General features: G+C 53.0%; 3 protein-coding genes across 3 annotated transcripts in view; 2 read left to right on the top strand and 1 right to left on the bottom strand.

Annotated features, from left to right (window-relative positions):
* Window positions 1–14,949: 14,949 nt before the first annotated feature.
* Window positions 14,950–36,421, top strand: SORD (sorbitol dehydrogenase). Its single transcript, XM_054215194.1, has 9 exons — window positions 14,950–15,080; window positions 18,465–18,498; window positions 19,221–19,385; window positions 22,191–22,350; window positions 24,758–24,876; window positions 25,353–25,418; window positions 32,224–32,399; window positions 33,220–33,341; window positions 35,075–36,421. The coding sequence occupies exons 1-9, from the start codon at window positions 15,021–15,023 to the stop codon at window positions 35,238–35,240; spliced, it is 1,068 nt and encodes a 355-aa protein (XP_054071169.1). The 5' UTR covers window positions 14,950–15,020; the 3' UTR covers window positions 35,241–36,421.
* A 2,282-nt stretch (window positions 36,422–38,703) lies between these two features.
* On the bottom strand, window positions 38,704–59,524 carry DUOX2 (dual oxidase 2). The gene is made up of 33 exons (XM_054214421.1): window positions 59,461–59,524; window positions 58,432–58,515; window positions 55,989–56,153; window positions 54,792–54,979; window positions 53,274–53,475; window positions 52,514–52,680; window positions 52,362–52,422; window positions 52,142–52,238; window positions 51,861–51,948; window positions 51,392–51,500; window positions 50,891–51,054; window positions 50,271–50,437; window positions 49,957–50,075; window positions 48,485–48,622; window positions 48,056–48,169; window positions 47,234–47,436; window positions 46,781–46,966; window positions 46,129–46,354; window positions 45,373–45,466; window positions 44,961–45,136; window positions 44,632–44,701; window positions 44,051–44,146; window positions 43,058–43,236; window positions 41,974–42,204; window positions 41,631–41,730; window positions 41,463–41,512; window positions 41,198–41,325; window positions 40,833–40,986; window positions 40,118–40,350; window positions 39,802–39,960; window positions 39,486–39,641; window positions 39,283–39,411; window positions 38,704–38,826 (listed from the first exon to the last, which is right to left on the bottom strand). The coding sequence occupies exons 1-33, from the start codon at window positions 59,522–59,524 to the stop codon at window positions 38,704–38,706; spliced, it is 4,620 nt and encodes a 1,539-aa protein (XP_054070396.1).
* Window positions 59,525–67,047: 7,523 nt separating this feature from the next.
* Window positions 67,048–69,066, top strand: part of DUOXA2 (dual oxidase maturation factor 2) — a 4,812-nt gene continuing 2,793 nt past the window's right edge. Inside the window, exons 1-2 of the mRNA XM_054214785.1 lie at window positions 67,048–67,194; window positions 67,335–67,392. Coding sequence (XP_054070760.1) covers window positions 67,048–67,194; window positions 67,335–67,392 — 205 coding nt within the window. The remainder of the gene's footprint in view (window positions 67,195–67,334; window positions 67,393–69,066) is intronic.

The following is a 69,066-nucleotide window of genomic DNA, read 5'->3' as shown; positions in this document are numbered from 1 at the left end:
GCAAAGTCTTGGGCCTGAGTGTTACATCTGAAGCTTTTGCAGCTCCAAAGGACAGCAAGGAACTGGCCAAAGTCAAAGTCAAGGTGAGAAAGGGTCAAGATGAGAGTTGGGCTGAGCTGTTCAGGGTAAAAACATCCCCAAGCCACCACATCTAATGCTTCTTGCAGTGGACCGAGGAGAATAATATTATAGCTACTTCCACTTGAATTCATGTTCCTTCCTCCCAGTATAACCCTCTTGCATGGACAAGGCAGGATGCGAGACAGCATTTTGGGCCTATTGTGGGAGAAAACCCAAGTGATGGAGCGCTGCCAAGAACTTATGAGGAACATCATCTCCAGAGCCTGTGGCGAAGGAGAGATGCTAGGAGAGAAGACATCTGCCTTCCTGAGATAACGGAGCAGGGATGCATGCTCTTCCTTGAACAAGACGGTCCACAAAATCCGTCCCAGAAAGAACAGAGGAACCGAGTGGGGGAAACCAGCTCCGTGTCAACCCAGCAAGCTGTGTGTGCCCCCACTCTTACCTGGTAACAGATCTCAAGGGCAGACGCTCCTCAGAAATGCAACTGGTGTCCAGAAAGCACTTGACAGTCTTTGCTTCTACTTACAGAGATGTACCTTGAGGTGTCCCGGCTTGCCCACAGAAATCCAACTGCTGCCTAAAGCAGAGCCTTAGAGTAAACATGGGCAAACCCGACCTGCTCTGTGATTACGGGGCTAGAGAAATGCACATTTTCACCTCCAGCACCTCAAACCGCTCTATGTATCCACAGTATCTCCAGCTACTGTGGATATTTCTGGTCACCATTAAAATGCGTATTAACTCTTTGTGGGGAAAAATTGTCAGGTGTTTTATATAATTTTGAAAATGTGCTTCTAGGGAAGGTCTTCTAGGAAGAGCTTCTAGGGTAGCATGTATTTGCTACCATCATTGATGCTCGCGTGACTGGGACCATCAGGAGCAAAGCTGGGGCTAACAAATGACAAAGCGTTGTGTAGGGAAATGCTGCAATGGGGCAATTTGGTTCTCAATAAGGTCATTGAAAACAATCTTATAAGAAGGTGAATATTGAAAAGTAAAAGCAAATACACAGAAGGTCTCTTCCTCATTTTAGGACAAATATCCCTCTCTGCCATTATGTGTTTAAATCAAATTTCTCTTAATGACTGCTCAAAGATCTCCAGCAGAGAGCAGAAGCTGAGCTGGTGAGTCAGGCACATTGCACAGGACCTCGGTCATGCTTGACTTACGCAGAAGTGGCCACTCTAGATATTTTCCAGTGTGAAAAAAATACAAAACTAAAGGACTGGGTCTCGTTTGCCACAGATGAGCACTCTCAGACTGCTGCAGGCAATTTGGTATGTCTCTGTGACTCACGCTGTCCCCTGCCTTGCTCTCATTGTGCCTTGCTTGCCCTGGGTGAGGCTCAAGCACCAGAAAGCTCTGCTTTCAAGATGTTCATCCTAGTGCCCGCGGTGGCAACCTGCAGGAGGTTTTAGAGGATCTGTAGGGACTAGAGGAGGTGGGACCCAACGGAGGCCGAGCACCTGGACGTGATGGGGAATGGCAGATGTTTGTTGGGTTGGTGCTACCTCCCAGCTGCCACCTTGCTTGTTCACTGTCTCAAAGCAACCTTTCTACTTCAGTCCAACAAAAACAACAGGCAACTCAGCCCAGATGACAGCAGCAACAAAAAAAATACCTCTGCTGCCTTCTTGGAGGGGAGCACCCTCCTCCACCCATGGAGCCACACCATGCCTTTCCCTTTGAGTCATCCTTGCCCGCAGTAAGACCAAGATCTTCTCATCTTCCTTGGCTGAGGTCTTTTGGAGTATTCCAGCAGTGGGGGAGGGCCTGACTCACAGCTCTGAGAAACCATTTTCTTCCAGCCCAGCAACTCTTTTGCATCCTGAGGTTCTCCCCAGCCTTGCTCCTCCAAAACCCCATGGTTCCCCTTCCCATCTGCTGTTTCCCAGCTAAGAAACACAATCCTGGTTATGTCCATGTCAATGTGGATTTCACCTAGGAGCTATCATGGGTGTCAACAGCGCTCCAGGCTGTGCCTGGGACACAGAGTCTCCATGTGTGCTAAGTGCACTAATCCTGCAGGATTTCTTGCTGGAGAAGTTGTTATGGCAAACTCAGTTTGTTAACTGGAGAATTGCCCCGAGGCTCAGGCAAGAAGCATCTGGGTATAAAAAGCTCTGCCAAAGTCCTGGACAGAGAACAAAGGGATTGTCCTGTTGAATGCCAGCTCCTGTGGTAACAAACACCTGTGAAATCATCTTGATTGTCCTGTTGAAGTCTTCTCCCACCCCTCAGCTGGTGACGGGTATACAAGCATCCTTACCAGATGGGTTCCTGGCAGGGCTGGGGGAACAAACTTAGGAAAACTTGAGCTACGATACCTTCAGAGGCTCACTGTGCGGTTTTAAAGCTAATGGCCGAAAGCACTGCATGGAAGGAGCCGTTGCCAACATGATGGAGGCTTTGGAGGACAGCTGAATGTGGACATGTGTTTGGTTTGACTGAGATTTGAACCCTGCTGTACTCAAGCCTAAAGCTACTTTTTCTCTATCAGCAATATATTACGGGTTTTGTGCAGTTCTAAAACACCTCACAGAGAAATGCATAATTGAGAGAAACAGGCTTGCACCTGAAAATAAGAAAATTAGTGATGTCATGATTGCAGCTCCATTTGAGAGGAGCTAATGGCATTACAAAGTTTTTAATGTAATGGTTTTCCCTGCCTCTGAGGCTACTTAGCACAGTGCTAGCTGCACAAAGCCACTTGGAAACATCCGGTTCAAAGGAACCAAAAGTGCACCTTTAACCAGTCTTTTGAAACGCCTCACAACCATAATGACAAAAATGTCGGGAAAATAAATTCTTTCCCCTTGAAATGTTGGCAAAGGGGGTCAAGGCCAAGATCGCAAGAATACCTGTGTGCAGAAATAGAACAGGTCTTAGGAAGGAGTGGCGTGGCCCTGCCAAAATGGGTTTGCAATGCAAACTATAGGCAAGAGCTGAAGTGCTCCGTCATGTTTGTTTTGCGGAGTAAGTGGAAGCAGGTAAACAAAGACACCCAGTGGCTCAGGCTTGGCAGGCGGCTGCCAGAGTGTTAGCAATGATTAGCTTTTTAACAGTCATGTCCACAAATACGCACGTGAGAAATAGGTAATGGCTGGCAGTTGCTTTGCTGGGACATGCAAATGTGATGGTGATAAGCAGAAGCGATGGACTCAGCCGCGGGAGTGCACAACCTTGCAAGAGACGGGCTTAGTGTTCAATTACAAAGCAGCTTCTCTAGTAGGACCAGCAACTTCCATCCTAATCACTGTGTCGAAAGGTAAGAAAATGCAGGACTGAGTCAACTCTGAAATCTCATGTGTAAGCCAGGTGGTATGTTGGAAAGAAGAAGGGAACGAACAGGCCATACTCAGCATCCTAAAGACCGATGAATTATTTCTAGCCTGCAAGTTAGGGCCAGACTTGACATCTTCCTGGCCTCTTCCCATCTTAGCCCAGGGAAGTAAAGGATGGCCATCTGCCAAGGGTTAAAAGAGCAGTCACCGTCCTGTGTCACCAATGCACCAAACAAGTCTGATGTAGCCTTTATGGGGCTTCTCAAGGCATCATCCTGTTTCTTTCTCAGCCCTGGGCTTCTACTTTTTGCCAGGGCGTGTTGCGACCCTGAGTCAGCCAAACCCTTGGCATGGATCTCAGACTTCCCAACATCCCACAAAGACTGCTAGCATAATAAAGCCAGGTATAAACTAGAACAGATCACTTTTAAACTAAAAGGAACTCAAAATAGCAAGGTCGGAATAGAAAAACAAGACGTTTATAAAAATTTTCCTCCTGCGTTGCGTCCTTGCAGATGTCCTTGCTTCCAGACTTGGGTTTAGACAGCTCCATGGCTTTGAGTTCAACTCTGTGTGAAGCCACTGGTCCTTCGTCATCACTCCAATGTCTGCTCCCTGCTCCTTCTTGCAGCTCCTTCTGGAGATGCAGCTTCCCATCTCCTTGTTGTGGCTATCGGTCCTGGGCTTTCTCCCCAGATGGGCTCAGCTGCTCCCTGGGGAAGGGGCCAACCAGTCACTGCTTTCCAAAAGGAACATGATGTGCAAAATCAGAACAAGCAAATCGCACAGGGCTGAGAGCTTTTTCTGGGGGGGAGTCTTGCAGATGAGCTGTTAGACTGGTCTCCAAAGCAAGTTTTGGAGTAGGATGTATCACCGTGCACATGCAGATCAGTTCAGCTATGCGGCAGCAGAGAATGTCTTCCACCACTGGGAGAAAGTCTGTAGCATACACACTGAAAAAAGCTGAGCATTCATCAGTTGCAGGCCCACTGGTCTTCAGGCGGGTGCAGAAGAGCTGCCTTGTATTCCAGCTGGCAGCCCAACATCTCTGGTTTGTGGCTTGACGGCTCCAGCCCACTTCCAACCTTGGGGAACTCTTGCACTAGCATCCTGGCATGCTAGGCTTTATCCCCAGCTCAACTCAAGCCAGCTTTCCATGCTCAGCCTCCTCCCTCAGTGGCCGCTTTTCCATTGCGTTTCTGAAGGAATGCTATTCGTACATGGACAGTGGGCTGGTCATGACAAGCCCAGCACACCTTTCCAGCCACACCCAGCTGTTAGTTATTTGGCCGCAAAAGGATGCTCCAGATCATTCCTGGTGCTCACAGCGTGAGGGTGAGTATGCAAATCCTACGTCTTTCATAAAAGTAATGTGTGGCTTCCTCCACCTCCTAATACCTTAGAGATAAGTCAGCACTAGAAGGAACAAATGCATAACAAAGCCAAAATATGAGAGTTCAGCAGCTTCTCACCTCCAGAGGTGTCCAGAGGAGAACGTGGAAGCACTAGGAATGTCAGAGCATCTCATCATGGTGGTTTCCAGAAACCAGAGATACCCCAAGACTGTCTGAAATGACACTGTTGAACAACACTTGGATGGGGAAAACTTATTCAGTGATCCCTACAGACTGTCAAAGAACCACTCAAGACTGAGAGAGCAGAGGTTTTTTGTACCCCTCAGCCATGCTGAGCAGCATAATACAGACACTGAGGCATGGGGACTCCCCACCTCTTGCAAAAGAGCCAGGAAGCCTGCCCAATGCCTGTAGGTGAGAAGACCAGGAGGAACCAAAAGGGTAAGCCCAGGGAGAGGTCTGGCAGGAGTGGGGAATGAGGGAGGGGGTGATTGCTGGGACAGAAGTTTACTGTGTGGGTGTCTTGAGGGCAAGGAACAGGGCTGCCTGTGACTTTGTACATGACCCCAAAGGGGCAAAAGGTCTAAGAGGAAGGAGAGGAAGAGGCCTTGCAGGAGAAGAGGGGGTTGCCAAGGACATTTGTGGTTGACTGGAAAGAGGAACTACTTGTCCAAGGATGAGATCTGGAAGGGTGGGATGTTCCTAGTGTTTCCATGTTCTCCACTGGACACCTCTGGAGGCGAGAAGCTGCTGAACTCTCACATATTGGCTTTGTTATACGTTTGTTCATTCCAATGCCAACCTTTTTTCTAAGGTGTTTGCATTAGGAGGTGGCAGAGACTATGCATTACTTTCATGAAAGCTATGTAGGACAAGCCATTCCTGTCCGTAGGATATCATCCCAGGCTCATAAATGGGAAAGGCCATTTATAGCAGTAGACGAGAGGGACTGAACAGGAACTGTGTTTCCTCTTTCCTCCACCCTCAAGATTTCAGGGTGGGCAGAGATTTTGTGATCTCCCCAGGCTGCCCCCTTCCCTTGGCAGAGGTGCTCCTCAAGTCCTTGGCAGTTTGGCCAGCAAGCAAGAACCACATAAACTTCTGTTGTTAGACTATCTGCAGCCTTTGGAAAGGAGGAGTTTATTTCACCCCAAGTCCTGCTATTTGCATGAGCAAGAGAGGTTTCTCTGAGTCCTTCTGATGCTTCAGGAACTGGGGTTTTGTGCAGTGATGAGCCAGACATAAGGTGGCACCATGTTTGTCTAATTTTAGAGCAATCTCTGGTTACTGGCAGAAATGTATGTCAGAAGGTGCTCTTTGCTCTTGACATTCATCTGGCTTGGAGCACAGACTAGTATTGCCACAATCCACCCCAGCAGTTACCATAAATGATGTTTGATCTTTTTCCTCCTTGGGAGGAGAGCAGAGAAGGACAAGAATGTCACACCTCTATGTACTCAGGATAAGATTAAACAAGGAGGAAAACCCTCCTGGGAGACTTCACTGGTAGGCTCTCCATGTTTCTGGGAATGGGGAACTGCTGTCCTCTCCAAGGCCTTTTTTGGTGACATTGGGTAAGCTCTCCGGGCATCTGGTGATGCCAAAGAAGGAGAAACCTGGACGCTGCAGCTCCCCAGGTTATCACTGGACTTACAATATGTTTTCTGTCTGTCTGTAGGTTTTACTCTCCAAGTGGGGCTCCTGCTGTCTGCATAGATTTTTGTGTCAGTGGCATCCTACCCTGTTAAACCCAGGAGGCATTCGGGAGCCCGTCCCTGCTCCTGCTGTATCCAAGTCCCTGCTGCTGGGCATGGGGCTGTTCACAGCATGGACCGCTTGCATCCACCTCATCTGCTCATGGTGCAGAGCTTGCTTCTTCTCTCAGCATCTTCCCCCTGCACATGTACCCAGATACCCTAAATCTCAACTTCTTTTGTGCCCATATGGGCTATTAATGCTGTCCAAGGGCCAAGAAAGGGGAAATTCCACTGGAGCCAATACTTGCCCTCCTGCTCATACCTGTCTCAGAAATGGGGTCCATGCCACATTAGAAACAAGAGCTTCATCGCCTGAGAAGGGGAAGTTACTCAGTCCCCCGTGAGATCAAACATTCATTTCTAGCCCTGTGTGTTCGAATTTATTGTAAATACCTCACCTTGTTTAACAAGAAAGAGCGTCAACACAATTTTATTAACTTCCCAAACAAACCTTGAAGGGTAGGGCAACAAGCTAGTTTCCTTGCTGCGTTTGATGTTTTTGTTTCTCTGTGTTTCCTCGTCTGTCGAGGGAGTGTGGTTTATGATTCATTCCACAGCACTTAGTTATTTAAGATGTGTTTAAAGATGTGTGAGTTTTTTTACAGTATTCCTTCATACTGCTGGTGTTGAACCTAGTGAGGGATGGTGGAGGCATTGATTCGATATAGCTACAAAGCAAACCAAACAACCACCTCCTGCACTGTGCTGCCAGTGCTAAAAAAGGGCAGGAAACACACCCAGCATGTGGGAGAGACAAAGTGCAAAAATCATGTATCACCAGGAGCCTATCGATCCAGGGTATCGATGCCTGCTGAGAAGTAGCCGGACCTTCCACGTAGCCTGATTCCTGTGTGGAGAACGCAGTAGCTTCCTTATGCACTGTCCAAGCTCCATTGCTGCTCCTCACTGCTCTCCCTGTCTCCAGTACAGCATAGTCCAGGGTCCCCTCTGCCTTCAAGCCTTCTTGTAGCTAATCTTTCTCCAGTTACTGATCCGCATCTCTCACCAAGCCCCTCTTGTTTTATGCTCTGTTGTCCCATTTCTCTGTTTCACCCTCAGGGAGCTTGCTGCTCTTTCAGCTGGTCCGCCAGGTTTGAAACGGGTCCCCCAAAGCTGGCCCCATCTCTCCCGCATGGTTCTATCAGGGCCCATCTGCCCATGAGAACTTAATGATGATTTCAGAGAGGGCTATATCATGAACTTGGGAAAAGCTCTGAAAAGCACCCAGGCATCTTCTCTGTCCTTCCTTCATCAAAAGTCATGGTCCTTTCTTACGGAAAAATAGAAATACCAGAAGCCCAAAACATAGGCTGCTGACTGCACTGGTGATTCTGGACCAAGCCATTTCTTTAGGGTTGAACGTGAGTTCCACGTGGCTGGGTCTTAAACCATTCTGGAGTCAAAGGTGTGCGACAAGTAGCAGAAAACAAAAACAAACAGAAAAAGCCAAAGACACGAACAAGATAGTCTGACAAGACAGTCTGCTTACGCAGACAGATGGCTGCAGGGTGGTACAGGGAGAAAGGGATGCTGCAATGGAGGGGAAGTAACATCACTGACCTCTTGATTTCACCTGTGTTCGTGGAAGCAGGACTTTGAGTATATCCTTCCAGAGTGGTGTTGGAAAGGCTGGTCAACTGCAAACTCCAGCAGAGGGTCACTGAGATGGTCGAGACTGGAGTACTCGGCATATGAGGAGATGCTGAAGGAGCTGGACTTGTCTCACGGGAGAAAAGGAGGTTTCTAGGGAATATAACTGTTGCCTTCAGTTACCTAGAGGGAGGATATACTTTTCTCAGAGATGCCTTGAGAAAGGACAAAAGGCAACAGCTCAAATTGCAGTGGGGACACTCCAGGAAAGGAAGAAATTGCTCACCATAAGCATGGTGCAGCTGTGGGACAGGCCCAAGGATTTGGAAAGGGATCGCCAACCATGAGAACATCGCTACTAGAGTGGACAAGGTGCTGAGCCACCTCATGCGGCTTTGAAGTTAACCCTGCTTTAGCCAGGAAATGGATGCGATACCCCCCAGTAGGTCCTTGTAGGATAAATCTCTCTGTGATTATACGGTGATAGCTTCTGATGACTGCGTTTCTTTGTCTCTCTTATCCTGTGTTGATTCCATGAGTAAGGGTCCTGTGGGGCCACAAAGGGTCAGCCAGTTGGATTTTATTTTGCTGCTGTGATGCACTGCAGACTAGCCACAACTAGAGAGAAGGTACGGGCAAAGGACATTGGTCTCTTAGGGGCATTTAAAACATCACTGCTGCTGCCTGTTGCTCACCTGTGCAGGGTTAATACCAGATTTGAATTCAGGCAGGAACTTCAGTAGGGCATTGCATGGCTGTGGCATACGGGGGTCATGAATTAAACATTAATGATTAATCCAGGCAAGCCTCCTGTATTAAAACACCCGCTGCCCAAGTGGCATGCTGTGCTGGTTTGGACCAGAAGATGTGGTTATAGTCCACTAAGGTGCAGCACGAGCACCTGCAGGCAGACTGCTAGCCTAGGGAACTGATACTAGTGCTTGGCTCCCATGAGCAGTAGCAAGGCTGGGGAGGTAGTTGCCAGAGGAGACTTAGAACCGTAGAATTGTCGAGGTGGGAAGGGACCTTTAAGATCATCGAGTCCAACCATCGACCCAACACTGCCTGAACCACCACTAACCCGTGTCCCTCAGCACCACATTTGCCCAGCTTTTAAATACCTCCAGGGACGGTGATTCCACCACTTCCCCAGGCAGCCCGTTCCAATGCTTGATAACCCTTTCGGTGAAGAAATTTTTCCTAATATCCATCCTAAACCTCCCCTGGCACATCTTGAGACCACTTGCTCTTGTTCTATTGCTTGTTATTTGGGAGAAGGGACCAACCCCCACCTCTCTACCTCCTTTCAGGCAGTCTCTTGAGTGAAAAGTGTCTGTAAAGTCAGTAAAATTGTACTCCAGAGGGGATCAGAGCAGGCAGATGGGGGCGCAGTGACACTGTTAGCAGAACGATGCTGTTGCAGGGATATGGTAGGGTGGGATTTACGTGCCTTTGGGGTGGCAATGTCAGAGCAAGGAAGGAATCCGTATGGGAGACTTCAAAATACATTAGCAAGAAGATCTTGCTGCTTGTAAAGCTGTTTTATAACCGCAGATGTCTGGGAGAACGGTTTGTCCTTACGAGGTCTCAGGCAGGACCAGAGCCCAGGGCTCTCTGCTCCCATCAGCCTGGGGTTCAGTCCCCTCCATACTTGTACTCGAGCCAGCGCTTTAACCACAGGGCACTTATGTAAAGCTACAGAGCTCTGCCTTGCCTCTGGAGCACTGTGTCCAGTTCTGGTTCAAGAAGGACAGGGAACTGCTGGAGAGGGGACAGCAAAGGGCTATGAAGATGATCAGGGGATTGGAACACCTCTCTTATGAAGAAAGGCTGAAGGATTTGGGTCTCTTCAGTCTGGAAAAGGATGACCGAGGGGGGATCTTATCGACACTTATAAATACGTAAAGGGTGGGTGTCAGGAAGATGGATGGGGCCAGGATCTTTTCAGTGGTGCCCGGGGACAGGACAAGAGGTAACGGGCACAAACTTGAGCATAGGAAGTTCCACCTAAACATGAGGAGGAACTTCTTTCCTGTGAGGGTGTCAGAGCCCTGGCACAGGCTGCCCAGAGAGGTGGTGGAGTCTCCGTCTCTGGAGACATTCCAAACCCGCCTGGACGCGTTCCTGTGCCACCTGTTCTGGGTGACCCTGCTCTGGCAGGGGGGTTGGACTAGATGATCTCCAGAGGTCCCTTCCAACCCCACCATTCTGTGATTCCATGATTCTGTGATGGCTTAGCAAATCTGGCCGAAGAGGGGAGTTTCTGGGCATGCAAAGTGGGAGTCAGTCATAGAGCAGAGTTTCTCTGGGTTGCGGCCCTGGCCTTGAAACCCTAAACTCCACCAAACTGTCTTGGGTGACTACCTGGCAGTTTGCACCTTGCCCTTGTGCAGCCTGCAAGCCTCTTTGGTGACTCACACTGCCGCATATGCGGGCTTGGGATATTCCAAGGAAGGACATGCAACCAAAAACAGGTGGACCAAATATGCCCCAGCACAAGCCACACAACACCCATTCCAGCTATGATATGAAGTCCCAGGGATGATATGAAGTGTAGTGTCTTATCAGCGTGCACAGATGCAAGCAGGTGTGGACGAGGAAGTCAGCGGCTGACAATGGCCTCTGGAAATTATAAATCTGAGATATGCAAATAACCAATTTTTAAGGAAATGTCTGACGGATCGAATCATGGCATCCATAAAAAGGTGGAGTGAGTACGTGCAGGGATGGCTGAAGGTCTTGACTCAGAACAGAACAACGCTGCAAAAATTTATAACCAGCAGAAACAAAGGCTCCCAGGATCTTCTCCTGCCCTCAGCCAGCTGTCCAAGCAGTTGGAAATGCTGGATCCCAATATATTCCTCTATTTATCTTCCCAATAGAGCACGTTGTGAAGTGCTGAGAGAACAAGGAGCAGGGGCAAGCTCTGTGGTGGTGCACTCAAAGCCCCCGAAACAGCAAAGGGCTTTGGTGGGTATGAGTAAATATTTAAAAATAAGGATTGTTGCTAGGTATTTTGAGCTGCATCCCTGTTGGCACGTTGAGCAAGAGAGGCTCTTCTTCCTGGAACAAATCCTCTCAAGTTAAAATTATCTGAGGGCTTGTCTCTGCAGGGAGTTAATATTTTAAAATACAACCCGTTGTTATTATTTCAGAATATAATTACCCACACTTGGAGCTATTGCATAGGATCATTGAACTTCATCTGCAGACTTGAGCTGAATCTAGGTCCCGTGGCCATGACCTGCCTTATGCAGCCCTAACGCTCATGCTCACCTTGATTCGGAGGTGAGAGAACGCTGTCGCAGGATGGTGGCTCTACGGTTGAGGTGTTGCTTTGGCATCTCCTTTTTTTTGGAGAAAGAAGTTGTTAGTACTGTATTTTTTTAATCGATTTCTTTTTCTAACAGTTGTCAAAAGTGCTGGTAGATCTGGACAGGCATCTTCAAATTTTCTGCGTAAGTTTGGGAGAAAACATTTGATCTAGCTGGTCAGCAACAGGATTGCTACGCTGGGATGTGCAAGAAGTTTCAGAGTGTCCCTGTTGAGGGTGACAACACCTGCCAGGCAAACAGGGAAATCCTTTATAGGGTAAATAAGGGGAGGGGAATAGAAGTCGCTGTCTCCAATGTAAGTCCTGCTTGAAACTGTGCAGGGAGATGGAGAATTCATGAAGGTGGAGAGACTGGGCTCAGGCTACAGGGAATTCAGCCCTTTGGTTACGTTTTGGGCCAGGCAGAGGCTTGCACTGACATCTGATGCTTAACAGCAGGTTTTTGGTGGCTCCAAGCAGGGTGCCCAAGCCAACACTACACCCGAAGCTGCCCCACCACGTGAGGCATCACTGCAGGGAGCCTGGGGTCCAAAACACCGTCCTCACCCTCCATGGGGAACTGGTGGGTGTGTGACCTGGGACGCTGCCCTCCTCCGGGATGCAGAAATGAGTCCCCCTGAGTCGTGGCACCCCTCTCCTCACCCGAGATGGTCCAGGGGGGTGTTTCATAACTTGCAAACGAGGAAAATACATGCTGAGTTTGACTGCTATAAGTGAGTTACAGTCACGTCAACAAAGCATCTATCTTCTTACCTAGCAAGGCAACAATGATTCTGATCATTGACTAAAAAGGCAAACATGTATTTTTGTTGAGCTGGGGCAACGCGAAACTGTTCTGGCAATAGGAATTGTTTTGCTAGGTCAACTTATGTCATAATATGATCTTTCTCGCACCGCTATTGCGTGCTTACAGGAATGCAAATGACCTCTGTGGTCGGTAAAAGCTGGATGCCCATTAGCACAAGTGAAAAAGAAATGAATGTGCAACTAAGTCCTAAGTATGTTTTGTTTAGGGCTTTCTTTGTATGGCAGTCAAAAGAGCTTGCCAGGTAGCGCTGAAGGCAAACAAAGAGAAACAGACCATGGCAAAACCTTCAAGACTTCTTTTAAATGAGGATCTCAGAGGATTTGTAGTGGCTGGCGAAGTCCTTGTGATCTTGCAGAAAGAGCAGACCCCGTCTGCATGCCACCGGTGCTAGCTGTCAGGCAGCAAACACTGGCAGAGAAAACATAGATGGAAAATATGAACTGGATCTGATCCAGCAGGAAAGCGGGAAAGAGAAGGGGAGGAAACTGAAGACACAGTGCTGACGGTCATGGCAGGGAGGAGCAGAAGAGCTGAAGGAATCAGTTCTCCTGCCCCAACAAAAACCCACTTGTCTGTCCAAACGCTGGCAAGGAACCACCTTCCTCCCCATCTTGCTGCAGGGCAGGAGCAGAGGCTGTCTGGCCACAGGGCTGTGTTGGCTGAGGGCATCGCTGTGGCCTGAGAAGAGCCAGCACCATCGGTTCCTCCTGGGAGAGAAGGCAACAGAACCAAAGCACTTTAAATCTGCCACCCTGCCCTGTCAAGGCAGTGACACCCTGGACACAGCAGCAGCCAGAGGCTGGGTTCTTCAGAGCATCCCCTGGCGCACAAAAGCAGATCAAAGCAGCACAGAAGCCACTTCTGCAGCAAGACAAAGCCTGTGGCAATGGAAACACACATCTTTTGGCTTGCCCAACACCCCTGCCGTTGGCCTGGCCTGTTTGGCACACACGGAGGAAATCTCAGCGTGTGCTGCAGCACTGCTTTTGCAACCGCAGTCTGTAACTGTGCCCCAGGAAGCGGAGGTAGTTTCAAATGGAGGGAAATTACCTGGGGCAAACAAACACCGAGCCTGTGAGAAAATTCCCTCCATAAATGGAGGGATAACGCTGCACAGGAATCACCAGCTTCCCAAGCATCCCCAGACATGCTTAATTCTGGGCAACTCCGCTTATTCAGGGTTTTATCCAAAAATCAGCAATATTGGGGAACAGAGTCCATCAGGAGAGAGAGATTTAGTGTTGTGGGAGCTGAAGACAACTGCTGTGACACAGAGACTTGTACTGTAGCACGAGCCCCAAGTTCTCAGCTGTGCCCCAAGCACATGCCTCCAGTGATTCTTCAGATTTACGGGGCTGAAGGCCCAGGCTGCACGTTGCTGGTAGAGCTGTGGTATTCCACAGCGACTTCCAAGCTGGGAGGCAGACAGGACAACACAGACAATTTGCACAGCAAGTCAAGTCTGGAGGCTAGCTGGAAATATATCCCAAAAAGGAGAGGTACAAATGGGCGCCTTGAGAAAACAAGCGTGCCCGGGAAGAGATGGCCGTTCCCTGTCTTTCCGTAATTTGCAGAAATACAAATATTCCTGCTTTATCCACCGCGGCAGTGGATGTGGCAGGAATTGCACTGCTGTGTAAACACTGGGTAAGGCGTTTCGTCGCAGCCTCCCTCGCACACGTTCCTTCCCCTGCCCTCAGAGTAACCACGGGGGCGGCTCACAGCCACTAATTTGATGCTGACTACAACTCAGATAAGCATGACTGAGGAATGACCCTGATAGGGAGAGCAGAAATTGGTCTGCCTTGAAGGTGAAACATTTTTGCAAGAAGGAAATTAAATTCTTAGGTACTCCCATTCATGCAAGCAGAAGGAAGCAGCAATATTAGAAGTGCAGGCTATTTTTAGCTGGTTCTGGCAACTTTGCATGACATATCCTGTACATTCTCTATTTTTCCAAGGAAGTCAAGCTCGGAAAGCTTTCAGCTTCAGCCTGCTCTTAGGAGAGGATAACCTTCTTGAGATCTTTGCCAACACCATTAGCCAAGGATCTCGGGCAGAAAACCTCTTAACCCTGAAACCCAGAATCCCCATAATCTCAAGTTTTTTCCAACAAGCCCTTCTCCCAGCTGGGATATCCACATCCCAACAATGCTGTGTCTGGTTGGGTCTAGGCAAGCCCATGGGCCCACATTTTTGTTGAATTTCAGACAAAGTGCACAGTGCCGTGTTGTGACCGGCCTCACACCAGCAGTGGGATGAACCAGGCCACACCATTTAGCACAGGAGTAGAAGGTGCCCAAGCAGACATGACGCGAGAGGGGACAGGACTTGGTGGCACCCAGTTATGCTCTGAGACACCGGGACTGCTGCGTCCATCCCCAGGCCGCGGCTGGCCAGGGTGGGGGTGCAGGGAGGGCAGCCAGCGGGCCTCCAGCTGCAGCCACTTCCCCCGCACTCACAGCAGCTGGGGGAGTCCATGGGGATGAGGGGGCCTGACATTGCAGCCTTCCGGGCACCCTGTGGAGGAGACCCAGGTGGGCCGGGGCCGGGGCCTGGGTCTGAGCCTGGAAGCTGGGGCCTGAGGCCTGGGCCTGGGCCTACAGCAGGGGACTGGAGCCGGGGCTTGCGGTCGGCGCTGTGACCTGAAGCCTGGGTCTGGGGCCGGGGCCTGCCCACCCCGCGCCGGGGGGCGGTGCCGGGGCTGGCGCGGTGGGCGGTGGGGGGCAGAGGGGCGGCCCCACCGCGGGAGGCCCCGCCGCCGGCCCTTGGACCCGCGCGCCGCGCTGAGCCGAGCCGAGCCGAGCCATGGCGGCGCCGGGGCAGAATCTGGCCGTGGTGGTGCACCGAGCCGGGGAGCTGCGCCTGGTACGGGCCGGGGGAAGCGGGCCGCCTGGAGGCCGCCGCGGCTCGGCTCGGCGGGACCCGTGCGGAGGGAGCCGGGAGGGGGCCGCGCTGGGCGGCCGGGCCTGGGGGTGGCGAGGGCGGCCCCGCAGCACGGCCCGGGCGGGGCGGGGGGAGCCGGGCTGGGCCGGGGCCGCCCCGCAGCACCGGCGGGCGAGCAGCTCCCCGGGGGCCCGCCGGGACCGAGTCCCGGTGTATGGGGGCGGGGGGCGTCCGTTCCACCCGTTCCTCCCGGCTGGTGCCGGGTCAGTGAGCTGAACTGACCCCACGCTGGGAGCGGGGAAAGGCAGCGGCTGCCCCCACGCTCGGGGACCCGACCTGTGGGGCAAGCGGGGCGTGGGGAGCCCGAAGCAGGGGGCCGCCCCATGGCGAAGGGCCGCCCGAGCCCCTCTTTGGGTGTCGCGGGGCGACGGAGGGGACGGGAAGCGGAGGGACCGGTGGCGGGTGCTGTTCGGTAGACAGCCCCGTGAAAGAGCCGTCCTCAGAAAGCAGAAATGGAGGGTGACCCGGTGCTTCGTCGGGCCATGGGAGCCCAAGGGGGAAGGAGGGTTCAAAGGGAGCCGCTGCCTGGGTCACGCTTGTGCCTCGTGGAGAGGGGGACCTTGGTTTTCCATCAGGGCTTCACACTGATTCCGCTTCTGTGACTGTGAACGCTTGGATGTCCTGGCTGCTGAACCGCTGTGGGCGCTGCTGGAAATTTCTGTTTGCCAGTTTGGCAAGTGCCAGGTCGGGAAAGGAAGATTTACATGGGCAAACATTGGCAGGCAGTTTTCTGTACAAACAGTACTGGCAGGAGGGCTTTTAGGAACATGCAGACTTTGGATACCTGCAGCAGCTCGTTTAGGGATGATTATCAGGGAAACAGTTGATTTTTTACCATTCCTGCACGGCTCAAGTGACGCGTGCCAAAGGCTACGTGGTGTTCGTGTGGGTAATTCCTGTGTGGCTCCCAACCACCTTTGATGTACCTGCAGTTTCACTACAAGCACGTGCAACCTTACTTCTACTAGAAATAAAAGGCATCGCCACAGTGAGTGAGAACTGAGGTGGTCCCTCTAGTTCAAGAACGCATTTCCAAAATCCTGCGATTTAGGACGGTGTATGAGATTTGTGAGGGTGGGTGCTGGCTCCATCCTGTCTGTGTTGCTGGTGTCTGAACTGGCTTATGCCCAGATGCATGAGTTTTCCATGGGATATTGGTGCTGCTGGAGACATTGGAGGTGGTCGTCAGTGCTCCCCCGGCCTTACTGGCAGCCCCTCGACATGTGATCCTCCCAGGCTTCTCTGAAGTTGAATGGCAGTCGTTGCATTGCCCCACTGATCACGTAAAGCTCACGGAAGGCAGTGAACTGAATTTGTTATCTGTGTTATTGATACTTAAAGTTAGGTGAGATAATTTTCCCCGTAATTCCCACGCCCTTCTTGATTCTTGTGAACATGTTGGCCATGGGGAGTGTCACTGTGACTTCAATAGCTGACCTGCATTATGCAAAAATGGGTTGGCTTCATTTTTGTTGACTCTCCTCTTGATCTTAGGCAGTTGCCATAGACTCACATTTGCTGCCAGTTGGGGGTTTATTGCTTTTTATGCACGTACCATATCCTCTCTTTATATGCTTCCTTTCCCAGAAAACAACTGCTGTATTTCCTTCATCTCCTCAATTACACCAGTTGCTTTCTCTGAACCTCTCAGTGAACAATGAACAGCAAGCAGAACACGTGTCCTGAAACACTTTGGGATCTTCTAGTTTGGTCACTCCCTGTTTTCTACAAATCAGGCTGGAGGATTCACTTTCCACCAAGATGTCTGTTTTTCAGCACAGCTGTTACTGGAAAAAAAAAAAGAAAAAGTGTTTTTTCTGGGCTGAGGAATGCCACATAGACATTTTTGGCTAGAAGTCGGCTTGCGTTATCTCTTGCCACGGACTGTTCTGTTGGTCCCGTTGAGATAGCTTAGTCAGTCTGTACCTCTGATGGGTGACCAGATTGCACACTTACTGGATATTTTCTGTATAAGAAGTTACATCTAGATCAACTTCTTTTAAAAATAATCATAGAATCATAGAATTGTTGAGGTTGGAAGGGACCTTTAAGATCATCGAGTCCAACCTTTAGCCTACCCTGACAAGAGCCACTTCTAAACCATGTCCCTAAGTGCCCCATCTACCCTTTTTTTAAACACCTCCAGGGATGGTGAATCCACCACCTCCCTGGGCAGCCTATTCCAATGTTTAATAACCCTTTCAGTGAAGAAATGTTTCCTAATATCTAATCTAAACCTCCCCTGACGTAACTTGAACCCGTTTCCCCTCGTCCTATCACTTGTCACCAGGGAGAAGAGGTCAGCCCCCATCTCTCTACAACCTCCTTTCAGGTAGTTGTAGAGGGTGATAAGGTCTCCCCTCAGCCTCCTCTTCTCCAGGCTAAACAACCCCAGCTCCCTCAGTCGTTCTTCATAAGGTTTGTCCTCCAGACCCCTCACCAGCTTTGTAGCCCTTCGCTGGACACGCTCCAACACCTCAATGTCCCTCTTGTAGCGAGGGGCCCAAAACTGAACGGCTCTGGGCTGTGTCCTTAGTGGGACAAAACAAACACCCCAAGTAGAAAAAATGCAGGTATAGTTCTGAACATTGAAAATTTCAGTTGTTTTCAGTTCATTGAAAGTTTGAGTTGTACTTTGATTTGCACTCCAGTTGACGCGATTTTGGGCCATCCTGCCCACTTACAACACTGATTATTCTTCTGCTTTATTATTCAAGCCGTAAAGAGGTGTCCTGCCAGTTACAAGAGGATGTGACTTTAAATGTGATTTACAGTAATGTTTATAATTGATGTATACATTGAGTTATTATTATGTAGTAAAAATATTTTCTATTCTTCATAATAATAACGCAAACACTTCTTTATAGAAACAGGTGGCTCAGAATCTTCCTGGTTACAGAAGGTGACTTTTTTGGTCAGCCAGTGGGATGAAGGATTCAGCTGAAACTTGAGGCTGTTCCAGGGCAGGAAGGTTTAGCATGTGGCTGTTGTCGGGGCAGGGGAGGGGAGTTTACTGCAAAATAATTTGGAGAGTGGATTTACAAGCTGGCTGTGTGCTCACTCGAGATGGATGCCCACGTTACTCCACTGTGCAAGCAAGAGGAGGTGAGCTTCAGGAGGGAGTGTGGGCAGCACACTTCTGTCCCTCCTCGTTGCACAGCAATGCCTGATTGAGCAGACAGAACCAAAAACCTGATCACCTCACGGATTTACCTGAGCTACCCTGGACTGGCTTTCCACGAGGTATTCCCATGGCTATGCACAAGCAACTGAATGCTTTTTTTTTTTTTCCCTTTTTGTCCATAGGAAAACCGTCCGATCCCAGAACCGGGTCCCAATGGTAGGTCTAGAGATGACTGCTGCTGTCTGCTTTCTTTGCTAATCTCTTTCTTTTCTCATTCTCTTTTGTCGCTCCTTGATATTATGAAGAGATGAAATATTTCTGAGAAAGTATAAAATAATCCAAAAAAGAATGTGTGGCTGAAACAGATAATGCTGCGTTTCCACTTGAAAAGAAGAGCTGGAGCAGTGACTGATACACCCCTTTTTCTGGCTTTTTCTGCTTCCTGTTTCATCAGTTCATGTGTTTCACATTCAACAGCCCTTGGGACACATCAGATAATCTTATTGCAGGACTAAATATTAATATGCTGGGCATATGGGCTGATAGAAATTTGATTCACTAACTCTCCAGGGCTGAAACTGTAGCCTGGGGAGAAGGAAAAATTAAATGGGCTTGCTCTTTTATTCTTGCTCCAGTGACAGTCACACTCCTCTTAGATTGTATTAGCTTTTGTTGACAGGCGTCTTACCGCATTTTAAGCTTTCCTGATTTGTAAATCCTTGTATAGTTTTGTAGTTCAGCAGGTGTCTCGTGAATATGCTATCCATCCTAATGTGTGCATGTGCAGTTCTGGTACATTTATTTGATGCTAGTAAATTCCAGTGTTTGGATGCTGGCTTGGCCTTTGTTGTGGGGCACAGGGACAGCACACGCATCGCTTTCCCAGTGCCTGACAAGGTAAGTTTTTCTACAAGGAACCGTTCTTCCATTTCTGGCAGAGGTCCTCCTGCGGATGCATTCTGTTGGGATCTGCGGGTCTGACGTTCACTACTGGCAGCACGGTCGAATCGGGGATTTTGTGGTGAAGGACCCCATGGTGTTGGGGCACGAAGCTTCCGGGACTGTTGTCAAAGTGGGACCAGGAGTGGCTCATCTGAAACCAGGTGACTGGAATCAAAACTGTCTTTTTATTTGTTTTCCTATTGATCAATTCCCGAGAATGTGTTGGTAACAGGCTGTGTGTTTTTGTGAGGTAAATTTATCTGATGTTCTGAGCTATGAATTGCACAGTGTGACCTCCTTCAGTGGGTGTCACTGTGCTGCCATTAATCACCCAGCTTGGCCCCTGTAGTTTATGGTATTTCTTTGGTATGCTTTATCCTGGGATATCTTGAACTGGACTGACTTTATTTTAACACAGAGCAGAGTGTATGCTGGTACACGGTGCCTTTTGAAGAAGCTAGATAAAGCTTCAGAAAGCACGTATGTTGCTCTTGCCAACAACCTGCTGTTAATGTTTCTTCTCTGTGTGTGTTTTTGAAGGAGCAGATGGCCTCCTGCAGTGGAGAGGGGTCACTGGAGCAACTGTACCAGGCCCTATGGTGTGACCTCTGCAGTTCGCTATGCTCGTGAATGTCCTAGAAAATGTCTGAGCAGTGAATTTTGCAAAGTTTGCTGGTGATAGCAATTTAGGCAGGGTATAAAGGACGCAGGAGAGCTAGCAAGAGTTACAGAGAGACCTTAAGGGTGCCTGGGCAATAAGATGCAGCTGAAATTCAATGCAGATAAACATAAAGTGGTTTCTGTAGCAGAAAAAAAACAAAACCAGCTTCATATCTGAAATGATGGGCTGACCATCACTGCTGAACAGTGAGACCTTTGGCTCAGACACAGTGCGTGGGAACGTTGTCTCAGTAATGGTGAAAAATGCAAATCAGTGTTAGGAAAGGGACAGACTCAGTCAGAGGACATCTGGAGGTCTGCATGCACTTCTGGTCTCCTCCTTTCCAAAGGGATATAAAAGAAGTGAAAAATTTTCAGAGGCGGAGAAGGAGGTGACATGTGGAGCATCATTTCTATGACAAATGACTGAGTTAGGAACTTGAGCTAGGCACTGGAGAGACAACTCAACGATGTGTGACACAGGTCTGAAGACTCATGGAGGGTAGGGAGAGGGTGCGTAAAGGTTGCCTGGTTGTCTGGTTCCTCCAATACAAGAGCAAGGGACAGTGGAAACCAGGTACAGCATTCACCTAAGATCATAGAATGGTTTGGGTTGGAAAGGACCTTAAATATCACGTAGTTCCAACCCCCCTGCCCTGGGCAGGGACACCTCCCACCAGACCAGGTTGCTCCAAGCCCCGTCCAACCTGGCCTTGAACACCTCCAGGGATGGGGCAGCCACAACTTCTCTGGCCAACCTGGGCCAGGGCTCACTGCCCCACGGCCAAGAATTTCTTCCTCACATCTCATCTAATCTCATCAAATCTCCCCTCTTTCAGTTTAAAACGATCGCCCCTCATCCTATGGCTCCTATCCCTGATCCAGAGTCCCTCCCTAGCTTTCCTGGAGCCCCTTTCAGGACTGGAAGGGGCTCCAAGGTCTCCCCGGAGCCTTCTCTTCTCCAGGTTGAACGCCCCCAACTCTCTCAGCCTGTCCTCACAGCAGAGGGGCTCCAGCCCTCCCAGCATCTCCAGGGCCTCCTCTGGACCTGCTCCAACAGGTCCATGCCCTTCTGATGCTGAGGGCTCCAGAGTTGGATGCAGTTCTCCAGGTGGGGTCTCACAAGGGTGGAGGGACAGAATTCCCTCCCTTGCCCTGCTGGCCATGCTTCTTTTGATGCAGCCCAGGATGTGGTTGGCTTTCTGGGCTACAAGTGCATATTGCCGGCTCATGTTGAGCTTCTCATCAGCCAGCACCCCCAAGTCCTTCTCCTCAGGGCTGCTCTCCAGCCATTCCCCACCTGGCCTGGATTTGTGCTTGGGATTGCAGGGCTCCTTGGCGAAGGATGACGTGGATGAAGGTGGAAAGTGGAGGAGAAATTGTTGAGGATTACTAAATACAAAGAAACCACACACAACTTGGGAGGCCCCATAGCTGAAGATAATGGGAGGCTGCGATAACATTCAGTACGTGCGTGTCCTGCTCCTCTCACCCCAAGACATCCCCTGTTGGCCATATCACAGGTGGTGTAGACGGCTCTTTACTTCAGTCCATCTTCCCACAAGTCACTGTGTCCGGCTGAAAGTCTGTTGGTGGAGAGCTTCGCTGAGAGATTTGGCTTTAATTGGCGTCCTCTGCCAAATAAAAAGGGCTGTCTTGTGTCCATGTGTACTTGCAAGTTGTACTGTGGTCACACAGTTGTTTTCTTTAGTCTGTCCTGCCTTGTGATTGCAGTTAAATAATTACTCTTTGTCCTGCAGCATGTGTCCTTCCAGCAGCCTGGGCTACTCCATCGTAGCATCAAGATGTCTCTGTTCCCTGACAGGTCCTGTCTCTCTCCTGCCTGTGCTTCTGCACCATGAGCTCCCTTCCCAAGGGACGGTCCTTTCCAGCTGGTGGCCAGCAGAGCTCACCTGCTCTGTCCTAATTATTTCCTCTTCCAGTTACTACAGATTCTGAAAAAAATCTGATCACTGTGCAGTTGCCTGGGGTGAGGGCTGCCTTTTCATCTGCTAAAGCTGAGTGCAAGGCAGCTGGAGAGAGGTTTGTATGTGGCTGAGCTTCCATCTGCTCTGTGTCTGTGCCTCTGAAACGGCGGCTCTTTCCCGTGAAGATCTTGGTGATGAAGCTGCCATGAAGGAAGTGTTAGGAACTTGCCTGGTACGTGCGGTGTGATCTGTCTCAGTTAGCAGGCGTCCCTCATGCCAGGGTTTCATGCTGTCTTCCATGGATGTTCAGTGCTGCTCGTACCTGTGGCTGCTCGTACCACCTTCTTCCTGAGTAACAGTCTGCTTTCGCCCTGGCAGGTGATCGAGTGGCCATTGAGCCCGGTGTCCCAAGGGAAATGGATGAGTTCTGCAAAACTGGCCGATATAACTTGTCTCCAACCATCTTCTTCTGCGCCACGCCTCCTGATGATGGGAACTTGTGCCGCTACTACAAGCACAGTGCCAGCTACTGCTACAAGTTAGTCGGTGCTCCCTCTGCAGAGAAATATATACTCCCTGGGGGGGTTAGCTGAAGCAATTGCCTCTTGGCCCTTCTGAGTATCGCAGTGAGCACTCTTTTCTTGAACACGACAGGTTTTATTGCTTTCTGATCCATAAATAACATGTATAAGGCTTGGATGACAGCCATTTTGCAGAGGGTTTTTCAGGCAGGTGTAGTTTATCCCTTCTGGTGCCAGACAGAAACAAACATTTCTTGCATGTTTCCTGGGATGTCACCACTGTTTTACCCTTTAATTATTTTCCTTTTCCCGTTTGCGCCCTGCTCTTCATTTCTTTTCTGCTGTCTTTTTATATCCTTGCTTACTTAGGACGATGCCTGAAGGTCTTTATCTGGTTCTTTGAGCTGAGCTAGCTTTACCGCTGCTTTTCAGGAAGCACCGCGTTGACTGCTGATGCCTCGCTCTGTCATTTGAAACAGAGTCATCCTACTTAGAGCAGAACAGGAACAGAAAGCAGAGTTCCTGCTAAGCTGCTTTTTTGTGTGGCTCTGAGTGGCCCTGCTAAGCTGCCAGCGTTACACAGCTGTTTTCATATCCAGTTCAGCAAACTTGAGCGTGTGGCAGGACTGACGCTTTTGCTTAAAAGCAACTCTGTGCTTAAGTACTCTGGCAAATATGCAAGAAACCCAAATAAACCTCTGCCACGTTATACCCACGTAAGTGCATTTACACAAGGAGTTAAAAATAGTCTAAGGTAGTGGTTTCCTGAGACTGGTCTGCCTCTCGAGCTTGTTCTTTCTCAGTCTGTGTGGAGCTGGTACTTCCATGAGCAGGAATGTCCTTGGGATTGATCTTTGGTGCCTGCAGAGGAAGCCTACGGGATCAAATCGGTTGGAAGGAGGCACATGAATGCTCTTCTCATGGGAATCCTCGGGCAGGAAGCTCCTTTCAAAGTGGATCCCAAGCAGCTGCTGTCAGGAGGAGATGCTGGTCTGGAAGGGTCTAACTTCTCACTGTCCAGACCCACTGTCACTGATTTCCTGTGCGTTAAAATAACATTTTCTGACAACATCACAAGTTTTTGCTTGGGAGGAAGTGGCTGGTTTGTAGCTATCTTCTTCCAGGGTGTTGCTTTTTTTTCTCCAATTTCAGTAAATAATACTTTGGCTATTTTATTTTTTTTTTAAAGCTGGGAAATGCAGAGCCTGGATCTGGTACTCCCCTGTTTCGGATCAGCAATGCTGTGGCTGTCTGAGGCAGAGCATGAAGTTGCTCTGCCAGCACAGATTTGCTAAGATAAGATGATGGCTGAGCTCAGTGGGCTCTCGTATACTTGGGCAGCTGTTGTCTGTCCTTCTGCAGGTGCACAGACTCTGTGTTGGGTACTCTGAGTAATTTGATGGGGGTGGGATGGTGCCACAAAGCTGCCCTCCCCGTTGACAGGGCAGTACCCAGACCCAGTAGGAGCAGGTGCGATGCCCGACTCTCAGGCAACAGAACTCTTGGAGTCAGCCCTTCAGTGCCTCCTGGAGACAAGGGACATATAGATATCTTACAGCTGCCTTCCCACAACTGCCATTTCCGTTACTTTGGCTTCGTGTTGGCTTGGATGAGATCTGACCTCAGGCTTCCCAGGGCTGTCAGAAGAGCCTTCCTCGCAGGCAGAGCTCCCGGCACCTGCTGTGTGAGAGCCCACACTGGTGGCTGTCTGGAGGGCTGCGTTGTGGGGCTGGGATTTATTTCTGTCAGCAGTTCAGAAGGGTTTCACCCTCCTCTGCTTTTTTCCATCAGACTGTTTCTGTCTAAAAGGTGTTTGATACCCACTGTACACGTTTTCCCTGACTGCTGGGAGGGTGCGTGCTGGGACCAGTCCACTGGTTGAAACACTTGGTGCATCAGGGGAGGACATCCAGGGCGTGATGGGGAGACCTGGATCAGGCTGCCTTTGCTTTATGTGGCGTCACCATTGGCAGCAAGATGTTTTCTAAAAGCATGGACCTGAATGATTCAACCCAGATGAGGGGTCTGGGAGCTCACTGGTGTGTCCCAGCCGTAGGGCAGCCTTTGAGGTGGTGCATACGCAACTGTGGGGTTTATTCCAAAGGGATCGAGCAGCAAAGGAGTTTTAGGGTTGACTCACCAAGTACTGGAGAGATGGTGTGGGGAAGTTTGTGGATCCCTGTGTTTGGTGCTTAGGCAAACCTCAGTGGTAAATGGTTTAGGTGTACTTGATGCTGCTTTGGAGGAAGGAAGGAGGCATTATAACCTCTTGAAACGCCTTCCAGTCCTGCATTTTGCAGACCAAGGGCGAGAGTGTATTTTGCACTGTGATTTAGACCCATGTTTGGTCTTCGAGTGTCATGGCTTTCCTCATCACTGTCATAAACCTCTTTGGTGACTGTTGCGTGTGTCTGGTTCTTGCAGGCTTCCAGATAATGTCACCTTTGAAGAAGGAGCCCTTATCGAGCCCCTTTCGGTGGGAATCCATGCCTGCAAAAGGGCGGGAGTCACTCTGGGAAGCAAAGTCTTCGTGTCTGGCTCTGGTACGGTGAACATATTCAGTTCCTGGGTTCTCTGCCTGCTGGGGCATGGAGGGGGATGGACAGGGCGCAAGCTGTTCTTCCAGGCTCTGCTGTAAGTGTGGCTCATGGCAGAGTTACAGGGATGCCAAGGGGGACCTTGAGGCTGTCCTTGCCCGTGCTGCACTACAGTGCTGCGTTTTGAGCAGTCCAAATGCAAAGCGCAGTGTCTGGGCGTGCTGAGCCTGCCAGCTCACGGGAGCGGAGGAGCGGGTGGTGTTTTCCTTGCGGAGTCACTCCTGTAGCAATAGCTGCTGTCTCAGCAGCTGGTCTTACTGCCCTGGGACCACGGTGTTGCTGTGATCCCAGAGCTGCCCACCTGGAAACACAGTCGGAGCCTCCTTTAGCCTGGGAATGTGCTGAGCTCTGGTCATGTTCAGAGCCTGCAGCTGGTGCCGTCTGACAGTTGTATATGTTCTCTTTCTCCACTTTGTACCCAGGACCAATCGGCCTTGTTAATGTGCTTGTTGCTAAGATGATGGGTGCAGCGACTGTGGTAATTACAGGTAAGTTCTTTTAACCCTTAAGAGTGTGCCTGTTTCCCACAATACAGCACAACACTGACTAGTTCCACGCTATTCCTTCAAGGTAACTGCTGGGGAAGGCAGCTCAAGCCCAGTGGAAAGTCTGGTCATGAACAGGGCAGTAGCGTGGCTGTCTGGAGGGAATCCTAATAACCACCTCATTCCCCAGGACAAGACTTTGATCTTTGCACTAACTGGGATCTGTAAGAAGGTGCAGGTTGCAACTGGTGCTTCTCTGCTAGGTTAGCGGACCAGGGTAATAACTTCTGCTTCCTAGCACAGACATGTTGTGCAGGTGGCGTAGCTACAGTGCTTCAGGGAGGGTAAACCAGAGGCTAATGAGTAGTCCTTGGGTCAAGCCTAGAGACCTTTTTCAGACTTTGAGCGGGTGTTTTGGGAAGAGGCAGTGTGTGTGTATGACAGAGCTCCAAGTTACAGAAGCTGCACTTGCTCCTGGTGCCTCAGATCACTGATGGACTTTTTTTTGTTTCCGTTTTGAGCTCTTCTGACCTCAGCTTTGTGTTTTGCCTTTGGCTTATAGGTCAAGCCTTGAGGATCAGGTTTTATCTTCCTTGTAGTGCATATAGACCTTGATTATATCTGCTTCTAGTCTTTACCTAGGCACACAGCATATTTTATACCATGTTTAGAGCTATTCTTGGAGGTTTGCTCCGAGTCGGTTTTTTCCTTCGTCTTGTAGTGCTAGGTGATGGCCTGGACACATCTTTTCACAGTCCTTTCTGTGTGCAACCACATTGTTCCTCTAGTTCTCTTTTGCTGCCCTTCTTTCTGCTGTCCTGCTGGGGGGTTTATTTTCCACTGATTATCCGCAATGACCGAAGTGGCCTTTTTAGGGTCCCTGCATTTCAGAAATGGGCCTTCCTTGCATAACTCTGTTCTGGAGGTTTCTAGTCCACTGCTGCTTGCAGCCGTGTTTTTGTCAAGGTGCACCTGTGAAACCACTGAGGATGGACCTCACCCCTTTCTAGGTACCTGCTCCAGGATTGCACCACCTCCTAATGAAGAAGCTTTTTCTGGGGTCGACTCACAAACTGTCATTTGTGGGTATTTTCCCTTGTATTGTCTGCAACTGAAATGAGTCTCCATCGTCTTTGCAGCTGCCATTCTGATTGTTGCAGAGAGACGTTTGATGCCCCCTTCTCTTTGCCCTGCTAACCCAGCCCAGCTCCCTTCACCTTGCCTCAAAGTTCACGCTCTTTTCTGTGTAGCTTGCCCAGAAGAATTGAGAGCTGGAGTAACCTCAGGGGGTTCCCTGGTTGAAATTTCCACCTGGAGTTTGGACAGAGCATGGAAGTGGTGTTTCCACTAATCTCTGATCCTTCTGAGCAGTGGTGGCTGAGAGGAGTGGTTACAGGTAAGACTAGACAACGAGCACAGGTTGCTGCGGTGTTTTCGGGCCAAAGCCCCAACATGGACCTTTCAGAAGGCTGTTACTCCACCTCCCACACTTCGGGCCAGGTGTATTTTTGACCTGTCGATTACTGTGTTTCTGTCTTTGGGTTGAGAGACAAAATTCAGGTCCCACCCTTTTGCCTTTGTGGAAGCATCCTTGTGTAGAAGCTCATGACAGATTATTGCCTTCTCCTCTCTAAATCCTTTTGCTGCTGAGTCTGGGGCATTTTTTGCTCTGCTGGCCCCACCCTGCAGGCGCATCCTTGGTGGATGTGATCAGTCCAGGCCTCAGATTTTGCAAAGCGTTGTCGTTTGAGTATGATGGTTGCTATAGCAGGAAAAGCAACTCTGCCTCATGAATCATGTATGAGGAACCTTGCTGCCGAGCTGAGCTGGTGCAGGAGCTGGTGGGTGACCCAGTCCTTGGGTGGGGAAGGGCTTGGTGAGCTGGCAGGGGTTGGTGGGGCTGAGCAGCTGGTTCAGCCTGAGGCCCCATCCCTGGTCCTGCCTGAGTGTGTTCTTCCCTGTGACACTGGCAGCTGCTTTGCCTCTGCCTGTGGACTGCTCCTGGGGACCTTCGGCAAGCAGGTCTGTATAGCATGTGCCACAGGGCTCCAGGTGGCCATAGGAAGTTCTCGGTACCTGGTTTGTAGGGTCATCAAGCTCGGCTACATGGAATTAACCCCTTCGCCTTGGCCTGGGTAATGATCCTGACTTGTTGACATCTCCCACTGAGAGGTGTTTGGCTGAGATGCTCAGAGACACCCATGGAGGTGCTGTCCCTAGTCAAATATTTGTACGTGACACGAGCTGAGGAATGGGTTTAGTTTGGCTTGTTGCCGCTGGGGATTTTGGTGCCCTTCTCAAGGAACTGCTTTTTGTGTCAGCTTTAGGAGCCAACACCTGCGAGGTGACTGTCTGCCCACAAAGGCCCTCTTGTACTTTGCTACCAGATTCTTTGAATTCGTTGCACGGAATTTGTACAATGTGTTTGTCTGTGAAGAGCTTTGTCTGCACAGCACTTAAGGCTTTAAATGTTTGTATTTGTTTTAACAAACCGCACACAAATGTAGAAATACCTTGAAGAGCTTTTTCCTGACCTGGGGAAACCTCATCTCCCACAGCTTCTGCGGTGAGTGCCTTTGGCACACCTGGAGTCAATGAATTTTGGGAAGTTACGTCTCTGCCAAGGGGTTGTGTCCCTTCTCTGGGACTCCTGGAGAGCAGCTGGCTCCGTAGCTAGAGACCAATGCTCAGCCCTACCCTTCCAAAGGCTCGTGTGCGCCAAAGCTTGCCTTTCGCCCCCAGATAAAGCAGTTTGCCTGATAAAAGGTATTCGTGTTTCTGATAACCTTTGCTCTTCTCCCTGCAGTGCTTTATTCCTGGCAGACTAGTGTTCTCCCTTTTGAGGGGTGAGGTGTGGTGTATTTAGTGGATTGCAGTTGGGTGTAGGAGATTGGTTTGTTTCATGGGTCCTCATCTGCTCTTCCCTGAGGTCTATGGCTTTCTCCGCTCTGCTGCTGAGTGGGTGCGATTGATATTTACGGACAACCTTCTGGCCTTCTGCCTTGCTGTTGCTCTGGAAACCTGCATTTCTCCTTAGAGGCGTGTAAAAGAGCAGCCTTATTCCCCAGCAAGTGAAGTGACACTTTGGGTATTCGCATGGCGGTGTTGGGCTGTCTTGCCTTACTCTGACTGCCACTGAAGGTACACTTAATAATTCCTACTTAAGGGAAACCACTCCCCTCGTGCTACCTGAATCTGAAGTCCTGGCTGCCAGTGCCTCCAGACACCTTGGAAGTCAAGGTCAGGGAAGACGAATAACTGGACAGAGTTCAACTCCTTTGTGAAAGAAGATCAACATGGAAAGTGTGAAAACTTCAAGAATATTTGCATGTTAAGTTGGCTCATAAAACATCATGAGAAGCTTAAGTGTAATTTGATAACTTCCGTGGGAGCAGAAATAGAAGAACGGGCTACTCTTAGTCTGGCAGCCAAAACTTTAATTAGCTCCAGCCGCCAGGAAGTGAAAACAAATTCCTGACTAGAGGCAAGGTGCAACCCTTTAATTGTATAATTGACCAGTTTCCCAAGAGTTGTGTGGGGTTCAGCCACAGTAAGGTTTAAAATCTGGACTACTTGGTCCTTCCCAAGACTCACAAGTGTCTGGAGCTCTAAACAATACGGTAACCTTCTCATCTGATAACCTGCAGACCTGTCCGCTTCAGTAAGTGCTTAGCGGTGATTCACTTAGGCCAGGTGTACCAAGATGTTATCGCAGCCCTGACCGGGTCTGACAGTGTGTCCCGTATGCCCCTCTGACACAAGGACTTCCTTTCCAACCAGGTCAGCAAACCAGAGGACAACTACAGGAAAAGTGTGGGGTTTTTTTTTGCTGCCAGAGAATGACTTTTGTGACCACTTTGAAAGGCACTGGCTGGCAGGGCCTGTTGCTCCAGGACACTGCCTCTGGATGTATTTCTGCCAAAGAGACAGTATAAACTACATTAGTGACTGGGCAGATTCTCTAAATGGCTGAATCCAGCTGTGTCCGCTACTTCATGGGGAGTTTTGTCCGCTGCTGGGAGCACTGTTGAGCCCCTGTGGTCTCCTTGCTGTACACCGAGATTTGGGAGACACCTGCCATGCCAGGCAGAAGTATTTCTTAGCGTTTCAAGTGCCTCAAAAACGCCCATGCCTGTGCTTTTGCTGGTGGGAGGTCTCTGCTTGCAGCTCAGCTAGCAGAGGGTCATGACTGTACACGTGGCCTGAGGCCCAATGCTCACAGCTTGGGAGGAACGGATGTGAAAAATGCCTCCTGCAGCCCCAGGAATGAGAGCCCATGTTAAGACTTCCAGGGTGATGCTGCCCCTACTTTACAGCTTTGGCTTTTCCTTCTTTGTCTGCATTTTATTACCTTTTGTTACCCCTTCTTGAAACTCCCTCCACAGGTCTCCTGGGTGCTCATCTCGGTGGGTGTGCCCACACCCGGCATCCCGAGCGCTCCCGGTGCCGGTGTGGGCATGTCCATCGCCTGCCCTGGCCGTAAATAATGTCACACTTGCCATGGTAGGCAGCGTAGGTCCTCTGGCCTGGCTTCCTCCCAGCACTGGGGCTGAGTCAGTGGCCCATGTCGGAGCAGTGGCCTCGTCCTCCTTCTCTTTTTCCTTGATGTTTTCCCCCCCATCCCCATCTCTGACTTCTCTGAAGACTGTGCCCTGGTGAGATGGGTATTTTCCAGTTTGTGGTGTGTGGGTGTGCTGTGTGTCTTGGCAAAGGCATCATTTTCCAAGTCTTCAAGCCTAGGGCATTGTTTACCCCTCTATTTTGGGTGTAGGACATCTCTGGCTGTTAAGCTCAGTTTCCACCTTTGATCTGGATATCTTTTCCAGTGCCAACACACAAGCCTCTGTAGACCACTGCTTCAGTGCAAGGCGAAGAGGTGGTTTCTGCCTGGGAGATGCTACTCTTCTTGTCTGCTGTCCACCTCCTTATCTCCAGAGATGTCCTGGTCACCAGTGGTGCCTGGAGAGGGATGGGCGGCTTCCTTCCATGGGGTGTGGAAGAGAAGAGACAAACAGTGTGGCTACCCGCCAGGGCAGCACGCTCCGTGGTACAAACCATTTTGTGGATCTTCAAAAGGCCAGGTTGGACGGGGTTTTGAGCAACCTGGTCTAATGGGAGGTGTCCCTGCCCAGGGCAGGGGGTGGAACTAAATGGTCTTTAAGGTCCTTTCCAACACAAACCATTCTATGAAAAGATATTTACAGTGCTGTCAAAATCCTCTCGACAGAGTACCAGCGTACAGCCATGCCTTTGCAGACATTTATCATCACCAGCTTTGTTGCTCTGTGTTAATGGGGTATCTGAGGTCCACCATATTACCAGATCCACTGGCTTTTTTTTTTTTTTAATGGGCTTGCCTGCTCATTTGTCTGTGACAGAATCAGCGTGAGAGAGCTCAGCAGCCTCCAGTGCTGTTACAAGGAGGGTAAAAGGATGGGAGAGGTCTGTAACAGCAGGGACGCACTCAGAGACGACAACCGATGCATTCTGCGCTTCGCTCAGCTGAAAGCATCTGCTGTCGGTTCACTGAGGAAGCCCTTGGAGAGCTCGTGATCTGCTCTCATCTGGTACCCTTAGAGGTGAAATGGCCACGTTAATGATCCGCTGAGCCTGGTGTCTCCTGTCGGAAAGGCTTCTTGGTGCTGTGCTGTCCATAGCCAGGTCGTTTCTGGGTCATCAGGGAGCAAGGTCAGAGCAACCTTGCCTCTGCCTGGTGCCCTGTGAGAGGTATCCTTGGGGTGTGAGCAATAGCAGATAATCTCGAGAGCCAGGGAAGGAAAATGCGAAAGCGAGGGGCGTTTTTTTTGCCTCATTGTAGGCTCCTCCTTTGGTTAGCTTGCGCAGTGTGTGTATAGCGTGGGTTTTTACAGTCCGTTTTCACCAGTGGAGGAATTAGTGAAGCTGCTTCATGAAAGAGTCATTGCCAGAGAGACGCTGGGCAGTGCAGCCTTAGACAGTGGCAGCTTCGGTTAGACACAACCGCGCAGTTCAGCCAGGGCGAGTGTAGCTCAGCACTGCCCTGGCTGTCCTGCCCTCCTGCCTCCTTTTGCCTTTGCCTGCACTGGGGTTCCGCTGGAGCTTGGCCACGGCTGTTCCTGCTGTGGTTTCCGCTTGTGGCATGGATGTGCGTGCCCTTGGGAGCTAAGCTTGGCCTTCTAGTTTGTCTTGGCACCTTCTCGGTGTTCCTGCCGTACCAAAGAGAAATCGGGAGATTGACGAACTGATCACCCCTTGGGTCTAGAGGTGGCAGGTGTTCTTTCACTCAGACATCGCTTTGTGTGGTGTGGATTTCATCTGCGAGTTTATGCTTCAGCCTCTTTGAAGCACACCCTCTTCTGCAGCTGGAAAGTCTTTGGCATCTCCTGTGTCTTTAAGTTGTCCTCATTGCTCAGCCTTCTCTGCCTGCCCAGAAAAGTGAGCGGCTCTCCACCCTGCAGGTCTCCTCATTGAAGGCTACCTGAATTAGCCGGAGGGAGCACAGACCCTTTTCTCTCCCGGTTGCCTGCTGCCCTGCGAACACATCTTCAGACCCCAGACGTGTGTGCTTCCGTCAGGGCTCCTTGATGGGGGATTGCTTGCATCAAGGGTGGGAAACCCTTTGGTTTGGGTGGGCTGCAGCTTCCCACCTCGTCCTACCACACAACAAAGTCTGTCTTCTCTCCTGAGAGAACTGACGGCTGGTCACCAAACAAGGGGGCTCTGCTGAGACATCAGATGGGGTTAGGGAGCAGACTTGCAGGCTCAGGTTCTCTCTCCCTTTCTGCTTCACGGAGTGCTGCAGTTCTTGGTTTGTTTTGTCTTTCCCCAGATCTGTCTGCCTCTCGTCTGCAAAAGGCCAAGGAGGTGGGGGCAGATTTCACCATTCAGGTGAAGAATGAGACCCCGCAGGAGGTGGCCTCCAAAGTGGAAAGTCTGCTTGGCTGCATGCCTGAGATAACAGTGGAGTGTACAGGAGTGCAGGCCTGCATCCAGGCTGGCATTTACGTGAGTACCGCTTGTCCCCGGGGTAAAGCGATGATGGTGCTGGCTTTTCTTTTTGTGGGACGCCATGGTGAATGACAGTTATTTCACTCCCATAGTGCTTCGTTTCACTGGGCTTGGTGTGGGGGAGAGAAGGTGCTCATTAGACAGCAAAGTAAGAGAGACAATTAAAGAGTTAACTTCTTTGTAGGCAGCAGGGGGATAATTATCTGATTCGATGCTCGATGATGCTCGGGTGCTTTACCACTTACCAAAGAGACTGCACTAAGACCCCGAAGACCCGAGCGTGGCTACGCAGGCAGGGAGCTGCTACAAGTAGGACAGCTCCAACTAAGGAGGATAATTAAGAAAATTAATTCCAGCAGGTGAAGAAAGCAGTTAAGGAGGGGATGTTTTGTTGTCGTGGACTGCCCAGCGGGAGGATGCGAAGAAGGTAGTGCGGAGCTTCGCAGTGAAAGGGCAGGAGGCACATGGGACAAGCTGCAAAAAGAGAAATTCCAGCGGGGCATCAGGCTCTCAGTTTTAAATCTCTCCCATTGAAATCCACAAGTACTTTTCATCCTCCTAAGTGCCATCATTTTTCAGAATGAGATTTAGATACCAAAATCCTTCAGAGATTTTTGAGAGATCGCTTTTTAAGCCTTGTTTATTGCGTGTTTCAGGCTTATGGGCTCCAGACAGCATCCTGTCTCACCCCTGGCATCTCTGCTGTGCAGAGTCCATTACAGCCACAAAGTGTGGCTTTATTTTTTTACAGAGTGCTGCACAGGCTCTGGTGACTCTATTTTGCAAAACATAACGTATTTGTGTGTTTGTTCTCCAGGCCACTCGTTCCGGTGGGACCTTGGTGCTGGTGGGGCTGGGGCCCGAGATGGTCACTGTGCCCATTGTGAACGCCGCCGTGCGGGAGGTGGATATCCGGGGGATATTCCGCTACTGCAACACGTGAGTCTCGTGCAGCATGGGCTGATTTGTCTTCAAGTCTGTCCTTAAGAAATTCCTGCTTTCCATAAGGAGAGAGAATGTGGAAAAGGCTGGTTTTCCTTACAGTTAGTTAAACCTCACTCTGAAATGCCAGCGCTGCAGTGCAGACAGTCTGATTGACGTGTCCTGCATTTTATGCCTTGGTTCCTGGACTGCAAACTTGACCACAACAAAGCAGCCCCAGCCCAGCTGGGTTGTCCCACTCTCCCATTTTCTGTGGCATTTGGGGCAGAGAAAGGAAGAGGCCCAATAAACCCTTACTCTGCTGCAAGCAAGCAGGCCAAAATGAAAAATAAAAAAAACCCATAACATTTGTGTCTTCAACTCTTATGCCCTGTAGAAAGGGAAGGCCAGGTGCTGAGGGTGTTTCAGAAGAGACTGGCTTGTCCACGAGTGCGCTGGCTCCTGGCATGACAGGGAGGAACGCGCAGCTTTTAGCTGCTTCAACCCTTTGTGCTGGGAGATCTCTGAGCAGCAGCTTGGCCTGGCCCTGACCCTACACGCTGCTTTGTGAAAAGCTGCCTGCCTGCCAGCATCCACCTGACTAACTTTTATTCTCCATTTTTGAGGCAAAGGATATGGGGAATATTAATTCTAGGCAAAAAGTCAAAATCCCAAGCTCAGCATCCTATGCCAAGCCAAGCATACCCAGCCTTGCTGCTGGTGCCCAGCTCTGCTCTCCTTGCTCGTCATGGAAGTCACATCATCAGTCTTGCTAGAGACCAGTGAATGCTGGGATGAGCAAGAGCCTTGTTTAGTTTTCATCATTTTGCTGGAGCTGAAGGTGCATCTGGAGCCAGTCTGAAGGCGTTATGTGCTCTCCACAGAGAACTGAGCTGCATGGCTCATGGACAGGCAGGACTCTGAGTGTACTGAAAGCTGGCCTTGCTCTGGGAGCGGGAGAAGCTCAGCTGTCCTCTCGTTGATCCTCTACTCCTGGGGCAGGGCTCGAGACCCAGCATCGCACGTTTGCAGCCTGGTTTCTGCTCTGTTCAGAGCTGTAGTCTCTTGCTAGTGGAACACGAATCTTTGCTTAGTCTGCAGAGGTGGTTTCCAGGAAGGATTTGGGAGATGTAGTCAGGCTCCTAAGAAGGAGCCTTTCTTTTTTTTAAGAAAAATGAGAGATGTCTTTAAGTAGGCAGTTTGGGAATTAGATTAGCTGCTGCATCCCTTCGTGTCCCCATCCCTCTAATTCGGCCCATGCAAATGGAGTGGCAGGACAGTCAAATTGGGTGAGTCTCTGCCAAAGAAGAGGTTGGAAGCTGACTGAGGCTTTTCCTTTCTTCTCCCTGCACCGACTCTATGAGTTTGAACTCCAGCAATCGGTCTGCAAGCAAGGAGGCTGGACGAGAGGAGAGTGACACACAGGAGTTGTGTTTTTCATCCGGTGCTTCAGAAGTGCAGTTGTTTACTGTGATTTTTCACTTGCTCAGCCTCTTGCGGGTGAAGCACAGCCACTGTCTGTACAGCAGTGCCGGCCATCTTGGTGCTCGACAGCCCACAGCAGCTGGCGTGTCCCATCTCCCATGCCTGATGCTTGAGGTTCCCCCTCTGGAAGATTGTTGTGGGCAAAACTCCCCTTGGTTGCCTGGGCTAAGGGAGTTACTGTCATGAAACCAGGCGACTCCGTGCTCTTTCTGTGGGGCTCCAGACTGGTGGCCGCTCTCACCTCCTGCTCTCCGTTTGCCTTGCAGGTGGCCTGTGGCAATTGCTCTGCTCGCATCCAAGCGGATCAACATCAAGCCCTTGGTTACCCACCGCTTCCCCCTGGAAAAGGCTCTGGAGGCGTTCGAGACCACCAAGAGGGGCGAGGGGGTCAAAGTGATGCTGAAGTGTGACCCCACTGACCACAACCCCTGAGATGCTGCAGTGCCCGGCCCTCTCCCCCGTTATGCCGCCTGCCTGAGACGCGAAGCATGAGGCCGCAGGAGGCTGATGTACGGCTGTTGCACCTTATGCAGGCGCTGCTTTGTAATAGAGCTGGAAAATCAAATGATAATGAGGGTGAATGGCACCGAGGGATACGCCACTAGAGCATTAACAGGTCACTACCAATGGAGAGCAATAGGGAATAGTTTGAATCAAAACTGGTCACCGTTTGGTCAGACACAGTTTACGCTGCTGTTTGGTTAGAGGCAATGGTTCATGCAGTTGGCTCTTCCCCACCAGACCCCACACGCAGAAGAGCCTCGGTGTCCCTGCATCCATGGGGCAGAGCCGCCTGTGTGGCGGTGGGGTTTGTCCACGCAGAGGCGCTGGGGGAGGGTGTCACCAGTCGCATGGGTTGAAGCAAGGATGGAGATGCTGGCGCCTCCACCTGCCTGCCCCGCCACTGCCCCAGGGCTGTGCTTGCTGCAGCTCTTCCCGCATGGCAATCCCTGGGTGCGGGATCGCCCTGCATGAATAATCCACCTTCCACTTGCACCTTCCCTTGGGTGCGCTCAGGGACTGACAGCCCGTGGAACAAAGCCTGGCCAGCCCCCTCTATGGGAAGCGGCTGCACCATCGGGTCATTCTCTCCATGCCCTTTGCAAATAGCAAACTGCGGGCTTGAAGCTCAGAGCCTAGGGCTTTTTTGAAGAAGCTGGTCTGGAGGCCAGCTGGGACCATGTCTGGTGTGTCCCCAGGGGGCAGAAGGACCAGTGCCGAGCAGGCGTTTGCAGGGAAACTGCCCCGTCCCTGGCTGGGACCGCAGACAGCCCTGTCCTTACATGACTCCCGAGGAGGAGCCGCTGTTGGGGGGCACAGCTTGCTTTTGGCATGGAGGGGAGCGCAGGTGAGAAGTAAGGGGACGGCATCACTCAAAGGTTTTACCACTGTGAACAAATTGTACCTTTTCGGGGATTTCAGGCCTTCCTGCTGAGTTTGTGAGCCATGAACGAGGTACTAATGAGGTAGCGGGTTGCAGATAGTAAAATCTTAATCTTTGATTACACTCGTGTTAATTTTAGTACTGAGAGATCAGTCACTTTCTTGGGCCGGTACTGAACTTCCATCAATAAATGCTGCCTACCTGATGCGTCTGTGTCCATTGCAGCGTTGGGGGGGTCTGTGACTTTGGGGGCCGGTCGCTGGGGTGCTGGCAAGCTGCAGGTGAGCTCGGTGCAGGCAGGACCAAGAAACCTTCACTGATGCAACCGCTTGCCAATCAAAGCCTGTTTTTATTGCAGAGGTGGATCAGTTAATCTTGGCAGAGGTAGAAACCTGGAAGTCAATGCTGTGTTTTAACAGGGCTAAGACATAACCCTGGGGAACGTTCCGTAGCCAGAAGGAGAGGCAGTCAGAGGACTGCTCAGTGTAAGCAGGGTCGTAAAACGTAAAAATGCGTCAGGCTGAGCTGGTAAAACCTACCCAGGAGCCTGGCCCTGTAATCGCATGTGGTGTTAGCAGAGCCTGCCCAAGAATTGCTAAAATGCACCTTGGCGAAGGGTGTGTGACAGCTGGGCAGGGGAAGGCTGCCCCGCTTTCGGCAGTGGCATGAACCGGGGCTTCCTGCTGGGCCCTGGGGCTCTCCTGGCCCCCGACTCCCGTGCTGGGGGTGCCAGGGCTGTGCAGCCCCCTGTGCCATGGCCGGGGGACCGCTGGCCATCGCAGAGCCCCTTATTGCTGTGAAATGTCGAGCTGCACCCTGTGGTCTCATGGGGCCATTTAATGCCCCAAGGGCTGAAGCCGTTCCCGAGGCTCAGCCTCGCTGGGCTCCTGGGCTGTAATTTGCTCCCACGGCAGGTCCTACTGGGGGGCAGCGCCAGCCGGGGGGGGACATTGCTGGGGGCACTGACTCTGGCAGGACACAGCCGAAGGGGCTGTGCCTGGGCTCGAATCTGTATCCTCCCCCACCTCGCACCATGCGCATCCCCAGGACAGGGGAAACTCACTCCTGTGTTACCTGGGCTGCATCAAAAGAAGCAGGGTGAGGGGGGGTGGGATTCTGCCCCTCTGCCCTCGTGAGACCCCACCTGGAGAACTGCGTCCAGCTTGGGAGCCCCCAACATAAGAAGGACATGGACCCGTTCGAGCAGGTCCAGAGGAGGCCCTGGAGATGCTGGGAGGGCTGGAGCCCCTCTGCTGTGAGGACAGGCTGAGAGAGCTGGGGGGGTTCAGCCTGGAGAAGAGAAGGCTCTGGGGAGACCTTCCAGTCCTGAAAGGGGCTCCAGGGAAGCTGGGGAGGGACTCTGGATCAGGGAGGGGAGCTATGGGACCAAGGGGAACGGTTGTAAACTGAAAAGAGGGGGCATTTGATGAGATTAGATGAGATGTTGTGAAGAAATTGTTTGCTGTGAGGGTGGTGAGCCTGTGGTCCAGGTTGTCCAGAGAAGCTGTGGGTGCCCCATCCCTGGAGGTGTTCAAGGCCAGGTTGGATGGGGCTTGGAGCAACCTGGTGTGGTGGGAGGTGTCCCTGCCCAGGGCAGGGGGTGGCACTGGATGGGCTTTAAGGTTCCTTCCCCCCAGACCGTTCTATGAGTCTATTTCCCAGTGGGCCGTTGCAAATCCTCTGTAAGAGGAGCAAGGCCAGCACAATGCCACAAGTGTTGGAGATGTTCAGGTGACCAAGACCCAACTACAGGAGGCAAGAAAATGACTTAAAACGTCAGTCAGCTTTATTTAAGTTCAATCACAGCCTGCGAGAACGGCAGCCCAGCGATGCAAAGCCGGGCATTAGTTAAACAAGTACAAATGATTCCCGATCAAAAGACGGTGACACTGCTGAAAGAAGCCAACGCGAACACAACTAAGGCCCTATGCAAACCCAGGGAAGGCTCAGAGTGCTAACGAGCGCTAACAAGGAGAGCCGAGCCGGGTTGAAGGAGAGGGATGGTGGAGAGCTCTGGCTGTCACCCCGTGTGCCTGCTGCCCACGTCTTGGGGCAAAGTGCTGTGAATTCAGGGTGTGCAGAGGCGCCAAGCTGTTCCCCAAAGCTGTTTGGAGCTATTCCCCGTGTGACTCGGCAGCGGACGGGCTCTGTCTCGTGGGATTAAGGTGGCAGAGCCAGGCTTGACCTGCACACTGGGTTTCGGGATTGGGACATTCCGGCCTGAGCCTGGCGCGGGGCTGCGGGAGTGTGCGGGTGGTAGCAGGATGCCCTGGGCTCAGGGGCTCACGCTGGGGCAGTGCGGGGCGATGCTGGGACGGCAACGCTTTACCAGCACACCACGTGCTGGTCTCAGCATCCATGCTCTTGGCTGCGGATGGCTTTCTCCTGGGGATGGTGGCGGGTGGGAGCCCAGGGCCATGACCACCTGAAGCATCACTGCATGGAAGCTGGGGCTGAACACGCATTACCAAAGAAGATTGGAGCCTGGGGGCGAAACGGCATGGCGTAGGGTCAGAAATTCTCGTAGTGATGTGCAAAGTACGCCTGGTCCTTCTTGTTCAGCTGCCGACAAGCCTTTTCCACGTTCTTCGTCATCCCGGGTGGGCCACAGCTGAACACCCCGATCTTCTGCACCTGGGGAAGGAGGGAGCCAAAGGGGTGGAACCCAGCAGCACCACCTCTCCCCTCAGCCCAGCCCCCCCCCACCCCTTGTCCTCAGGCAGCTTTGGGCACAGACACCAGCTGAGCAGTCTGCCCCAGCCTGAGGCGGCTTTTGGGGAGGTTGTCACCTCCCTTTGGACCCACTCGGGCCACGGAGGAAGGGTGGGATCCCCCGAGGTCTCTGCCAGCTCTTGGCAGTGGCTGCAGCTGGGGTCTCACCGTGGTGGTGGTGGTGGGGAGCCTTTGGCTGGTGTGGGGCATTGGTGACCCTCATCCGGGCTCCAGAGGGAAAGTGGGGCTCATGTCCCTTCTGCCCTCCCCTTGGTGCGGATGCCACCAAGGTCTTCAAGACCTTGGGGCCAGGCTGGGACCGGTCCTCCACACCGGCCGGTGGGTGCCCCCCGCTCCTGTCCCCCGCCAGGCACTGACCTCGGGGTGCACCTCCTGCAGCGAGTCGAAGAAGGGTACGAAGGGAGGGCGCCCGAAATGGGTGATGGAGCGCAGCCCCGTGAACAGGCTCTTGTTCAGCACCTTCTGGAAGTGCCGCTCGCAGATGTACTGGAAGAGAGATCAGCGCGCGTCAGCTGGCCCGGCACGGCATGGCATCCTCCCCGGAGGGCGGCCAGGCTCACCAGCATGGTGGTGCGCAGGTCAAACTTCTCGGCCAGCTGCGTGATGTAGATGTGCACGGACACCAGGTCGTTCCTGTCCGCCTCCTCCACCTCGCGAATGATGTCTGCCAGCCACTCAAACTGCCGCTGTGTGCGCGTCACCCAGATGAAGTAGATCTGTGGCACACAAGGACAAGGCTCAGCATGGGCCCAGCACCCCATGCACATCCATGGGGCTCCTTCCTAGCTCGGTCGTAGGGGACTTTGCCCTTGAAGAAGCCACCAGCAGCAGGAGGCATCTCAGGAGGGCTTTTGTCCTCCAGATGCTTCCACTTACCTTCTTACACAGCAGCTTGGAGCTGATGGATGACTTGAAGACCAGGTCCTTGAGGATGGATGCGAAGGGCGTCACCCCGATGCCTCCCCCCACCAGCACCGACACCTCAAACTTGTTCCACTCCTGATGGCCCTCCCCAAAGGGCCCGTCCAGATAGAGCTGAAAGGGAGCCAGCCGTCAGCAGAGCATCTCCCTCCTCCACTTGCCCGGCTCTTGGCCACCGTCAAGGCTTGGAGAAGTGCCTTGGGCTGGGCACAACCCATTGCCGAGATGCTCTTGGGCTTGGATGTCCCCAGAGAAGCAGCGCGGAGCTCACCTTGGGCAGCTTGCCAATGAGGGCCAGGCTCTCGGGGGAGTAGAGCTCCCGCAGGCGGGTGGTCCAGGGCCCCACGGCCCGGATGTGCAGGCTCAGCGTGTCCTCGTGCGGCGCCGAGGTCAGGGTGAAGGGGTGGTACTCGGTGGTGCCCAGGGCCACACAGGCGATGCGCACCCACTGCCCGGACTTGTAGTCAAAGTCCTGAGGCCGCTGGAACCGGAGGTGGGTGACACCTGGAGGGGGGGAAGGGGGCTTCATTAAGGTGGAGACATTGAGCATTGGTGGGTGGGAAAGGGCCTGGGGACAAGCCATGGGGCCAGGCACAGGGCTCAGGATGATGGAGAGGCCGTGCCAGGGCAAAGCCCAGGGGCCAAGCGGTTCTTCTTGGGTAAATAACTGATCCCAGGGTGTGATGGCCTGAGCTCCGTGCCTCAGTTTCCCTACCTGTGTGAGGGGGTGGCACAGGAGACCCTTGCCATACAGGGGTGCTGCAAAGGCATCGGCGCAACACCATGTGTAATGGGATTCAGCTAACTCTTGGAGGTGCCAGCCTGAGCCACCAGCGTGTGACAGCCAGCGGGACCATTCCTGGGGCCGGAGTCACCCGTGTGCCACCTGGGCTGGGAGCTGCCGCCATCTCAGAGCTGGCAGGGCTGGAAGCTGCGCTTCTTCCACCGCCATAGCCCCAGGTGTTTGGCCGGGGAGGATGCGGTACCTGAGGGCAGGAGCTCGGCTTTCACCACGCTGATCTCCACCTTCTTCCTGCTGAGGCTGAGCAGCTTGTCCGCGCTGTAGATGAGAGCTGGGATGATGAAGTAGATGTGGAAGCGGGGCTGCTGGATCAGCGCGTAGCTGCCGTGGATGATGACCTGGGCAGGGAGCACCCCCCCATCAGCACGGCACTTGGCACAACAAGCCATTGCCCCATGTCTGATTTGGGGCTCAGCAGCAGAGGGGAGCCAAGATTATGGCCACCAGCTCCCTTGGGACCTCCCCAGCTACTTCACCGTGGGGGCCAGGCTGACCCACGGGCTTGCGATGCATTGGCAACACCCCACCCTCCCAGCCCAAAAGCTTTACCAGGACGTAGAGGAGCACGTAGAGATGGTGGGTGATCCAGAAACCCTGGAAGCTGACGCGTCGGAAGTGGTGGGTGGCAAACACGTACATCACGGCCAGGATGACGAGCAGCAGCACTCCCGTCATGCCTGTGGGAAGAGGGGTTGGGAGGTCCCGGGGGAGAGGGGTGGGTGTCGTCAGGGCAGCCCCACAGCGGCTCCATCCACAGAGGGCTGCCTATCCCGGGCACAGGCACGCAGGCGGTTTGCCTGCCTGGTGGTCTCACCTGGAATAGTCTGGAAGACCCACCAGTAATACTTCTGTGGGAGCTGTGACCTGGAGAGGGACAAGAGATTGCACCGTGGGGTGGCCAGAGCAAATGCCCGGTTTCCACTTTCGTTCCTGTGCCATGCCCAGGACACCGCGTCTGGACTGTGCTTTGAATTTCACCTACCCATCATCCATGAAGACACTGGAGAAGAGGCAGGACAGCACGCTGAGAGGCATGACTGAGAAGATGTAGACATTGACTATGTGACCTGCAGTGTGGAGCACTGTAAGAGACAGAAAGTGGGAGAGAAAAGCATCACTGTTGCTGCGGATGGAGACGCGGCAGACCCTGCTGACGTGCCCAGGGACCTGGCAATTCCTCCTCTCCTCTGGTGCGAAGCATCTACGTCTCTCCATGCTCCATGTGGGTTTTCAAGCTTCTGCCTGGTCCTGCTGTGCCATGATGGGCTGATCCTCCTGCTTTAGCTGTGTTTCGTGGGTGGCACATCCCCCAGCAGCCCACCTACCTGAGAAAATCAGGGCTGCCATGGCAACCCAGCGGTGGAAGTCCACGGCGGCGTCGAAGGGGATGTAGTGATTGAGGAAGGTCTCCCGCAGGACGGTGATGAGGTTGCGGCACATGGTAAGCAGGATGTAGGAGTACATGAAGGAGATGCAGGCAGCCGACCCCCGGGAGATGATGATCCCCACAAAGGTGGTCTGTGCGATTCCGGTGCTGGGGGATGCAAAAGCATAGTCTGGGGAGAGAGAGCAGAGGAGGCGTCAACATGCCTGGCACTGAGGGCCATGACCCTTCCTGCAACCCACCTGCGTGGCTCCACCAAGGAAAGGCCAGCAGGGATGGGGCTGTGTGGGGGCAGGGGCACGATTCTCTGCGTCAGACCCCCCCAGAGCTGCTGGGCAGCAGGGTCTCCTTGGAGGTCAAAGCAAGGCATTGTTCTCTGCTGGGCTCTGTGTCCTCAGTTGGGCATCCCAATATGAGAGGCGTCAACAAACTGGAATGAGTCCAGTGGAGGTCACCAAGATGAGTGGGAGGTGGAGGATGTCACGTAGGGAAAAGGCTGAGGGAAATGGGCTCGTTCAGGCTGGAGGAGATGGGTGAGGGAAGACCTTGTGGTTGTCGGCAGACACTTAATGGGTGCTACAGAGGGGAGAGAGCCAAACTCTTTCTCACAGATGCGCAGTGAAAGAATGAGAGGCAACAGCATGAGCTTCATTGAAGGAAATTCAGGTTTGACATAAAATAAAAACTCTTCACAGGGAGGATGGCCAAAAACTAGCACAGGCCCAACAAGGTGGCAGGATCTCCAACCTTGGGGCTCTTCAAACCTTCTCTAGACAAGGCCTTCGGCAGCCTGGTTCAGCTTTGAAATTGGCCTTGCTCTGAGCAGAACGTTGGACCAGACCCTTCCAGAGGTCCCGTCCTACCTCACTAATCCTTTGGTTATTCCAGGGGAGGACAAACACTGTTGCCCAAAGTTGTGCCAGGACCTTTCACACCCCAGTATGACCCATGCAACCAGCAACTTCAAGGAGCAGAGGCCATGTTCACCTCCGCGTCTGGGGCAGCGGGGCTGGGTGGGCACTCACAGTAAGCTCTCTCCACGAACAGGCCAGCAGTGATGGCAGAGAAGAGGACCACGCAGACAATGTGGCGCCGGTAATTCTCAACGAAGCGCTTGAACTCCTGGATCTTCTGCTGAACTTTGTTTCGCTCGTACTTCTTCCGTTGGGCTTCAGTGTATAAATGCAGCTGGCACTGGTTCACCCTGGCAAATACAGGAGGGCGGGCGTCCTTTTGAGGCTTAGCCAGCAAGGAATGGCTCAGGGCAATGCTGCCCAGATGTGGGTCTTCCTCCCAGTACAGTGCTGTGACCCCCTCTGCATGCCAGTAACGGCAGGGACTTGCAGAGCACAGCAACAGCAGTTCACCTCGGGTTGGCCCGTAGCCTATACACTTTTGAAAAGCTGATAACAAGCGTGCAGATAGTGACTCATAAATCATAGATAAGAAGTATAAAAGATGATTTTTTAGAGTAGGGGAAAGTCCTTGGAACTATTAAGGCAAGTCAGGATATTCTGGCCGTAAGTGACAACTGCTTAACGTCTTCCTCGTAGAAATATTTGGGGCCACCACAGCAGCGAGGACTGGAGTCTCTCCTGCAGCTCTCGCAGGCAGCCCACGGGTCACCCAGCAGCGTCCCAAGGGGCAGAGGAGTGCAGGCAGGACCTGCCAGGCAAAGCCTCTCTCTGCGGGCAAGGCGTACGCCCTAAAAACGGCTCTCCCCACCTCTGGAGTCAGCCGTTTGATCACATCGACCAGACCTGGCTATGGCACCGTCCCCACCGGGATGGGGCTGTTCCCCCAGCTCCTCGGCCAGCGTGGTGTGCCTGAGGGGCTGGGGCATCTCCTGCGGGGATGGTCTCACATCCCCTCCCTACATTGCTCCACCACCCTGGGGGTGCTGGCTCCCTGCAGCTGTGCAGTTTGAGTGGAGGACGAGCCGGTCTGACACAAAGAAACAGCAAGTGGGCTGAACCCGGGTGCGAGCAGCGTGCCCTTTGAGGAGATGGTGTACTCACTTTCTGAATGGTCTCTTCCTCAGCTCTTGCCCTTCTCGCTCCACATAGTGGCCCGTGCTGTTCAGGTTTGGGTCTTTCTCCTCATCTGCGATGGTTCTGTTGGGAAGAGAGCTATGTCTAAGCCCAAAGCCGTACTTGCAGGAAGGGCTCGCCAAAATTTTCCCCATTCCTCTGCTTTCCAGCTCAGGCTCATCTGAGAAGGTGTCCAGCTCTTTCCTGCATCCCCGCTTGCATTAACTTTAATTGCAGGGTACATGGGCTGGATTCACTCCTGGATAACCAGCTCCTCTGAAAAGCCAGGTAGGACTCCCATCCCCACACTGTGGATGCGAGGGGGGCTCTGCGGGAGGCAGTCCCTCCCCTCTGCCCCGCTGGGTGCCAGGGGTGGGCAGCAGCCCCACCACAGTGTCCGGCTTGCTCGTGGTCGTGTCCCAGCGCGGTCGTCCCCCTTCCCCAGCGCTGGGCCTGCGAAAACCCGGTGGGAGCATTCATCGGAGAGGCTGAGGCCAAGGACGGATGTGCATCAGATGGAAAGAGAAGAAGAAAGAGCAGCAGCAGCCAGACTAAGGAGGAGAGCTTACCCTTTTGGTTCTTTCTTTTTTAGGAAGGAGACGCGGTTGTGCAGGTTTTGCTTGAGGACCTCAGGGACGCCTTTCAGGAACCAAAAGGACAAAGAGCTGTTTAGAGAGTGTGAGACGTGGTGGAGAAGGTTTAGGCAGGTCCCCTGGCCAGGGCTGGGGCTCAGAGGTGCTGAGCGGACCCGAACGTGTCACACACGGAGCGACAGCCCCGTTACTGCAGCTGAGTTGGAGAGATTGATGGGACAAGGTTTGGGAGCTACGCATTGGGTGCTGCCCATTGCCCCTGGCTCTGCAGGGCCTGGGGTGACCCAGTGCTCCTGCCCACTGACCTTTGACGCAGAGCTGGGTGAGACGAAGCTCGCTGTCGTGGTCCCGCAGCATGTAGTGGAAATCTTCCCAGGTCAGCTCATCCCTGTCCTGAAACCCTGAGGCCCGAAACATGGACTCGGTCACCTGCTCTGCCTGGTCTCTTGTCAGGCAGTTGTTGGAGATCTCGATGAAGGACCTGGAGCAAGAAGGGGAGATGGGGAGTTTAGAGGACCACAGCCTGAGCTCTTTAAATCAGCACAGGGCAGAGCTTCAGACCAGTTTCCCAGGAGAAATGGTCTCTTCATTGCAAGTGTTGAGCCCGTGGGCTCTCACATAGCGCTCTTGGGGAGTGAAACACAGAAACTGAGAGCTGCTTTTGAAGACATCCATGTGTACAGACATTGTGAAAACATCTAGAGAGGTAAGAAGTACCTGAGCATCCTCAGAAACTCCTCCTTGGAGAGGAACCCATTCTCATCAATGTCATACATCCTGAACATCACCTTAGACTTCTCCTCTGGGGACCCTAGTGGGGAGGGAGAGATGCAAAGTAAGAACAAGATCCTATTTTCATTGGCAAAAGTGCTTTTAAGCATTGTCTTTGAGAGTCTGGAGCTACAGTGGTGAAGTCTCATCCAGCTCCGAAAAGACTGAAAGCACGCCGCTGACGGCAGCTTGAGTGGTGACCGAATGGGAACAGCGTGCCACCCTTCCGCTTGACTTTCTCAAGTGCAAGGTGAAAAATCAGGTAGATACACATCCTTTCCTGTGCATTATTTTGCAAACTCAAAATGTGCTCTTTGCACGGCAAGGATTTTTCTGAGAGCTGCTTTGATTGAATCTGCCATTCCCAACCTCCATCTATGAATCTACCTTTCCAATGGTCATTTAGGGGGAGTCAGAGACGATATCTGATACGGCCATTATCATCTGTCAGGGACAGGATGTGTGGGCTCTTCAGGAGAGAGCTCCCCCCATGGACAGTCTTACAGAAAACATAATCAGACTGTCACTGCCCCGTAACTTGAGTTGAAGCTGTCCTAAGCGAAGGGAATTTTAACCTGTAGGAGTGTCTACAGATCAACCTGCTGGACGGATCTCGTCCTTTGCTCTGTTGGTGGCCTTGCCAGAGCCTGCAAACAGGAGTGAGGGCACCAGATGAAGACCCTAACCAGCTCCAGCTCCCACCTTTCATGAAGACCACCAAGATATCCAGGAACTCCCGGAAGGAGATGTAGCCGTTGCCATCCTTGTCAGCCAGGGAGAACATGGAGTCCACAAACACGGAGTGGGCTTTGAGCCCCAGGGCTTCGGCAAACTCAGCCCTGCTCAGTTCACACGTCAGAGACTCCTTTGCCTTCTGTGAAGATTCGAAGTTGAGCTCGCCGGCATCGGACTTGTCGATTTCCAGCACCTGCAGGTTGTGTCCCACAAAAGAAATCCCATGAGTGCTGGCGGAGCAGGGGGCTGGCATTCACTTGCCTGACCCATTGCACAAAGACCGGTGGCTGCCCTGCCACAAAACTCATGGTAGATACCATGGGGAAGTCCCGTGTTTCTCCTACACCACCTGACTTTCGCACTGAACACCACTGAATGTTAGGGAGACCTCAGTTACATCATCCAAAAGCCTCTTTGCAACTTTAAACCCTTATATCACCACAGCAGAACTCCCTTCATCTTCTGCAAGGGAAGATGTCCCTTGGTCCTGAAAGTATTGGCAACTTCCTTGCGCATGGCTTACCAGATCTTACAGAGAGCCACAGCAGCAACGTTCATTGCTTAATCAATACAGAAATACCTTCCTCCATGCATGGGAGCCTGCCACACCTCTACATACCTGAGCAAACAGGTGCCTGAAGAAGGTCTCCAAAATTTGTTTTCTCTGCTCCTGAGTGACTGCCCGTTTCATCAGGCTCTGCTCCGTCATCTCAGACAGATGCAGATCAAGGCCACTCTCCTTCAAGTAGCTCCGTAGCTTCCCGATGAAGATGCTCCTCTCTGCCTCCTCACTGAAAAGCAGCACCTGCAAAAGACGCCCCCCCGCCCCCGCACGGCTGTGAGCAGCAGAGGCGCAGTCGGGATGTGGGCGCTGCTGCTCTTCTTCACCACAATGGTCACTCCATGGTGTGCGCTGCACCCGGATGTTCTCAGGAGGCCGCAATCACCCTTCAGGGACCTACACTCCTGCCAGTACCCAGCACTGAGTGGTGCAGTGGTGGCGGCGACCAGTGGCAGAGGATGGCGGAGGGTCCAGGGGAAGGAATCATACCCCACGCATCACAGTACTCACCAGGTCGTACTCCTTGGGGCTCTTCAGGAGCAGAGCTTTGTTCCCTTTGTTGCTAGAGAGGATCACCTCCACCCTTTGATGGGCTTTCAGGTTGATGCTCCGAAGCACAGACCCTCTCCCATCCAGCACTTTGAGCACTTTGTCAGCTTGGAGTTGAATGTAGACGAGAGAGCTGTCTGTCTTGGGACCGTGCCACTCCATGGCTGGTGGGAGAGAGCAGAGGACTCAGCTGGAATGGTTTGCCTGTGCTCCTGTGCATCCCAGCACTTCCTCCTTCACCGAGAGGCAGCTTGGGAGTGATTGCATGACCAGACACATGCTAAGGGAAAAACGATGATCTCCCAACTGCAAAGCTCAAGCATACGGACACAGGAGGAGTACAGGCCATGGAGCAGGGAGGCGGGACTTCTCCAGTGTCCAGAGCAAGGAGATACAGTCCCTGTCCTAGAGCTACTGATGCAAGCGCTCTACATGGGTTTACTTTATGTAAGGTGTGATCTGGAGAGGGTAGTAATTAGAGGGTCATAGGATAACTCCGGTTGGAAGGGACTCTGGTTGGAAGGGACTCCCGCCCAGCCTCCTGCCCAAAGTAGGACCAGCTAAGGGGGTCAGGCCAGTCTGCTCAAGGTTTTATCAAGGTGGGTCTTGGATAGGATGGAGACTCCGCAACCTCTCTGGGCTACCTGCTCCACTGCTTGACTACCCTCCTGGGGAAATAAAGCCAGTCTGGAAATAAGCTCCGAGCCCAGCCCTGCCTTGGTATGTGCCCTGGCTTCAGCAGCATCACCAGGCACCACCACAGGACCAAGAGTGCTGCCTCACCCTGTACTGCCTCGCCGGTCACCTCCCTCCGCACGCTGCAGCCCTGCTTCTTCTGCAGCTTCTGGAAATCTTTCTTGCGGAAAACAGCAACGATCCAGGCAACAAAAAGAGTCACTGAGGACACATGGGAGAAGAAAGCATGAGATGCCACAAAGCTCCTTCCCTCTTTGGAAGCATCACCATTATGACTGGGGCAGACAGGGGTTTGTTTCTTCCCCATCACCCCCAGTTCAACGCTACTTGGTTTTGTTTAATGCAGGGCTGCACCATGAAAGCCCTACTCCCATCTGATGCCCAAGGACCCTGCCACCTCAAGGACTCAGGAGTGGCCAGGACTCAGCAGTTCCTGCTTGGAGGTTCCTGGTCCATGGGCGCTAAACCCCTTTCTCCGGTGGGAGAGGGGACGGGTAAAGAAACAGAGCAGCAAACCTAAAGGCAGACAGCAGAGGACAACGATGATGATCCCAAAGCCTGCGCCACTGCCTTCAAAGTAGTCCAGCACGGTCATGGGTGTGCAGTTGGCCAGTTGTTGAGCGGTCAGCTGCTGGGGCTGGGGGCATGGGTCACCTGCATGGGGGTAGACAGGCTGTGAGTGTCACGGACCTTTTACCCATCTCACCTCCACCGTCCCCAGGGACCTCTGCATTAAGATGCCAGCGGGGTTCATTGCCGAGTGACCCAGGGAGCACTGCAAAACTGGGATGTTCCAGTTAAACTCCAGGTTTCAAAGGTCAGCCCTTGTTCTCAGGTGGGACCTTTGCTTGCTATAGCAAAACAAGTGCAGAACTGGGCTCAAGCGCTCTGGGAGTCCAGCACCATCACCTCTCCCCATGGGATGGGCTCAGCAGGAAGCACCCTGGGCCATGGCAAATCGTGGCTCAGAGCCTCTGCTCATCCGGATGCTGTAAATCCAGGGAGTCCTCCGGTACAATCGCATGGAGTGTACGTCAAGGGAAACAAACACCTTGCAAGGGCTGGAACGCATGCCTAATAAACAGCTTTCGGTAAATGGGAAGGATGTGGCAAGATCCCAAGAGGAAAAGACATCCCGCTGTGTTTGGCCACACGTCACCCTAGGCATGACACCAGCACTCTTATGGATCTCAGTGGGGAGAGGGAAACTCATTTCAAGGATGGCACAGAGGGGCACCAAGGTGAGGGGCGCGCATCGGCATGGGACTAGGCTGCTCCTCGCCTGCTGGGACGCAAGCCCTGAGCTTCAGGCTGAAAGCCACCCAGTGCAGCTCGTGCTGCTGTTGCAACCGCATCTGCAGAAAGCCCTTGCAGCAGCCCTGGTTAACCAACAGCCCCGGTTAACCAACAGCCCCGGTTAACCAAGTAGCCGGGCAGGAGCAGGTGTTGCAGTACGGCACCTGGGGCACATTCAGGGGTTGGTGCAACTAAAAGCATAAGTAGGCAGCATTATGCAGTTACGGCACCAAAGCTTAACTCATCCGCAAACTTCATCGTGTTCCGGGTCACTCATCAGTTTAACTGGCAGAGCTGTGCGTGCTGGTATGTGGAAGGAGCTGGAGGACGCATCAGTGAGGAGAGTGACACAGCGTGGGGTAGGCAGAGGCTGGGTTTTAACCCCAGCACGACCTCCCAGGGCATCCATTGCATGTTTGTACCCAGAGATCCTTCCAGAGCACATGCAATGCACATACCTGTACTTCGGCCCACTTTCCCCATCAGCACTGCCCACCTGCCTTACAAGCAGCCCCTTGCATTTTGCACATGTTTTTCTGGCTTGGGGCATTGCAGGTGTCGGGTTTGAGAAGCCGCCAGCCCGATGCTCTGCCTGTGTCGCTGAGACATCAGCTGTGTGACACACAGCGCTCTGCCCTCCTCCCCAACTCGCCGGTGCTGTTCGCTCCCTGTGCTCTGCCGTTCGCACTCACCCTGGCTCCAGACGAACACCCGGGGCTGGAGGTCTGTGGAGTTTGCATAGGTGACGGCAGCCAGGACGTCGCGGAAGGTGGTATTACGGATCTCCCCGATTTCCTCCGCTGTGAACAGCCTGGGGAAAAAGATGTGGGGCCAAGCAGTGGCCGGGGGTGTCACCGTCTGATGAGAGGAGGGATTTGCTCCCCATACAGTTTTTGGTTTTTTTTGGAGGATGGTTTTTCCTCCGGCCCCAGTTGTTATGTCTTACTGCGGCTGGCAAAGCAGTGGGCAGCCTGCTCTGTGTGCCAGACGGGGAAGTTGCATTTACCCGTTCTTGGTGTTTTCAAACCAAAATCTGTCGCCATCACGCAGGCGCACAAACTGGTCCAGGATGATGGCACTGAAGAGGGAGCCGTCAGCCTCCAGCATGCCTCCAGGGAGCAGCTCCAGCCTGGCCGTGGTGTTGGCGTACAGAGCAGCGACCTTCTCCAGGACCTGGCCAGAAACCACCCCCCACCGCACACACGTGAGCTGAGGGAATTCTGCCAGGGCCTCGGAAAGTCTTGGCAAGCCTCGGGAAGAGTGAGGAATGCGCACATCCCAGGCGTCGCGTGTCTGCGGGCTGGGAGGATGCTCAGCCCCAGGCAGCCATGAACTCATGGCTTGGACTTGGGCAAGTGAGCATCACTGCCGGAGCAGCTCAGCCCCAGGAGGTGCAGAGCTCACAGCGGCACTGGAGCTTAGCACTGGGGCAGGATATATTTATTCATGCCATGTAACTACACAGTTACTCCAATGCAACAGCCCCGCAGGCATGAAAATAAGCTCAGGCAGGATGTGCACTGATGTTCCTCTTATCTACCTTGCTGGAAAAGCCAGTTACTGCCTGGACTGTCCCAACGTCCTTTGACCCACACACTTTCTGTGCCCAGACCAGTTCCTTGTTACCTGTTGGTCCAGGTGCGGGGCAAGGTCCGACCAGTTCTGGAGAGGCTTCAACCCAAATCGCTCCCGGGCTTGGTTATAGGTAGGCAGGCCAAAGTCTCGTCCGCGCTGAAGCCAGCTGGCCACGTAATCGGTGCGGGAGTACTTCAGGGGCCCGTACCAGTAATCTGCGGGTGGATTCAAAGCGGTGGTGATGGCAAGGCAGAGCTGGAGGAGCAACCCCAACCACCACAGCTGCTGGGCTGGCCTTGTCCCTCTGCCATGGGCCATGCTGAACGAGGAGATCATCTCCATGCCCTTGCCAGGATGGTCCCAGTAACATGCTTGACGTGCCCTGCAGCTTCTCGGCATCTCCCTTAACGAGGTTGAAGCTGGGCTGAGCGTGTGCTTGCGTGCTGATGGCGGTGGCGATGGGACGTACCTCCCCACCTTGACCCCTGCCCAGACCCAGGAGAGAGAGGGTCCCCCAGCGGTTTCCCAGTTGCAGTGCGAGGGGGTGCAAACCTTGGAGATCTTCCACCACAATGTTGTCCTCCCGCTCTGCGATCTGTGAGCTCATCCCCAGCAGGAGGTCGTCCACGTCCACAGGCTCTGCCTGCTGCAGCCCGGTGCTCTGAGGGCAGAGGGGGAGAGCAGGTGATTCCTCGTGGGACTGATAATGTGGGGCAGCCCCACACCCCTGAACTAGTGACCACAGGGGTGCAGACCCTGGGCGTAGGGGGATGAAGGACTTTTTTCCAGGTTTATTTTCTCCACATCAGCTCAACCCTGAGGTCTGAGCCTTCTGCGGCTGAAGATGGTATCTGGGGATGTCTGGATGGGGAGGATCTCACAGCCCTTGGTTGGCCACCGTGCTCTGCACCCAATTTCCCTTTCAGACCCCTGGGAGGTCATTCGTAATGTAAAGCAAGGAATGAAGCCCCCCAGGCCAGCCTGCCATGTCCTCAGGACACCCACGTTCCCTTCCCCATACCTTTCTGCTCCAGTAGCTGTTGCAGAGCCGCACTGCTGGGAATGAGCCTCTGGGGCTGGACGCTTCTTGGAACTGGCACTGGGTGTCTCTGGAACAGTGGAGAAGGGCTGGACCCACAGCCTCTGTCCTGGGCTGCCCCAAGCTGACAGGGCTTGGCTGTCCCAGCAAGGGGCAGGATGCAGGGAGGGGACAGGGACCATGCCCAGCCACCACCTCGGCTCGGGCATCCCCTTCCCTGGCAGGGGCCCCGCTCCCCCACGGCCCCGCTGGGCTCATCCTACCTTTTGTAAATGCCCGGCGGCACCATGGTGGCCAGGAATTGCCTCGCAGCCACCACGAACTCCGGCGAGAGGCTGGGGTCCAGGTGCTGCTGGTAACCTGCGGGGTGGCAGCCGTGGTCCAGCAGCCAGGCTGGAGGGAAAGGGGGCCAAGCTCCCTCTCCCGCCACATCCCCCAGCTCCCCTGGTCCCCCCATCAGACCGTCGCCTGCTGCGCCCTCACCTTTGTACTCTGGCACGCTTGTTCCCAGCAGGGTCGGCAGCCACTCGTACAGCACGATGCTCTAGGGCAGAGGGGAGCTGGGTCAGGGCCAGCACCGGGGAGGACGCTGGGGGTCCCCGCAGAGCCGGGGGGGTGGGGGTCCCATCCCTCACCTGGAAAGTGGCGATGACCCACTTGCGAGCGTGCTGGAAGAGGTCCTCATCGGTCCAGGTGGGGTGCATCTGGGCCAGCACTGTGGCCCGGTGGTTGTGGTATCGGAACCAGGCGATGCTCTCAGCCTGCAGGAAGTGGTTCTCATTCCCCCAAGCACTGCCCAGGTCTGCAAGAGCCACCAGGACCATCACTGGGGGAATGCCACCCCTGGGCCTAGCTTTGCCTGTGGCTGGAGGGGCACCCCCAGCCCTCTGGCTGCAGCCCAGCATCCCCTCGTCTCCTTGCCCTGCCTTCCTCCCCAGGGAGATGAGCAGCCGAGTGAGTGAGAGGCAGCACCGGTCCCCCCAGCATGGACCACAGGTCAGGCAGGTGAGGAATTCAAAGCAAGCTGAGCAGGTTTTTGTCAGCGGCAGCCTCTTCCCCCAGAGAAGATCACCTCGGATCAGAAGGACCAGCACCCGCTGGTCTCTGTGCGTTGGCTGGGAAATGACCCGCTGCCTCCCGGGGATGCGGCACCTTAAGCGTACAGCGTGTCATTGCTGGGGTGCCTTCGCCGGGGCACACATCTTCCTCCCCACTCAGGCTGGGAAGCTGCCTGCTCTTCCATGGGACTCCTGCCGGGTGTGTCCCAGCTCACCGCACGCCCTGCCCTTTCCCGACATCCCCTCTGGGCTCAGCTCCAGGGGCCGCCTGCTCCCCCTGCTCACCTTCAGGGATGGAACCAAGCAGCTGGAAACCCACTGAGGATGCCACCATTACCGTAGATTCCCTGGGGACCACCCTGTCCCGTGGATGGATCCAGAGCCTTCCACATGGGGACCCTGCCGTCCGTCTCCCTCGGCAGACGCCCGTCGGGCCCCGATGCCAGCTGTCCCCTCGAGAAACTTCTCAGGGCATCGCTCCAGGAGTGCGAGGGGCCGTAGATGGAGCTGCCGTCCAGCCAGCCCGTCACCTCGTTGGTCTAGGGCAGGGCAGGAACAGGCATTGGCAGGTGCCAGGGGCTCAGCAGAAAGGTGCAAAAAAAAAAAAAAAAGGTCCAAAAAGCCCCAACCTGGCCCTTTTGGTCTTGCAAAGCAGACACCCCATCCCCCGGTTTAACAAGAGCTGTCAGGATGCAAATATATACACGGACCATCTCTATGCAAACTGCAGGAATTAGTGCCAGGTACGAGAAAAGACCAGGCATGGTCATTTTTTTTCCCCGATTGTTTTCAGCCATGACCAGAAGCAGACCTCTGTGAATCCCTACGTAGGCAAGACCAAGCTGGAAGGGGACTAAATCCATCTCTGGGGAAACTGGAAACACGGGAGCCGATTCCCTCTGGGAGCCCTGTCCTGGCAGCAGGGAATCCCACTGCCCTGGCAGCGCGTTGAGTGGCTCCTCTGCCAAACGCTTTCATGAAAAACATCCTTTTTTAGTCTCAAAACCTGCGGGAGTTTTCATTTTTCTAAGGTTTGCAATACCGCTGAAAACACGACTTGCTAATCTGGTCTCGTCGTGGTTTGTCATGCGAAAGGTTCAGGGGGAATATTTTGCTTCGGCAAAGTTTTGGGTTTTTTTTTTGGAAGCTTTCCAGCATGAAAGAAAAAGCCCATGGGCTTGGGAACACATCCAGCCTCAGCACAGCAAAAATACAGAGGAACTGGGGGAAAAAATCTGAATTATTTTTCTGAAATGACCGAAACGCAGAGAAGCTTTACAACTTCACGACAGTGCCGGCGCAGTTTTGTGATACGTTATTAAAGGTAAGAGTTGGTGCCTAAACCAAGGTGTCATGATTTCCGACCTTCTAGAGTGGCACAAATCTATAAATTGATTACGGAAACGCATTGCACTTGCACTAGAAAGGCTCCAAATATCAGTTGTTTCGGCGGATACAGCCAGTCTTACCTTTGCTAATCTTAACTGAGGTAATAAAAACTTTTGCAGTCAAGGAAGACTGCAAATTGCTCCTGTAATTTGCTCCCTTTCCTGTTCTGCCCTCCGTAAACTGTGCAAGATACTCAAAGAAATAGATGACACCGGCTGATCTAAAGTAATTACCTTTTATTTGGCCAAGAAAAGCACTGACCTTGAGCGACCACAAATGTTGGAGGTTGTACTTTGAGTTCACTTGCAATTGGTTCAAACACTTGAGAGATGTATATTTTTGAGGAAACAACAGTACTTTTCCTTTTTTTTTTTTTTTGCAAACACTATCCTGGCTGCTACAGACCCCAAAGTTGGGTGAAGAGGAATTTGGCTGAAAGGCAAAGAGCAAAGGAAACACTACCTACCTGTTCCCGGGGGCTGTTGGGGCTCTGCCCTGTCTCCATCGCCCATTGGATGCGTTGGAAGGGCAGGACCACCTCTCCGGTGGCTGCAGGGTCAAACACGTGGTCTCCGGGTGGGATGTGGATGTTCAGGAACTCAGCAGGGCAGCCGGGTTTCTCCGTCCCCAGGATGTCCGAGAGCACATGGAAACCTGCCAGAGACCCAAGTGTGGTCAGCAGCTGGGAGGACTGCCACCAGCAGATGGTGGGCAGCTGAGCTGTATGTGGGCTGAGGGGATCACCCTGTGCAGCAAGGGTGGTTTTCTTCCCTGCCTTCACTGCTGGTTTGCTCCACAACTTTGCAAAACAGGGACCCAGGTGCTCCTGGCCAGACCTCATGAGTAGGGTAGGGTTATTGAGGGACCAGGGTGGAGATACTCAGCCAGCAGATGTTTAGAGACCAACGGCAGCTAGACCGTCTGCTGGCCACCTCTTCACCAGGAGCAAGGCTCTGCATCTAACCACTATTTCCCTGAACTCTTCCTTGCCTCTGGCCTTCAAGGCCAAAGGTAGCTGCTGATGCTAAGCCTAGTGGCTCCTGTTGCTGTTGACCCATTTGAGCTCCAGTGTGATGGGAAAAACTACCTCCAGGGAGAAGCAAAATGGTAACGCACTGGTGTCTGCCCCTCCTGTGGTCTCTCCTGGGGCCCAGCACCCCCTCTTGCGTGTCCAGGGACGTGTATGAACCTTAAGCTGCACAGGGAGCTAATTGTCTCCACTTCTTTAACAAGTTCAGCCTGTTTTCTCAATGAGATGAGTCTATTTCCCAGACAGACATCCCCAGGCCTGGAGACCCAAGACCCCGCTGTGCTCCGACTTGCAGCAATTCTGCCCAGCAATCACTCACAGCATGGCTCTTATCACATCTGCTAGGAGTTTTGCAACGGGGTAACTCTACTGCTAAAACAAATGAGGAAGTTCCCGAACGACAAATATCGGTATTTGTAGCAACCAACAAAGGTCAACAAAAATTTCCGCAAACTCTCTTGGCTGTACCGTACTTTGGTATGGCGATACCCAAGGCTTTATCTTTCGGGTGTGCGTCTACTACGATGCGGTGGGTGAGGAGCACTCCAATGCATGGCCTTGGGGTGTGAGAAACCAACATTTTTCTACCTGAACCAACATTTTTTCCAGCCGGTGCAAGTCCCCAGCTCTTACCAAAGAAGACAGCCAGCACGGTTGTGTTCCTGCGGGAGGGCAGCCCGGAAGGTCCCCGTGCCACTGTGTTGCTGAGCTGGCGAGCATTGGGCACGTGGGGCTCTTGCAGTGCCTGGTAGACGCCGTCTGCGTAGTTGGCGGGTAGAAGACGCAGCAGTCTGGCACCTGCAGCACCAAAGCAACACGTCAGGGGTCAGGTGGCACCCAACAGATGGGAGAGGCAGCAATAGTGGAGTACACCAGCATGTGCAAGGGTCCCAGAACAGAGCAAGAAGATGGCATAGATGCTTCTAGTGGCCAAGAACACACGAGTTTTTGGTACCAACACTCAAAACTTCTTGCAACACTGAGATCAGTCCTCTTAAAACTAGGAGGGATCCTCCATGGGCATGTTCCCTTCCAGTTGTGCTTCTCTGGTCCATCTGCATCCCCATTACCTCCTGGAGGTCTGGGGTGGTGTGCTCCAGTGGGTAACTCGAGTGACGTTGAGATGCCCAGGTTGGCTATGCAATCCTGCATAAACACGGTGATTGCCAACACCGTAGGAAACAGGAGAGGAAGCAGACAAAGAGGGAGAGAGATGAGGGAGAAGAAGAGAGAGAAACACCCTGGCGTCGCACCCACTGCCTGTCCCATAACTGAAAAGCCGGGAGGCAGGAGTTCGTTTCTTAGTGATGTGCAGTTCATTTTGAAAGGTTCTTCACCAGTGTAGTGGGCTCCATTTGCCGGAGCTCCCCACAGAGCTCGGAAATCCTGAATTACTGGCTTAGTTTCCGTAGGTTTGTTTCAAAATGTGAAGATCTGATCTGTCTGCTCTGGAACACGGAGCTCTTGTCTGCCAGGGACCCGTTGGGTTTCCCTGACAGGCTTTGGTGTAATGAAGGGGCTGATGACACACATATCATGCTGGAGAGACCTTCAAACTCAGAGGAAGCTGTGGAATTGCAACTCTGCCTTGTGTCACCATGTGAGCAACTGATCTGGATGCAGGAAATAGGAGGATTCATAATCTTCAATATTTTAGATAAGGTCCTGCCTGATCTGCCCTGGTCCTTGGCTTGGGGACTTCTCCTGGAGGTGGGCCCATGGGCTGCTCGTAGGCATGAGAAAGCAGCTCACCACTGGCACAGGGAAATCCCACGTGCCTGTACAGACCCGTAGATGCGGCACAGCAGCCCAACAACGCAGTATCTGCCCTCTGCAGAGCGGAAAAGGAGTAGGTCCAGTATGCCTGGACCATGAACTCTTCTGTCTCTGGCCTTCTGTTGAATGCTGTTTGAGCTTCATGCTCATTTTGGCTAAAGATGCCTTTTCCTAGCTCTGGGATCCCTGACCATCACTGAAATGCCTGCTGGGAAGATCTGGGTCCTTTTGGATCCTCTACCTTGGTGTGGCGGTGTGCTCTCCCCCTTTCCACCTGCCCCCCACCCCCACCCCGGCTCCTGCCCAAGCCATAACCATCAGTGGGAGCTGTGATGAGTTGCACCTGGACTTTGGGGGATGGCTGTCAACGCAGTCAAAACACTGCCTGGAGTGGGGACCTGGATATAAATATCACTCTGTAAATAGCGGACAGCCCAAGAGCCCTTTGAGCTCTCCTGCGCGGCAGCGGGCTGCACGCCAGCATATCTCCTTGACTTGGGACGCCCGCTCAAGGTTGCTCCTCCAGGCTGAGAGATCCCTTTCTGCCACAGCTTCTCAGTCAGCGGTTTATAGCACGCTAAACTTTGCAATCTTAGCTAAGTGATATGAAGGATTGATAGCGCAGATATAATCCTTTAGACATAAACCGTCGGCCAAGTCTGGGACTAGGACTGGATCCAGCCGCTCCCAGACTCCTCTCGGAGAAGGAGTTCAGAAAGCTGGGGGTCCTTTCTGAGCCTCGGGATCCAACGGGAGGGTCTCCCTGACAGCTCTGTCTGACCCCGGCCTCTGGGCAGTAAATAACTGAGCGTGCCCCGCCATCCAACCTTGTAAAACGCTGTCGCGTTCACGACTACCTTTGTTAAGTCACTGGTTTATCTTAATAAATATCTCACGACTTGTCTCTTACATGTGAAGTTAATCACTACGCGCGCAATGCTTGGATGTTTTGAATGGCCCCCGCAGAGGCACAGCTCTGCTCTGGGACTGACCCAGCACCAGCCTGACCTGCAGACGGTGCCTGCGCGGCAGGTAAAAGTGGCAAGGGGAGGATATGGCAAACGAAGCTGGGCTGCTTGGCCCCTCCAGGCTGCTCTAACGGGGCTCTTAGGGGCACCCAGGGACCTATCTCAGGTGCAAACAGGCCCCTCTCAGGGCCACGGGAGGTGGCATTGCCTGGTCACCTGCCTGGTTCAGGCTCAAGTCAGAAAGGGTTTCTCTCTCAGTGGTAAAGCGAGCCACATGCCAAAGTGTCAGCTCGCCCCGTCCCGCCATCCCCGTCCCCAGGCCTGGCACTCACCCACCGTGCCGCGGCTGTGGTGCAGCAGGTTGTTGTACCAGCCGTCGTAGCGCTGGACCTCCCAGGAGATGTTCTCCTGGGCTCCTGGAAGAGACCAGACGCACTCCGTGAGCCGCAAAACAAAATGCATGAAAGGAGCAACTCCATTACAGAATTATATTTATATTAGTGATATTTTCCCATATTTTTTTCTAAAACTTTCTTTACGAACAGTTTTTCAGACAAGTTTTGCACTCCTTTTGAGGGACGAGCAATCTCTAAAATTAGAAATTCATGCTTGTAATCCCGATTTCCCCAAATCTGTTTCTGCCCTCTCCAAGTCTGCTCCCAAAGCATCTTCATTTTCTCCTCTCTCATGGTACCAGAAGTGTCTCCTTACTTCTGACCCCCCCACAATGTCCATGTGAGGCAAGCACAGACCTTGGCACTGGAGTTAGGCTCTCCTCCCTGCATTATGTACCAGCATCAGCCTTTCTCAATAAACATATACCTTTTTTTTTCCATTGTGTTAATTTCTATTGCTTTTATTATAATGTTAGTAAGAAGCTCCAGTTCTGGTTACAAGCTGGATAAACATCATATAAGCATATAAACGTACAAACAACAGCAGGTGAGTCCCCCAAGCTGCAGGCTCTGCAAATTCAGTGTTTCACTCCATTTTTTTTCTGAAATCATCCCCACCTCTGATGTGATGCCCCATGAGTTAGAGGAAATAAACCGGAGCAGGGCAGGTTTAGATGAGACATTAGGAAGAAGTTCTTTCCAATGAGGGTGGTGAGACACTGGCCCAGGTTCCCCAGAGATGTGGTGGAGGCCCCATCCCTGGAGACGTTCAAGGCCAGGCTGGATGAGGCTCTGAGCAACCTGATCTAGTTGAAGCTGTCCCTGCTCACTGCAGGGGGGTTGGACTAAATGGCCTTTAGAGGTCCCTTTCAACCCAACGCATTCTATGATTCTATGAAATTCCTCTGAGGGGCAGAAACTATCCAGGATCTCCCCTTGCGTCCCCCCACCCCAAACCATACTTACCCACCAAGGTCCATGTCACCAGTAGAACCATGGTGAAACTCAACATCTTTTCCACAGGTTGCATCGGCCCTCGGCTCTTGGGAAGCAGTGACCTGTAGACAGAGAGGAGGAGGAGGAGGGAGCTGGCACTGGGCTGCTCCCGGAGCCTGGGAACACGCACAGATTTGTCTTCTCAGCTCCCTCTTGTGGTTTCTGCTGCCTGGCAAAACCCCGCTGCCAACATCATCCATCAGAAGTATCTCCCGATTTGGGCTGTGGGAAGGTGGCAGGGGGCACCTGAGACCCCTTCACTCTGGGAAAGCTCTGGCAGGAGGTGTCGACTGGCCTGAGAAGCCCTTTCTGCTGGAGCAGGACCGGTACCCTTGCCGCGGGCTACCTCAGCTGTAGGTTCACAACTCATCATCCCCAGCAGGAAGGTGTTAAGCCGTGCCAGCTCTGTTATAGAAACGCGGTCTTCGTTACAGAGATAAACATATTTCAGCTGGCAATTTCTCTGCACTCACATTGTCCAATCCAGGCAAAATCCAATTGTGAACATGATGGGAATAGCCTCAGCATGCAGTCAAGCATCCCAAAGTGTGCTAGTACTGCAGATCAGGACCTCTTGGTCACCTCTGGGCTAACTTGATGTCATTCTCTCATGACCAGCCTTTCTCACGACACTTTGGCCATCTCACTTTCCACAGAGACCTCGGATCCAGAGCAGATGGCTTCAGTGGGATCTGAACATTTAAAACCCCAGCCAACACCTGACTGGAAAGAAGGATCTCCAGCCATGAACAGCAAAGGCTACATTTTTTGGTCATAAATGATACAACACGGCTGCCGGCTTTCCAGGCACAGGAATGCCAAACTTGGATTTAACTCCAAGATAGGATTTTCTGCTAAATATGGCTCTTTATCCCTTGTTCCAGCACTGTGGGTATATATCCAAAGACTGGCATCATTTCAGAGGAGCTGTGTTGCCAAGAGATGCAGCGTTGCACAGGTTTCAGCTCTCGCTACGTCACCCTGTTGCAAGCCGAAGTGATGCATTTGGTTTCCTTTTTTCATTGCTTTAATCAAAGCTTAAAGAAATGATGGTTTTGGAAAGGCTTACACGTTGCCAGCAGCTCTGTAGGTTTTATTTCTGGTTTACATGTAATTGCAATGGGCATATTTCACGTATAACTATCAGTGTCAAAGACTGTAAAATATGAGTCACTAAACACACTACCCACTTGGCAAATGAAGTCATTTGAGATCTAATTATTGTCACTGCACTCACATTAATTGCATTCATAAAACTGAGCCCTCATTGCCAGGTTTTGAGCGCAGCGTATAACCCGCATTTACTTCCTTCCAACAGAAATTTCTGTACTTTTGGCCTTTTGCATCAGAAAACAAGCCGATTATTGAGAAGTGACACGTCCACATTGCTCCTTTGTCTCAACAGCTCCCCTGCACTCTACCCCTCACAAAACTTTATTACAGGCAAACCACTTTTTTGGCTTCCCATAACATGGATTTAACGTTAAATCACCGTTGAAATATCTCTGCACTGATTGCATTTTCAGTTCTGGCCTCATCTCCATGAGCAGGGGACCTGGGGCTGCTGAAACCCTCAGAGCTACTGACAGAAGCATTGGGCTGTGTCCCTGGACACCCAGTGCCACCCCTGTCCTCCTGGAGCATACCCATGTGCAAGGGGACCCCAGAGCCCTTCCATCCCATAGCCTTCTGCTGAGCAAGGTCTTGTGGACGTGAGATTTGGGTTGTGCAGCTGCTGGGAACCAGAGGCTCCGTGAGCCCCATCCCGTAGGAAGAACACAAAAGTTGGGCCAATGGTTGAAGCATGGAAATGCCTGGGACCTCTGCCAGGAACGGCAGTGCCCAGTTGCCATCACCACGTGGGACCTCTTGCCAGAAAGCTCTCTCCATTGGAGCTGCCTGTTCCTTGCTGAAACCAACGTGAGGGTCTGCATGGTTGGAGACATCCTGAGCAACCTGTAGCAGCTGTGGCTTGCTTGTGCACAGAGGTCCACGTGACCTCCTGCACTGTAGGAAGGGAATCCCCATAGACACAGCCGGATTTATCTCCCGCTGACTCAAAATGTAGAGAGCTGCAACCCCCACCTAGAGCTGAGGTCTGAAGGTGCTGCAGATTTACCAGAGTCGCTCAGGAAACATGGGGCAAAGCCCAGGCTCAAAGCACATCACTGCAGTCACAGCGTAGCACCTGCCCCCTTTCACCTTAAGTCCTCTTGCAGGGCTCCAGCAGAAAATGGGTTTTTTAAATTCCTTCTGTCACTGAGCAACCTCCCTTTCCCTCAGATATGGGAATTGCTCTTGACCCAGTCGTGAGATGGCATGCCAGTTCTCATGCACTTTTCATCTCTCCATGGCCCAGCACTGAAAACCCATTTATTGCCTAGGCAACCCAAGACTTGGGGGGGGGGAGTCTCTGGTGGCTTTCCAGCCTCAACCGTGGCCAACATGATACAGTGACAATGGTGGTCTTGCTCCAAGCAGTAGCTTGGACCATACACTTCTCAGGGCCTTTCCCACAAACATGGAACTCTTCCGTGCCTCTACGCTGCCTTTATGTCTTCCTACAAGTTACTGGGCACATCAGCAGTTTGTCTCTCCCAACCAAACCTCGGGAACCATTTCACTTCCCCAGGAGCAGCTCTCCCTGGAAGAGCTTGGTCTGTAAAGGTGTGAGCAGACATTGATATCATGTCTCCCCCTGTTTATCAAAACTTCTCCACCTATTGCTGGGAACCTCCTCACAAGCAGAGCTGAGTGACAGCAGTCTTTACAGGATTCAGCCAAGAGGAGGAACACGCAGATCTGGGCTAGGGATGCCCAGGCAGATGGGCATCTCTTGAGCGACACTCAGACGTCCCACAAGCTCCTTTCCCACACTTCAGCTGAGGGCTCCAGCTTCACACTCCCCAATGTCCTCTCCCATGTGTTGAGGACCAGGCTGCCAGGCTTCTCCAGAAAGAGCCCTCTGCTCTCACACCTGCCTCCCAAATCTCGCAAACCACCAGGGGGTCCCTTGACATAATGAAACTAGACTGATCTTGGAAGCCTATGGGGCAACTTGCTGAGGGAAAGCTTTGCAAGCTTGGATTGTTTCCATAGGCTTTTCAAACTTTCCAGGAATTTTGTATGGCCTGATGGGCCCTCCAGTCTCTGCTTTTCCGCAGATTCCCTGTGCCGCCTTTGGAAAGTCATTTCCTCCCTCTGCACCTCGTGAAATCAAGCACCCGCTTCCCCAGCCTTATCTTCGCCCATCAGAGAGGATCCCTGTGCCCTTTCAAGGCCTGGAGTTCCACACCCCTCCAAAAAATGGGCTGAAGGGAGTGCAAACACATGGCTTCCCGCAGAGCAAGGATCTCCTGCTCCACCTGATCTCAGCAGTCTTGGCTCCCATAAAGTTAGGGTTTCAGCTTCCAAATGTCTCTTGAGCTCTCCCTGGAGACACATGTAATCTGGGACTATGGGACACATCAGCATGCTCAGGGAGCAACGGAACTCAGTGTGACCATACAGGGAGAGGAGAGCAGTTTCAAGGCATTCGAGAAGCCTGGAGCCTGGTCCCTGTGATTCTTGTTAGTCACAGCTTATTTCTAGCTCTCCCCAGTGCTGATGGGACAGATTGGTGGACTGACACCTTCACCCACAAGCCAGCCAGCCCTGGGGTTTCAGAACAGGCTGCATCCCCAGCCTCAGACGTCATCCAGAAAATCCCAAAGCTGTGCACACGCTATGGCCAGCATGCACCCAGGGACCAGCTGTGTCTCCAGCTTTCCTGCCTGGGGATGCCCCTGGGGCCAGATGGCCCGGTGCCACCACAGTGCACAGCCAGACTCCCTCCCCGGGTGGGACATAAGGGATCCCCACGGTGTCCTGTGCCCATGCATAATCCCAACCCCCTCTCTCCCGTGGCCCCGCTCCCTCACAGGCTGGGATGTGCGTGGCTCCATCGCACCCTGCAGGTGAGGACATGCAGGACCCCATCCCACCCTGTCCTCGTACATCACCCGGACCCCCCCCCCCAGTCCTCCATGCAGGCAGAGACATGAGTGGCCTCAACCTCCTAGTCCTCCATGCAGGTGGGTGCCCCAAGAAGGCAGGGATGTGTTCCCCCATCTCACCCTGTGCCCCGTCCCCCAGGCAGGTTGGGGACACCAGTAGCCCAGCGCCCCGGTTCCCTTGCGGGCGGGGGACACATGGCCTCATCCCGCCCTGTCCCTGTCCATCACAAAGGAAAGAACCGTGCGGGCCGACCCCTTCCATCCCCCCACGCGTGGCCCCATCCCACTTGGCCCCCAGGCAGGAGGAGACGGGGGTAGCGACACCCCCTGCCCCCTCCACTGGCGACAACCCGCGTAGCCCGACGTTCCGCCAGGCAGCAGCGCGTATGGCCGTGTCGCGGTCTGAGTCCCCCCCCCCGCGGGGGCAGGGGACACACACAGATTCCCCAGATCCCGATTGAGAGGGGACATGCGTGGTCCCGATCCTCCAGACCCCATTCGAGGGGGGACACACATGGTCCCGATCCCCCAGGCCCCACCCGAGAGGGGACACGCCTGGCCCCGATCCTTCAGACCTCATTCAAGAAGGGACACACATGGTCCCTATCCCATGGACCCCCCACCTGAGAGGGGACACGCGTGGTCCCGATCCCCCAGAGCCCACCCGAGAGGGGACACGCGTGTCGGCGGCCCCCGTCGGCGGCGCTCACCTGCGGGCGGTGCGGCGGGCAGTGCGGCGGGGCGGGCCGCGCCGGCATTTACATAGGGCTCCGCGCCCGCCGCCGCCTATAAGAGCGCGGTGCGGGACGGTGCCGCCCGAGCCCCGCCGCCGCCGGTAGGTAGGTAGGTAGGACGGTAGGTAGGTCTGTCGGTAAGAAAGGGCTGCTGCCCCCCCGACCCCCGCCGCCCCGGCCGCCCCCCCCCCGCCCCCCGGCGCGATGAGCCGCCCCTGCCCCGGCCCTTCGAGCGCTCCGGGGAGCAGCCCTCGGACGCTGCCCACCCTGCTCGAGGGATGCCGGTCGGGCGAGGGTGGGGAGGAGAGGATGAATCCCCATCCTGAGTTAACCTGGTGGGGTTATTTTTCCTATCCTGTGATTCTGTGATTTGACCCTCTTACAGCGGCAGGAACACGCAAGGAGGTCCTCCCCACCCCTGAATTGCAGCTCTGATGATTCAGTTTCCAGGGGACAGGATTTTCCCTTGTTTCAATGGAAAATACCAATCTGCAGCCCTGAGCAGCCCAATCTAGGATTGCTTGTAGGCTCTGCTGTGAGAAGGTTTTGGCTGGGCACTTCCAAAAGGTCTCTTCCAGCTTGATTCATTCTGGGGCGGGAAAACGGGTTTTCTGTGAGCAGCAGCTGCTGGGTTTTGGACAAACTTTCTGCCTCCTTTGCCTTTCTCTGCTGCCAATCCAGAATATTTTAAACAAAAGATAAGTTGTCCCTTTCTGCTAAATTACTGATCTTTCCTCAAAGATGTCTTCAGTCTTTTCCCTCTCCATGCACTGTGACAGAGGAAACCATAGGGGTTCTAGGGCCAGAGGCATGCTTCTGCATGGGGGATGTTTTCCAACATGCAACAACTTCAGTTTCTCTTGCTCTGAGCTGCAGGCACCAGTTTTCCACTTCAAAGCTGCAAAAATGCCAAGGAGCTGGTCTTCTGTGCAGGGTAATCAAGTGAAAAAGATTGGGCGGACAGCAACAGAAAGAGCTGTTTCCCTGGAAATTCTCTACAGAACTATTCCCAGAAGCCGCAAAGCATAGAGGAAATGCAAACAGCCCTTGATATTGTTTGAAAGTTAAATTTAGATTTTAAAAGGCAGCGTTTTCCATGTTACGTTCTGGGTTTTCAATTGTTACGTACAGTTGATCTGTTTTCAGTGGCGAAGAGCTGCTTTTCAGTGGCTACAGACTTGGAAATCACCCTTCCCTCATCGCACCTCCTGTGAAATTCAGGCAAAGACCTAACAAAACCAGTGGAATTCAAGCGATCAAGCTTTACCTTCCCCTACTCTAAGCTGTTCATTTGTTTCGTCTCTTACAGCCCCTCAGACTGTTTGTGGGCACGTTTGCTGGGCTGGGGACCCCGCGGCTGGACTTCAGGACATTGTCGCATCGGGACTCAATTACAGCCCCTGCTTGCCAGGTAATGACAGCAAGAACGGTCCTTCAAGACCTTCCTTCTCTGGGCTTGGCTTTCCAGGGAAATAGCCCATATTGGGGTTTCTAAGTACGCCTGATAGTTCTGTCAGTCCGGAGCAGAGAGTCCAGACAAGGTCAGGTCTAGATCAGTTGTGAGCCCGTTGTAAAAACCCAGTCTCTGTTAAACTGTTTGCTGTAATGATCTGGGTTACTGGACAGAAAATTATTCTGAAACCATATATTGCTTTACGCATTGAAAAGTGACTTCAGCTGCCCAGGTAAACTGTTTTATGATGTTTATCGTAATCCTCACCCACTTCTAGCGGTTTGGGACCTGCTTTTTAGTGTCTGAATTGCTTCTGGGTTGGATCTTACCTAAAAATACAATTAGTACTGTTTTCAGAAAATGATAATAAAATCAACTCCTCCATGCAGGGACAGAAAGAAATTGTGTTCGGTCATGAGTCATATTAGCTGTGGCATTGCCTGACTTGAGAAAGACTTCCCGGGGTAGTTATGTGCGGAGATGCTATTAAATAAGGAAAATAAAAGGACTAAGCATGTAATCAGTTTGGGGAGAAAAGATCTAACCCAGGAACGGGGGGAAGCTCTGTAATTGCAAGAACTAAAGCGTCGGTGGGAGTTCAAAGACATCTACGGGAATTACACACTTCATTGTCTCGTGTAACTCAGTTTTCTTTAGCCTTGAGATGTGCTCCTGAAGCTTGTGTGCTCCTTGGACCCACATCCCGCCTCTAGGGGTTGCTTCTGGCCCCTCTGGACCAAGCACAGGCACAGTCCTCCCTCCCCGGATTGCGCTTTGCAGCTCCTGGGGAAAAGCCTCTTGGAAGGGAGGGGGTGGAAATGGGGGTGAGGGGCTTTGTTCCGCTCGGCAATGGCGGCCCCTGGCCAAGGATAGTTTTACTACTGTGAAATCGGTGTTCTCAGTGGTTCCTTGTCATTTTGGAGGGAGGTTGGTTGTCACCGGCTCATGGACTTTCTCTAAGGGTGAGCCACAAAGCGGAAAGCCCTGGCTGCATCTGCTGGAGGGAAAGACCCTTCTCTGTCCGGGGAGGAGCCGCTCAGCAGGTTTTTGGGCTTGGGCTGCTCCTCAAGTGGCAGCAGGACAGTGGCTCGTGCTTCCCCAGGCTGCCATAATCCCTTCAGGCTGGTGGAGCCCTGCCCTGGGCACCTCCTCTCCTCCACCAAGGGCTTTTGGGTGGCGTGTTTCTCTGCTGGGAAGTATTTCACCCTGCCTGTTTCCTTGCAGCGTCACATTTCCTCGTCCCTCTGGGGATTTTTGAGGTGGACCTCTCGCAGCTGATTATTCCAGAGCTGAGCTGGGGGTGGCCACCACAGGCTGGAGGCAGCCGGGGCTCCGCTGTGACCGCGTCTCTCCCCCAGGCTCCTGGAAGTGCAAGATGACTCTCTTTGATGGCGTCTACCCCTTCTACCTGCAGCAGAGGAAGGTCGCCGTGTTTGATGTCAGCAGCATCATAGTGATCGTGGTCTTCCTAACGTTCACCTGCAGCTTCCTGCTCATCATCCCGGGCATCCGCGGGCGGGCGGTGCGTGACCCCTCTCCCTGGAGATAAGCATCTCCTCCCCACATTTTGGATGCTGGGATACTCCCGGCTGGTTCGGGGTGAGGCAGGAAGACAGATGGGGCTGTTCCTCCCTGCCTGATGTCCCACCTTTCTCCCCGCAGAGGCTGTACTGGACTCTCCGGGTTCTCCTCAGCCTCCTCGTGGGAGTGGTGATCGTTGGTAAGTGCTGTGCAGCCCCCCGGCGGGTGGGTCTGGGGAAGGATTGAACCCCGGGGCAGGGTCAGTGCTGGGAAATGGGAGCTGGTGGTTGTAGCTGTCACCTGGCTGAAGTTGGTTGCAGGGTCTACCCCTAGCCCTGCTCAGTAAAGAATACCACCACTTCCCAAAAGGGCTTAAGGGCACCTGGAGGTGCCCGTGGTCACTTCTGAATCGAGAGAGAGCTTTGCTGGCCGTAACCGCAGCGCGGAGGTTGGAGAGCCCCAGCTCCAGTGGGCTGCACAGCCCTGTGTTCCTCCAACCGTGCAAGCCCTCCCGAGCTGCCCGCTGCTGAGGCAGCACGGCTGAGCGGCTGGGACTGCGGCCAGGCGCGTTTGGAGGACGAGAGGAGCCTTGCAGGGACGTGGAGAGAGCAGGTCGAAATAAAACACAGGCAGAACAGACGCTGAGGTGGGGCGGTAAAGACCTTCCAAGGAGCAAGGCAGGAGGAGATGAAGGAGAGGATTTGGTTTAGTAGAAACCAGGAAACCTGTAATAAATGGGACTCGTGGTGGAAACCAGGCTGTGGGATTTCCAAGTCGGACAGGGTGACAGGACACGTAAACGAAAGAGGTACTGAGGGGACAGAAGATGCCAGATGGGGAGAGCAACCAGCCCTGACCCTAAATCAAAGTCGGTCTCCTGCTGCCAAGGACAGGGTGGATTACAAGACTGTTTGGAGAGGGATGGCGAAGCACAACCTAAATGACTCAACCCCTGATTCGACCAGGTGATAAAAGTAGATACCCAGGCTGTGACCAGCCGCAGGACTCTGTTGGCTGACACACGGGCCAGTCCAGTGTGTGGTGGTTACCCTCCTCCTCTGGATATCCAGGTGCTGGGAGATGCCACCAGAGCTGCCCGGGAACACGGTGCCAGGCTGGAAATGGCAGAGGGGTGGAGGTGAGGGCTTGTTCCACAGCCTCAACCAGCTCAGCCCCGGAGAGCCATCCAGTGCCACTCTCCTCACAAGGATGCAGCTGGGCGCTGCTCGGACACACAGGAGGAATTAGTAGTTTTAAAGCCAGCGTCAAGGTTTCTGTCTGGCGGCAGCAGGGCACGCTCAACCCTGCGGCTGGAAAAGGCTTCTGCAGAACTGCTACTGGATCAGTGCCCTCGCAAGTTGATTCAGCAGCTGAACTTATTTTCGGGCAGGTTTTCTTCTTCAGCCCCAGATTAAATCACCACCTTCACTTTCAGCTCATTTCAGTACCGAAAAATTAATCCCGCTGCAAAGTCAAAGTGGTTCAGAAAAGGACACTTTGTTCCAAAAAACATAGACCAGAAATCCTTCAAATTTTTCTTTTCCCTCCCGAGATGAACTGACAGAGCTGTGTCACTTGTGACTGTGTCACTGTGACTTGCCACCCCTCTCCACTGCCTCCGCTTGGCAGCGATTTTCGCTATTCACTAATAGCTCGATCTAGGGAGCTTAAAACTTGGAATGAAACTCACCCCTGTTCCCGAGGCTGAGGAACGGGCTCATTTCCCAGGCCCTGTCCCAGGGGGCTGCGATCCTTGCTGTGGTGGGGAGCTTGCAGGGAAGTCCTGGAGAGGTTGTCCAAGGAGGAATCAGGTCGTGGGGTTCATCCATAGGGATCCGAGCTCCCCCGCTCCCAGATCGAGGGAGTGGATGCT

The sequence above is a fragment of the Rissa tridactyla genome, chromosome 9 (genome assembly GCF_028500815.1).
Source record: "Rissa tridactyla isolate bRisTri1 chromosome 9, bRisTri1.patW.cur.20221130, whole genome shotgun sequence".
NCBI lineage: Eukaryota > Metazoa > Chordata > Aves > Charadriiformes > Laridae > Rissa > Rissa tridactyla.
Note: the sequence above shows the minus strand (reverse complement) of the source record. Positions and strands in the feature narration are given on the sequence as shown.

Excerpts from the sequence above, each read along its gene's own strand:
- SORD (XM_054215194.1), top strand. The coding sequence starts at position 15,021 with ATGGCGGCGCCGGGGCAGAATCTGGCCGTGGTGGTGCACCGAGCCGGG. Across the intron at positions 18,499-19,220 it reads CCCAGAACCGGGTCCCAATG|AGGTCCTCCTGCGGATGCAT; the intron begins GTAGGTCTAGAG and ends CATTTCTGGCAG. Across the intron at positions 24,877-25,352 it reads AGTCTTCGTGTCTGGCTCTG|GACCAATCGGCCTTGTTAAT; the intron begins GTACGGTGAACA and ends CTTTGTACCCAG.
- DUOX2 (XM_054214421.1), bottom strand. The coding sequence starts at position 59,524 with ATGCAACCTGTGGAAAAGATGTTGAGTTTCACCATGGTTCTACTGGTG. Across the intron at positions 54,980-55,988 it reads CGTGCTGGCTGTCTTCTTTG|GTTTCCATGTGCTCTCGGAC; the intron begins GTAAGAGCTGGG and ends GGTCTCTGGCAG. Across the intron at positions 45,137-45,372 it reads GAGTTTCTGAGGATGCTCAG|GTCCTTCATCGAGATCTCCA; the intron begins GTACTTCTTACC and ends TTCTTGCTCCAG.